This window comes from Lycium ferocissimum, chromosome 1 (assembly GCF_029784015.1).
Source record: "Lycium ferocissimum isolate CSIRO_LF1 chromosome 1, AGI_CSIRO_Lferr_CH_V1, whole genome shotgun sequence".
NCBI lineage: Eukaryota > Viridiplantae > Streptophyta > Magnoliopsida > Solanales > Solanaceae > Lycium > Lycium ferocissimum.
This window is the reverse complement of record NC_081342.1, coordinates 30576549-30644286: the sequence shown is the minus strand read 5'-3', so window position 1 is coordinate 30644286 and position 67738 is coordinate 30576549. Positions and strand designations below refer to the sequence as shown.

The window sequence follows — 67738 nt, the reverse complement described above, 5'->3', positions numbered from 1 at the left end:
GGGGTTCCCATCCATTGTAGGGGGCTAGCACGGAAAGAGAGAAAAGTTCATATAAAATAATAAATCCTTTGAAACCATTCCCATTTGTTCCTAAGTTCATCTTTATTATTCACTGTGCAAGTACTCAACAGAGGGTATCGACCTTAGTTTCTATACCCGAGCTTGATTGACCTAATTAATACTTGAGTGGATACGCTTTATTTACTTATTGGCTTATCTCGCAATTTAATCTTGAATTGAATTTAGTCACATATCTTTGATGTCACGCATAAATTTAATTGTTCTCCATTTTAAGGTTAAACACTACCAAAAAAACGAAGTTAGAGATTTGTTTTTACGGGTTTAAAGACAAGTTGGTCATATTCAATCCGGAGACTCTCTCGAATGAGCTCGGGGTTCAGTTGTTTTTCTTATGAGGGATACAAGCAATGATATTTATCTAAGTTAATAACGTAAATGGAAAGTAATAAAATCACAATAATGATCAGATCTCCGAAGACCGAGTATATTTCTTAGCCAAAAATGATAATACAAGAAGTGAGAACTTGGATACAAAAGTGATCTTTTCTCCTCTCCTAAGCTTCGTTTATATAGACAAACCCATGGTGTGTTAATGCCCTAGGTGACTTCTGTTGAGTGTGCACATATAATTAAGTACTTACCTAATTCAATAGAAAAACATATTTGTTCATCTAAATCCAAAAGCCAGAAAACGAAAAAAGAAAAGGGGAATCAGAGTTCTGAAGACAGCTGCAAAACAAACTCCAACCATGAGAAAATAAATTTTCTACACTCTTTGAAACCCGTACAAAAACTACAAATATGTAAGACAGATAAGTGACTCTCAATCTGTCTATCGGATTAAGTAACCATAAAGCAGTTCCAATTTTAAACCGTGAGCAGAAGTTATAAAACCGTGATGAGAAGTGTAATGGGAGAAGGGACATGCAGGTGGGATAAGTTTTTGGTGGCGTGCAGGTTTGGTTGGTTTAGAACGTTGGCATCAATTGTTTCAGAAGAGTCCAACTTTTTTGAGGTTGTTTTAAATTCAAACATAGAACCTATTAGTTGCTATAAAGAAGAGCCAAAAAACGTGGGTTAATGGCAATTAAGGAATTGAACAAAAAAAAAATGATTAGTTGCTATAAAGAAGGAGCCAAAAAATCGTGGGTTTTTTTCTGGAGAAAAAAACTTTGTTCATTGTACACAGATACTCACTTTTAAATGTTCTGTTAATTAAGAAGTATTCACTCTATATATAACTGTTTTAAAAAAATATATTAATTCAGATAAGATTTTTTAAAATTTTGCAAACCGTTAGTTTAACTTTGACAATTAAAAAAAAAAAAAAATCCAAAGTTTGAAGGAAATGTAGAAACGTGGTCTTCAAGACCAATACTTAAAAACCAACTGTTCACTTTTTTAAATTAAAAAAAAAAAAAAAACTAATGGAGTAACTAATTAATAACTAATCTAACCACTTTTTGTCCTAAAACTATCCTGTTTTAATAATATATAGATGTTTGTTTTCATTGTTACTTTAATTTTATTGTAACAACAAAAAGTCCCATTTTATGTAACATGGTTACCTTATTTATTTTTTCTCATTTTGTCTTTACTTTTATATCTAAGAATCATATTTTATCCTTCATCATATATACCTATTTATGATAGCTCTACATTGTACCCTGTTTTTCTTGTAGGTTCTTCAACATGTTGATGTCTAAAATTATGTAACGATGGGAGAAGATACAATCTATCCAAACATTGTATTCATCTAAACAATACAATACGATTACGATACAAGACAACATAATACGATATATTATGAAACAATACGTAATAACCATCCAAACAAAGTTTAGTGATTAGGAATTCAAAATTATAATCGAAAACAAAAGGTTGTTTGATGTTATTTTACCTTTGACAAGATTGATGATAGTTGTGTGGCCCTTTCTATTCAAGTAAAATTGTGTACCTAAATCAAACAAACTTGCTTGGGATGATGTGGCTACACTTGTTTTGACCTTGTCTATTTGCCAAAATGCATGCAGCTTCAATTTCCAAATTGAGACAAAGATGGTTGGTGGGATGAGGCTTTGCAGCTACTCCGAGTTGCAACAGATTACACATTTCAACAAGGATAGTGATAAATTTATCCGGAAGACTCTCCACGGAAGATTGTTCCATGGCATTATTGGTGAAGGATCTGAAAAGCGATCAGCATTTGTTAAGACATGAGATTTTGTCCTTCCTTACAGAGATACACAGATTTACTGTCCACATTATTTTTGTGTATGTTTGCTATTTTATATGGCTGAATTTGGTTTCTATTTTTTTTTTCTTTTTGTTCTTGTGCTGAATGATGTCAAGGGTTCTTTTGTAGAATGAGATTGAGTTATTCACAAACAAAAATGCAAATACGCATCCAAATTTGGCAAAATTATCTACATTGTATTATGACACAAGGCTTGCAGCTGTCTATGATGGAAAATTTACCAGTCTTGTCTGATGTGCTTCCTACTGGTATCTAAGTCATCTCAGACTATTATTCACTGTGACTTTTCTGTGCTTTTTAACATACTCTTTTACTTTCTTTTTTTCCCCTTGTTTGGTAGATTTGGGTGGGACAACCGGATAAATGTGGCAATTCAACTTGCAGACCTCTTGGCATGGTTGCATGAAAAGGGGGTTGTATTATGATAGATGAGGTTGAGTTTGAGCCCTTGTTCGTCTTCTCTACTTCCTATTTCTCTTGAATATATTTGAACATTTTTTACGAGTTATTACATTGCTTTGGGTGAAGGAAATAAATATAAAATTATCTGACTTTGGTTCCGTTTCTAATCACGTGGACGGGAATTCTGAAATTCCTCTTAACTTTTTTGTCAGCCGGGGAGCTCCAGACACAGGCATGTTTGCTCACGCTTCATCATCTATGATGTTTACCGTGTATTTTTAGGTCTAGGTTTCCTCAATTAGAGCCCACCATTTTTCTTTTCATTTCTTTGTATTTTTTTCTTCTCAATACCTTAGATCTAGTTGTTAAAATCGCTATCCAAAACATAAGCATGAAAACATATTTGTTACTTGAGTCATCGAGGAGCAATTGTCTAACGTCCTTAAGATCTGATTTCTTGCATCCTTGATTCCCGATGTCATAAAATACTACTTCTTCTATGTTGCTCGGACTCTCCAAAAATTGTTGCAGCCACCATGTTAGATCCTCTAAAAAATGCACTACTTTTGGAGGATCCGACACGCACACGTGGACATTTTTAAGAGTCCTAGCGCCATTGTTTTTCTTCGGTGATTTCATTACTCCATATTGAAGCCTCCTTCATTTCATCCCTAGCATCTTGTCTCTCTTACAAGTTACAAGTTGATGTTGGTTGCGGTTCGTTATATCCCGGTTAAATACTAAGTTCTGATAACCTTTTCTTTCAATTTTTACTGAAGGCGTCTTGTGATGCCTTGTTCCTATACATACTGTGCATTAATCCTCAGTTGACTCTGCCAATAACCTCATATTTCTAGGTTTCTGGCTGAAACAGAAAAGCGCTAATGAAAATAAGTACTCATGAATTAAGAATTTTGGCTCTTGAGTAAATTTTATTGTATTTGTTGTTAGTAGTATAAGCATTTTTTTTTTTTTTACATAATTTATCTTCCTTTCTGTAGTAGAAGCAGTTTATGTTATTTTTTCTGTATCAATACAGGTAAGCCGACGATGAAATCTGATGTTTTTATATTTGGTCTCCTGCTGCTGGAGCTGATAGCCAAAAAGGACATTGAGCATGCAATTTTACATCCGTCTGAACTTGGCAAAGAAAGTTTGGTCTATGAAAGCTTCAAAGAAGTTGATCCTGAAACTGCATCTAAGATCTCACAGCTGATATACAACTGCATGGATCTTGAAGCAGACAATAGACCAAATATGAAGTAGGCTTTACATGTTTCGAAAACAACAATAGGGAAGATGGGAGTGAAGGGGAAGAAACGAAAAAGAGATGAAAATGAGGAAGAAAAAGCAGCTACCCTCTTGGCTTAGCTGCTTTTACCTTTTGTATAAGTTGAATTTGGTAGAAAACGCGTATTTTGTTTTGGAGAATTTTCTCCAGTTGTGTGGGCCAAACATAGTGGACCATTTGGAATTTCCTTGCAGAGGGACACACTTACTACAACTGCGTATTTTGTTTTGGAGAATTTTCTCAAGTTGTATGGGCCAAACTTAGTGGACCATTTGGAGTTCCTTGCAGAGGGACACACCTACAGCAATTGCTATCAATGCGAGAGTTTTTAATGCAATAGCAGGTTTCATTTTAAGATAATACCTCAAATTGATCAATATATTCAAGTAAATATGGTTCTGAGCTCTCTTTTATCCAAAGATCAGTGGTTAGTTGCTATCTACCAAAATTTCCTTCAAGATGTGACACTCTTGTATGGGGTCTTACTAAAGATCTTACTATCTCGGTAAAGTCTTGTTATACCTCTCTTGATCAACACCCATCTACTTACAACAACTTTAGGTGGATATGGCAATTTGCTGTTCCTAAGAAGATTAAGTACTTTATTTGGCTTTGTTCTCACAATCGCTTGCCCACGAATGCACACTTGCACAGATTGCACATTTTACAAAGTAACTTATGCACCCACTGCTCTAAAGGTGAAATAGAAACTGTTCATCATATTCTTTTTCAATGTCTTTACACTGTTGGGGGGAGTTAGGTTTACTTCAGCGAATTGCTCCTCTACTTGGCCATGCAAATGACATGCATCAGTCTCTTTAAGAATTTATATGCTGCAAACCTAGATCATCTTCCCTATGATATGCCTAACAGTACTACTCTCATTTCTTTTGCAATTTGGCATATATGGAAAACACGTAATGATAATATTTTTCTCATTCAAATGCAATGACTAACACAAATATTATCTGCAACATGGCAGTAGAATACTATCACCTAGCTCATAATTAATCAAAAGGGTCATATTACGAAATTTCCCGTATTAATTGCTTGGACTCCCCTTCCTTTAGGATTTTACAAATTGAATACAGATGCAGCTTTTAATCATGCCAAAGGGCTTCATGGAATTGGAGGAGTCATACGAGACTCCGATGGACACTGGATTACGGGCTTTGCGGGTAACCTACCCACGACATCGACACTAGAGACTGAAGCGTTGGCTTTACTACATGGACTCCAATTGAACTTCATGAAACATTTGCTTCCCATACAGATCAACACAGATTCAAAGGAGCTCATTCACCACATAAAGCTTAACACTTATACTTGTCTCCCTATTTTTTCTGATTGCAGGTACCTCCTGTTACGGTTTACTTTTATGTGGGTGCATAAAAGCTACTAAGAGGTTGTGGGTGCTTTAATTGAATTTTAGTATTTTAGAGTCGCCACCTAATTTATTATAGAAAAACTAGGAAAAACCGGGTAAAAAGATTTTTCAAGCAAGAGAGAAATCTTTTTGGTACCAAAGTTCGAGGTAAGGGTTGCGATTCCCTAGGGAAGGTTTTACGCACCCTAGTATTAAAGATCCGTAGAATACGGTTGACCTACGAGTTTCAATGTGTGATTATTGTAATCATTTGCTTAAAATTGTTTAAGTTCCCGCAAACTTGTCATTTCATTCATATCATTAATTTAAGAAAAATATTGGCAAAAATCCCCTTAGAAAAGGGGTTTTTGGGTTTAAAAAATCCGCGCAAGTGTTCAACTCACTTTATTGCCGAACTAGGACACACCCCGAATTTCTCCTGAGTAGAGTCGCCACTATTCTAGTCCTAATAAAATGAGTTTAGTTCTTACGGGTTTTATTATAAGTATATATGAAAAATAAGGAGTATATCTCCGTTTTATACATAAAGAATATGACAAGTTTTATTATTTGAGTCCAATTCCTTTTATTTTTTAAGCTCATAATACCAATCCATATCCTAAGTCCCAAATCCATCTTAACCTCAAAACTGGTCCAATAAGTCGATTTCTTTAGGTCCAAATTTAGTGTTGGGCTTCCAGGTCCAAAGATCTATCCTTTTTCAAAAATTATATCAATTCCAATTCTCAAGCTGTCCAAAACTCATTTCAGGTCCAAAAATTGTCCTTCAAGTGTATAAAATTTGCAAGTATTTTAGAGTCCAATTTTCAAAGTCAGTTTTTTGTCAAATACCATTTGCCAACAGTTTCGATTTCAAGTTATGGACTTAAGGCCCAGAATCCGTCTTTTAACAGTTGGAAAAAGAACACATTTGTTTTATTTAACTTAAACTCGTTTAAGTTAAATGTACATCAATATTTGCCATTGATTGAGAAAATTACTGCTAGAGTCACTTGTTGGTCTGCCAAACTTCTATCTTATGCAGGCAGGTTACAGTTAATCAAATCGGTACTGTTTGGTGTCCAAGCATATTGGGCACAAATATTCTTAATCCCCAAGAAAGTATGAAGGCCATTGAGCAGATTTGTAGAACTTTTCTGTGGACAGGGGCTGTTTCAGTATCAAAAAAGGCTCTAATAGCTTGGAATCATGTTTGCTTGCCATAAGCTGCTGGTGGACTGAATACCATTAATATATGTTTATGGAACAGAGCTATTATCTTAAAACAGTTGTGGAATATGGCAAGGAAAAAGGATTGCTTGTGGATTCAATGGATACATTGCTACTACATAAAGCATAATAGCCTCGAAACTATGCTCATCCCCAAGACTGCTTCATGGGTGGTGAGGAAGATAATAGCATCAAGGGAATTGGTGTTGCAAGGGCAAACAGCTAATGGAACACTGCAGACAGTACTGAATTCAGCTCTGATTGGAAACATCTTTGCCATGAGCAAAATGTACTTGTCTCTGCTGCCCCAACATCCCAAGGTTGAATGGAAGAGCTTATCCCTGCAAGCTAGTATACATCCCAGATATAAATTCATATTATGGTTAGCTTTACACCAGAGGTTGGCAACTGTTGATAGGTTGATGAAGTTTGGAATCCAGGTGCCACCAGGTTGTGCTTTTTATGGGCTGTACAGGGAAACAGTTGCACACTTGATCTTTGAATGTTCTATCACCACGCAGTTGTGTATAGACTATGTGTGTGGATGGGATATCAGAGGAATATTGCTAATTGGAATACAGAGGTGAAGTGGGCTTGCAAATTGGCCAAGAAGAGAGCAGGCCTGGCAGAAATTTCCAGTTGTGCATTTGCAATGATTGTTGATGCTATATGGAGGGAGAGGAACTAGATAAGGTTTCAGAATGGTAGTCTATTGGCAACTAAGGTACTGAAGGACATTGTGATGTAGTTGCATATCAGAGGCAGAGCTAACAGAAGATGGTATGATGCACTGCAGGGACTAAATTCATATCCATAGTGTCTTGAGAAATTTGATACTTTAATTGTAATGAATGTAGTGATCTTGGTCTACTAGTTTGACAGAGATGTAAGTATAGTAGATAGAGATAGGGTATATAGAGGTTAGCAGTTAGTCCAAATACTGCTACTGTTTTATATGAAACACTTTTTTTGTTATTAATGGAAGAAGCTGTTTACCAAAAAAAAAAAAAAAAAAAACCGTTTAACTCAATCAAATCTCATTTTTCTCTTTATTCTTGTACTTTATCGTGATTTGTTGAAACAGGTTTGAACCTTTAAAAATTGTGATTAAGTCAAAAAAGAAAAAATGATTTTTACTCGAGTTTAGAAATCAATTTTTTGGGCGACTTTCCTAAATTATCTAATCATTCCCTAAGTTCTAACATTCACATGGGTTTCAATAATTATCAAGTATTATTTTACAAATACAATTTTCACATAAAATGAATGTACAAAAAAAAAAAAAGGGTTTAGGCTAGTGGGCCTACCTAAGCCCACTAGTTACTATTTTGACCCAGAATTGGGCCTTCATGTCATTTTCACCAATGACTGGGCCTTCGAACAATATTAGCTTCCCTTTCATGTTACCCGGACTCGATCAAAGAAATGATGTTGGGCCTTTGGCCCAACCAGGTTTCAATGCAAGGATATGGCACAAATGGCCCACGTGGGATTCACATAGAACAACAAAAGGATAAAAATTAGTATGTGTTTGAAGACTAAGGCCTGTAATCTCATACTTAAATAAATTAAGCACATAAACCAAATTAGCACATAATACAGTAATAGGACACTTAGAGAAAATGTTCAAGCCCAAATCAAGCAACAACAGAGAAATAATCAAGGGCCAGACGATTTATTTCATGGGAGCGAATAAACTTGGGCCCAACAAAATCACATTCAACACTTGGTCAGGGGCCCAGTAAATAGAAGAAGGGAAAGGCCCAAAATTAACAAGATTTATAGACAAATTAACTGTCTAGGATGATACACTTAATATACACTAGATATACCATCGCATATATACTGGGATAGATATATAGGGTTGAATATATTCTGTGTACATGAGTGTATCCCCTTTGTATACCACAGAAAATTCAACCATTTAAGGGAAGAAACAGGAAAAAGCAATCATGCCAAGACACTTAACATTAAGAAAAATATTATGCAGGCATAAGAAGATCAAAGTGAAAACAAGAAACACATAGGATCGGTACACAACAACATACGGGCCTAATACTAATCAAAACCAAGGCAGTTTCATTTGACAACAATTTAAGTCAAATTAAACCCTCTTTGTTTTGGCGAAAACCAAGTTAAAACCAAATCATATTGTAATAGTGTCATGACTATGGTAAATGCAAACAGGTATCTCATGAAGACATGCTCTGAACTAGTCCCTAGAATATTATCAAGTGAAGGGGTAAACAAGTTTAGATTTTTAGCACTGATGTCACACAATATACATACTTTGCACATCTTACAACATGGCATCTCAAGCATTCATTTACAAGCTTCACAGAGTATCAATACAAGCTCACATATGCTAACGCTAGATCTAACATGCTTAAACTCTCTTAAACACAGTCTGAGACTTATAACACAACAACCAACAACAGTTAATGGCACAAGTCTCATAACTTAAGAAACAGAGTCACTAGGGGAACATACAAAGGGTCTGGTTCACTATCAAATCAACTAATATGTCCTTTAAGTCTCAAAAGATGTAGTTTTAAGGTAGCAAATATAGAGGTCCTACCATAAGGTTAGTAACACGTTTTGGAAGTAAACAATATCTTGGTTCAAATTACATGTCATTGAGAAACCAGTTCAATATGTTAGACACCATAAGTTACAAATGACTCCAAACTTGACTTAAACAAGTATAGATGTGTTTTAAAACAGTCAAAACCCATTCACATGCTAGTTAAGATAGACAAAAGGGTGAAATATATTAATCATAGTGTCAAGCAGGGAGACATATGCATTGTGTAGTATACTTTAGCCACATTGACCAAGTTTAATAGACATTAGATAGCATGGCCACAGATCATTAGACTCACATTTAGAATAACAAGCAAGTTAAAACAGGATCTCTAGTATACAGTATGGAGACATATAATATCAATTCCCATTTAACCAGAAGGAAGTAACAAAAGCCTGGAAGCAAAAACATGATCAACTTTTAATGGGTCAGGACATTATGCAAAATAGGCTGAATATTTAATACTAGCACATTTAATCCATTTATAGCATTATTAGCTCATTTGATCAAACCATAGCACCACATCTATCACATTAATGAACCAGCAGAACCAATAACAAGACTATACTGAAGCAAATAATAGACAAGGACTAGCCTAACATGTACTTTGCAACCAGATTCAAAGCCAGCGACATCTAAATTCCACTACAGAATAATCAACTTAAGTAGTTCTAACAAGACAGCATATAAATCATGATCAACTAGAGAAAAACATATAATACATGCTTAGCATAGACAGACTAAGTCAAAATAACACCTAAAGGCATGCTTAACTAAAACAGGCTAAATTAATAGCTAAATCATGCTTAACAGAAAAGGCTATAATAACACATAAGACATATTTAACTAAATAAGACTAAGGTAAGATAATATATAGGACTAAATAAACTAAGCTAAAAAAACTAACATATAAAACAGGCTTAACTATTAAATCACATTAGGTTAAACTTGTCACACCCTAATATCCCTAGGGTGTGATGGGCACCCGACCCCTTTTCCGGAGCCAAGCGAACCCACAGACTCTTATTACATGCATAATTTCCTCGGACTCTGAAATCAAGTAAAAGTGAAATACATGGTACATTTTTCAGAAATATACATATTTTTTTTTTTTGTAAATTTTCAAACCAACCAAATCTGTAATTACGCGGACTTTATAACATAATACAAAACAACACATCGGCCGATGGAGCCGCTTATTAAACCGACACACCATGCCCACGACTACGTACGCAAAGCCTCTAACATCATTCGAAACCATAACACATATACTATACTCGACTCGGCGATCCTCCAGGAACAAATGGAGTTTGCCACCATCCGGGATATCTTCTATGATGTCTTCAACTCGTCTGGGAGTACCTGCGCGGCATGAAACGCAGCCCCCGAAGAAAGGGGGTCAGTACGAAAAATGTACCGAGTATGTAAGGCATGAAATACAGAACAGAGAATCATAGCCAAAAGAAGGAAACTCTACAGAACTAGTAAGACTGTGAAAAGTCATCAATACGTTTTCTTTTGCGTAACAGGGTAGTAGATCTCAAATCATAATTCAAATACATATATATATATATATATATATATATACATACTTGTGCACGTAACGTGTCCCGGCCCTTTAGTGAGGGACTCGGTGAATAAAGTCAGGTATATCAGTACCACATACCCTTTATACATATAACGTGTCCCGGCCCTGTTGTGAGGGACTCGGTAAATGGAATCACACATATCAATATCATGTATAGCATATGCATATAACGTGTCCGGCCCCGAATGGGGGACTCGGTGAATAGAATCATATATGTCACATCAAATGTCATGCATGTATGTAACGTGTCCCGCCCGCCGGTGAGGGACTCGGTGGATAACATGTCCCGACCCTTCGTCGAGGGACTCGGTAGAGGATCGGTCGGATGCGGCGCCATCATCACATACGTGTCCCGCCCTCTCGGTGGGTCTCGGTGAACAATGCGGTGGAGTACGCACGAGAACATGTCTGGCCGGGACTCGGTGAATGAACATATGGAGACTTGCACGAAACAGTAGTGCGAAACCACATGTATACAAATCAAGACTCGGTACATATACACACTTACCAATATCCGAAGATTCACTTGAATGGTCATACGTCTTTGTCGTCCGACAACCAAAACATCGAGTTTACGAAGATATTCCTATCGGGATGTTCATAGCAAATTATTCATAACAGATTACTCATATCATAATTGTTATATCAGATTACATACCAAGATCAGAATACTCTTATCGAAATACTTTTATCAGAATACTGGTATCCGAATATTCATATCAGAATACTTTTATCCCAATGCTTATGTCAGAATACTTGTATCAAAATACTTGTATCAGAATGCTTATATCAAAATACTTATGTCAAAGTGTTGTTTCATACTACTTATAGTAGAGTACTTTTATCAACACACTTATGTCAGATTATTCATTACAGATTTCTTATATCAATTTACATACTCACATCGGAATATTCACATCAAAGTACTTATATCGGAATACTTATATCAAAATATTCATATCAACATACTCGTACCCAAATGCTTCTATCAAAATGCTCAAATCAGAATGTTCATATCGGATATTTATATCGGAATGGAAGTACTCATATCGGATTACTTGTACCGGAATAATTATATCAGAATAATCAAATCAATGTACTCATATCGGAACTTCTAAATGCTTGTATCAGAGAATGCATACGAATCCTAACAAACTCGGAACAACAACCAAAGGTTCCCTTTGATCATCGTGCGGAAATACGTCAATTAGGACAATAGAAGAGGAATCGAGAATAGTGGGCCCACCTCGGGTCAAGTCGAGGTGGTGAACATGAATCACAAACATTAAACTCTATGGAGTCATCCACGAAAGTTTCGGAGCGATCCGATTTCGTTTGTAAAAGTTACGGACGTTTGATCATTTTTCCAACAAAACATAAGAATTATAGTTCAATTATATTGAATGAATAGTACACAAAATCGAACTCGGATTTCTATGAAATGAATTGTCCCCGAGGCTCAAATCTCAACCTAGTATATCTAGGACATGCCAAAAGAAGGAAGGGAATAGCCTTACATACCTTTTCCGCCGCTTACGCTATTCCAAATTCAAATTCCAAACGCTCCAAAATCTACAAATGGTCATGTTTACCAAACATTGATTAGAGCCTTTAGAAATTGAATCTCAAAGTATCAATTGTCTACAGAAATTTGGGCAGCATTTCCCCTGTAAATGCGCCATCCCCGAGAATTCAACTCGGCTCAAATAGCAACAACCATACCAAACAACAATACCAATAGTCATCAATGATCGACTAAAACGCATTCTAACATAAATAGTCTTCTTTTCCGAATAATGCAACAACTTCCAAACCAACTTTACACTTTCAAGTCAATATCAATATTTCCATATTCATACACTAATTTAAGATCACACGAACATAGGCCAAGAATATTCCAAGCCATATATCCAATATTCAATAATTCCATCAATCCCATATTTCACCCAAAAGTCTTACATATACAACAAAACCATCAAACACATTTTCTACTTACAAATTCATGATCAACAACATCAATCCATACTTTAACAACTTCATTTTCCATAATATCATAAAATCACACTAAAGTGACATAACCTTCTACAATCCATTTTATTGCCAACTTAAACCATTTAGCCCTCATTTACATCATAAGGATCACAACAACACAACTAACACCTTAAACAAAATTAATCCATTTCCATACCAATTCCATACATCACACGGCCAACACCTACATTTCCAACTTCAACCAAATTCATTCAACTTTCATTTCCAGTATAAATTCCACCATAACCACAACTAGAATACAACACAAAAATTCAACTCATCATATCTACACATTAACACACACACACGGCCACCTTCATATAAACACACCCACTTTGCAAACTTCCATATTTTCATAAATTCTACTCATTTCTACATACTACAACATAAACCAAACTTCATAACATAAGAAAAATGAATTGATTCTTACCTTTTTCCACAATCTTCTTCACTTGACCAAGTTGTCAACTTGAAGAAACAAATGCTCTTTCTTTCAAAACAACTACTCCAAGTTGTAAAGGACCCTTGAATTAGTGGAAATACCACAAGAAAACAATTTTTGGAAAAAGATTTCAAAGGGCTAAATTTTCTATGGCCAAAGCCGTATAGGCTCTTCTTGCTCTTGTTATTCTTGTTTTTCTCCTTGTCTAATTCTCTTGAAGCTTCTAATGAAATATGACTCATATATGGTCCTTTATTTTAATTTAGCACATGGAAATTATTAAAATTCCATGGGCTTGGGCCATGTTGGCCGGCCACCCCATCTCTCTGGGCCTTAATTCCTCTTTTTTTGAGCCCAAGTAGTTGGCTAACATTTGTAATTTCATGAAACAAAATTTTCCAAATTCCAATTTTGCCCTTAGCCTCCCTCGGCATTTTTCGCATCAATATTTCCCATGAACAACTTATATACCAAACAAGATCAAAATATAGCCTCGTCTTTATCCTGTCACAATTGTTTCAAATTTTCCGAAAGTGCAAAATACGGGACATAACAAAACTAATGCAAAAAACATACTTAACTAAACTAGCACATAAACACATAAATGTAGACAACTTAAACTAAAAAATGCAGAAAAAATGAAAGGACCAAAGAATTACCTTTTGTGGGTGCAGCCGTAGAGGAGATTTGGACTTGGAAACTTCAATGCTTCACCCCAAATGCTCGAAATCACAAAACCCACACAAGAACAAGAACAAGAACAGAAAATAACTTTAAAATTTTACTAAACTCGAACTCTTAAAATCTCAAAGCAAATTGCCTAGAAATTTAGGTATTTCGAGAATATGAGTGAATGTGTATGAATATTCAGTCAAGGTCTCTTTAACAATGAGGATTGGGGCTCTTATTTATAGAACCCCAAAATCTTCAAACCCTAGATTGGAACCGATGTGGGACAAATCCACAAAATTGGATTTCTTCTTCACATTCGAGTATCGGAGGGTCGAGATTGAGTTAAACAAACATATCAAAGGCCAGATTCGACCCAAAAGGTTCTTCAAGAACCAATCAAAATTCACAATTTCAAACAAATAGAAACAAAATCCATTAAGGATTCACAGAGTTTTGACTGTTAATTTGAATAAAAAGCAAAGGAAATGGTTACTTATGCCCTGTTTAGGTTGGTTTAGGTGAGAAATGACAGAAGCATTTAATGCTTTGCCTTTCTCGGTCACACAGACCTGTAAAAGCATGATGCGCCTAAGGCTTTGCCATTTTTGGCAATGATGACGAGGAGAGAGAGGTGGCGTTTAGGGTTTGGGGAGGTGAAAGAGAGAAAGAGAGAGAGACGAGTATAGGGTGTGTTTAGTTTTGCAAAATAAGGGAATGGAGGGTTTTTTTCCCTATTATGCGTTGATCTGGGTCGGGTCATGCCTTTTTAGGTTGGGCTCGATCCAGATTTTAAAAAAGGGGGAAAGGGCCTGGTCCTATACACATATGTAGATATGTGTATACATATACACATGTGTATATCTATGTATACCTGTATATGGGGAGGGCATGCAAGCAAATATTTAACAGATGGTCAAAATTAAAGTAATGCCCATTAATTGAACATTTCAATTATGACCTGACAATAACCAATTGACCAAATTAGGAGCTAATTTGCCGGAATGTCCTTTAATTAAGCTAGTACCATGAATTTGGCTATTTAAATTAAGGCCATAATTGACATAATCAAACAAATCAAAGGCTAATGACCTTGCTTAACTTATACCAATGAATTTGGTTATTTCAATTAAGGTCATATTTGAACTAACAATTAATCATTTCAATTGTAGCCATTATTTTTCATATAGTGATCAATTTATAGAATTAATCACAATTAAATACTCAATTAATTGTGATTAAACTCTAATAATTGAATATGTAAAAATTGAGATTGGAGGAGTAAAACGATTAATTATTTTAATCAATCAAATTCCTTAAATTAAACAGAGTAAAAATATTTGCTAATTGACAATGTTCCCATTTAGACAATTAAATAAATAATTGTTGTAAATTGCTTTTCTCTTGGTTAGATATAGCAAACATATCATGATTGTACAATGACATATAAAAATATGTAAAATAATTTCTAAATGATTTATAATATTATAGAAATTATTTTACCAAATAAAATGGTAAAATATTATCTGAATAATTTTTATAAAATCATTTTCACTTCTAAAAATACATATTTCACTCTGTTTAATACCCAAGGACTCTGGGTAATTAAAATAAATTATGGGAGGTCAAAAATTAGGTGTTAACAATTGCCCCTTCGGTGTTTGGGACCTGCAAGGCCATCCTTGAGCAACAAAATTGACTAATCGTGATTTTTGACTGACCCAGCTCATTTCGCCTCTCATTTTATGTGATTTTCTAATATATGGCCGAACCCTGATTTCTGGGTTTCCTACATATCTCAAGTTTCATGAGAATTCAGGCCACTTGTAGTTCGACTCGATTATGACTTCTAAAAGCAAATTTAAGCAAATCTCGGATCTCCCGGTTATCAAACTGGAAAGTCCGTTATGATTGATCGGAGTGTGACTGAATCTCTGGTATTGAGTCCGCCTATATATACCTGTTTTTAGGAATTAAGTCACTTGTAGTTCGACTTGATAGGAAGAAAAGGCTATCCCTTATGCGAGACTGCCTTTATGTGTGTGTTGGTGTGTATCCGACCGGTTGCGGAATAAAAGAAAAACAAACAAAGCATATAAGAAAATAAGCATTCTTGTGTGGCTGAGTAGGGCAGAACAATCTTCCAAGTCCTGGCCGGAGAGCTTGACTCTCATGGGAACCCTACCTCGACCGGCTGCGTAAGAAAAAATTCCCCGTTTGCTCTGCATCAATCTGGATTTGATTTGATCAGCTTGCTTTGTCTGGCGGCTATAAATCTACTTCCACTGAGTAATGTTGGTTAGTTCTGATGACGAATACTGCGGCCATCTGACCGGATTTACATCGCTTTACCTCTTGGAGCAAATACTGCGGTCATTTGACCAGATTTACATCGCTTTACCGTCTTGATTATATCTGGTAGCTTGAATGAATGACCCCTCACATGTTTGTATGAAATGGCCTTCATGGCAGTGTTTGTATGAATGGTCCTCTCGGCATGTTGTATGAAATGGCCCTCACAACAGTGTTTGTATGAATGGCCCTCTCGGTATGTTGTATAAAATGGCCTTCATGGCAGTATTTGTATGAAATGGCCCTCACGATAGATGTTTATATGAATGGCCCTCATGGCAACAGAAAAGAAAATATGCAATGACCCTCGCGACAACAGAGAAAAAATATGCAAATGGCCCTCATGGCAAATAAGAAAATATGAATGGCCCTCACGGCAAATAGAGAAGAAATATGCAAATGGCCCTTATGGCAAATAAGAAAATCTGAATGGCCCTCACGGTAACAGAGAAGAAATATGCAAGTGGCCTCATGACAAATAAGAAAATATGAATGGCCCTTATGGCAACAAAGAACAAATATGCAAATGGCCCTCATGGCAAATAAGAAAATATGAATGACCCTCACGGCGACATAAAAGAAATATGCAAATGGCCCTTATGGCAAATAAGAAAATATGAATGGCCCTCATGGTGACAGAAAAGAAATATGCAAATGGTCCTCATGGAAAATAAGAAAATATGAATGACCCTCACGGCAAATAAGAAAATATGAATGACCCTCACGACAACAGAGAAGAAATATGCAAATGGTCCTCAGGGCAAATAAGAAACTATGAATGTATGACAAATATAGCCCCTTCGGCTAAATCATCTTTCTTTTGACCTTTATGTCGGTCGTGACCCTCGCGGTCCAATACACTGTGTTTTTTTACTATGACCCCTTCGGTCGGATATTTGCCCTTATGGCGTTTACGTTTTTTTGTGGCTAGATATTTGCCCTTATGGCAATTAAATCCTTTTAGCCCTTGTGGCCGGACGTTTACCCTTGCGGCGATTTAATCCTTTTTAGCCCTTGTGTCCGAATGTTTACCCTTGTGGCAAAATTCTTTTAGCCCTCGTGGCCGGATATTTGCCCTTGTGGGTACGTCATTTTCCTGAAACCCTGGTTTCAACAGCGATTTTGACCTTCCTTTGGCAAACTATTTCCTGCACATGAAACAAAGTTAGAAAAAGGATCGTCCTTCTGATGTCTTGTGGACCTGCATCAGAAATATGTTAGTTTTTTTCTATTTAAAGTTGATTCATGTGTCGGCGATGTCGCATCTTCAGCTCTCTGGACTCGAAACCCCTTCGGCTCCGGTATTTGAAAAAATGAATTTATTTTCATTATGCAGAAACTCATTTTTTGTAAAAGCTAAACATATGGATGTCTATTCATAGGGAAATAAACGCATTGTTTTTTTGAAAACTATAAGGTTAATTGTCATGACATGTACTTTTGAATAAGGGGATCCCTTCCTCCGTGACTGGGGGTTCTACGCTTCTTTGTGTGGAATTTTTGAGATCTTTCTCAAAAATTCTACTCCTGTTGCAAGCTTGATCGGCGAACTCTCATGCCGAATCTTCTAATTTGGTCTCCTCAAAATTTCTGCCCCAGTTTTCAGTATTGAACAAGTGAGAAATTTTGAGATCTTCTCAAAATTTCTGCTCAAGTTTGAAACTCTGGGTTGGCTGACTCTTTTCTAGTAGATTGGCGGCGCAAATTTTTTTGAGATCTTTTCAAAAAACATTCTGCCCCAGTTGGGCATGTGGCAATCCTTGAGTCCTTTGTGAAGTCCTATCTCTGAGGCTTTCTAGGGGTTTCTTGGGTTTTCCTTTTGGTGCGACCGAGCTCAAAGTGCGCCTACATATCCTGTTGCACCAGGAATCAGGTCGAATGTAGTTCGGGATAAAGTAAATGAGTTTTGGTTTTACTAATAATGGGACCGGGTCCTAATGGACTGCCTCCATATTCCACTATGGGGAAGTCAGGTCATTGCGTAGTTCATAATACAAAGTTGTTTGTTTTTCCTATATATTACAAAACGATTACAAGCAAAAGGAAATAGCTAATACAAACAAATAACATAATGATTACAAGAAAAAGGTACTATTACAAACTGAGAAACTTTTCTTTGTGCATAGTAGCGCTTGATTGCGTTTGAGTTGATCGGCTTTGGCCACTCTTGTCCGTCCATTTCTGCTAGTACTACTGCTTCTCCGGAGAGTACTTTGCGGATCACATAGGGGCCTTGCCAGTTGGGGGCAAATTTCCCTTTGTATTCGTCCTGATGCGGGAAAATTCTTTTGAGTATCATTTGCTTGATTTGAAAAAGTCGAGTTCTGACTCGTTTGTTGAAGGCTCTTGCCATTCTTTGTCGGTATAGTTGACCATTTCATATGGTAACTATCCTCTTTTCATCAATCAAAGCGAGCTGCTCATATTGAGCTCGGACCCATTCCGCATTATCCAATTCTGCTTCTTGGATAACTCTCAGCGAAGGTATCTCGATCTCGGCAGGTATGACTGCTTCAGTACCATACACCATTAGATATGGAGTTACTCCTGTTGAAGTTCTGGCCGTGGTGCGATATCCCAATAAAGCATAAGGCAACTGCTCGTGTCATCCTTTTCAAGTGTTATGATTCTCAAATAATTTAGAAAATGAGCCCTATTAACTAGATATTCGATGTTGTCACCTTAAGGCGTCAACTGTGACGCCTTTGCTTTCTTGTCGTGCAATGCGGTCTTCTCAGCTCCCTTGCTCTGATGGATGCTTTCGACGGTAAGCTCAATAAGAACCCGGAATAGCGGAAATAGGTTCGTGTTCCGCTTCCAAAGTCAGTCGTCTGCAGTTCACACTTGGGCAAAGACGACTCTCCAGTGGTTCCATTCTTTCTTACTGTACTTCTGGGTCAACCCAACAGGTCTTCACTGAAGGATTGTCCACCTTCTCAAGCCTCTCTACCATACCCGAAAACTAAAGCTGACGCAAGCAAGTAGACTTTTCTAATGATCTTGACAACATTACTGACTTCTCCTTGTGGTGGAATGATAAGATTAGTATGGCAAAAAATGTTTTGATTCTGCTAGTGTTTTGAGTTTGACGGTAATGATAATGTGGCATAGATGGAAGTCTAAAAATGCCTGGTGTTTTAATAATGAATTAACTGACCCTCCAGACATTGTAGCAAAAGCTTTATTTGAGTATAATGAATTTCTTGAAATAATGCAGGCTGATTCTTCAAAGGGTAATTTACAAAAAACTCATGAATATCAACTAATAGTGCCCAAATATGGGATTTGTTTATTTGTTGATGCAGAGTTGCAGGTTGAATCGAAGAAAGCAAGCATTGGATTGGTTGCTATGTATACCAAAGGTGGGTTGCTTCATGCCCGTGGATCCCCGATTCAATTCGTTGGGGAGTCTATGATTGCTGAAGCGTTTACAATTAGACAAGCCGTGGAAAAAAGCGATACAAAATGGATGGAGGAAACGTTATATCTTTTCTGATGCGAAAGGGGTCATCGATATGTTGAAGAAAAACGCATGGGGTACCTGGATGTAACGACCCGTTTGGTCGTTTAGCACTTTTGAACTCGTTTTCGCTAAAATACCCTTTTCGTAGTTTTAAAGGGTATTCTTGACTTGAGGGAATTGGTGGCACGGTGATTTAATTGGTGAGTACTTTTTGAAATATATTTATTTAATATGTGTGAATGGTTTATTTACAGGAATATGAGTTTCACACATATAAGGTCTAAGTTGGTAAATAAAGTAATTGACGGAATGGACTTTATACAAATAATTAAGTGAATAGGTAAATTGTAGAAATTATAGGGATAAATTATTGGGCTTAGCCCACTTCTCATGACCCATATATCTTAGTGGCATAGGGTATCAAATAATTTATTAATTCTTGCATGAAAAAAAAAAGGGAGAGGAATACTTTTGACACAACAAACGGACGGCAATAACTGAAGGGTCAGTTTCTTCGTGAATAAGACCTTGTGAAAATAACAGATAATCTCTTTTACATTTGGTCCTTTCACTTAAATAAAGGCTTAATGATTAGTCACAATTGATGAACATGATGAGCACTACTATTTGAGTTGTGAGACAGAGAAATGGCCGAATTGACTGTACGGGAGTGATTTGTCAAATGAAAGGGGTAATAATGGGGCTATCATTAGGTAATCATTGGAGCATTATTAATGTTGTGTGGAAGGAATAAGATTTTAGGGGTAGTTGCATGGTTTTTTCATTACGTACTTGAATGGTGGAAACTACTTTATTTATGATGACATAATGATTACAAAATTATGTGTGGGCTAATGATGACTAATCATTGGGCAATGATGATAAGACTAATGGTTAAATGGTTTCTGCAAATTTGCTAAGGAATTGAAGTTACTGTTTTGTAACTTAGGCTACAGTTATCGGAATTTCCTTGCCACGTACTATCATGTTGCACTTCAATTCTAATATATAGGGTATATGTAATTGAATATTTTGGTATTGAATTATACGAATACCTTCAGATTCACGGTATTTGAATTGTGGAACGTTAGATTTTTGTCCGAAGTTAAGATATTGGGGTAATTAAAGGTTTCGAGTCCTAGTCTTAAGAAAGGAGAATTAATGATTTGAGAGTCCATTTATGGATGAAATTGACTAATTTTCAAAATATATGATCCTTAGATAATAGGTGAAATTATTTTTCAATAAAATTCCAATCTTGCCCTTGTGGGCCCAAGGCCACTTTTCGGGGTGCATTTTTGGGTTTCGAATATAAATATAGCAATATGAGTGTCCTTAGATTCGTATTCTAACATAGATCGCATATTTGATAGATTTTGATCATTCAGAGGCTCTACGCAAAGGGAAGGCATTAGTTTGATTGTTCGTGGCACCCGCTCGGCATTGAGGTAGGTTACGATCTACTTTAGTTAGACTCCGATTAGATAATCGTATGTAGTTGTAGAAAGTGACGGGGATAGAATGATAGGCCTTCGGGCATGAAGTGGAGGTGAATTCCAATTAGGTTGGCTCTGTCAGCTGTTATGTGGGCTTGTCGCCATATGTGTTATTTTCTGTGATTATCACCTGTTTGTATCTGTGTCACATACTAGCTCGCTCCTCACATGAAAAGGAATGGTAATATTAATATGACTTGTAATTGTTGATTGTATATTGGTGATATTGCTGAGACTGATATCATGCATGACATGTCTTCTATATTATTCTTGTGATGATGGTGAGGTAAGTGATTGAGAGACTCCGAGGTTTTTCCCAGAGATTTAGAGTGATAGAGAGACTCTGAGGTCTTTGCCGGAGATTGAGAGTGATTGATAGCCTCCGAGGTTTCTGCCGGAGAGCACGAGTGGTACATGGACTTTGCGGGTCCCCCATGGGTCATGGCTTTGAGGCACTGCCCTTAGCATGTGTGTACGAGAGTGGAGTGAAGGAGGTGACTGTTGCATTGCATTGCATTCATCCACTCATACATTTGACTGATCATTTGGTGAACTATATCTGTCTTGGTTGATTTCATGATTCCTTTACACTTTACTCGTATATGATATGTGACCATACCTGTTTGCTTTATGTGCTACTTGTTACTTTTCACTTCTTCATGCGTTATCTAATCATTGTCGCCTTATGATACTTAGCGGTACTAGTGTTGTACTGATACTACTCTTGCTGCACTTTTTGTTGAGTGCAGAGCACGATCTAGGCTTCAGTTCTACACCCCGCTGTCGATACGCGAGAGTGACATCTTTCGATCATTCGGTGGTGAAATTGCTTGGTCATCTATAGCCCCCGGACCTTGCTTTTTTATTTATTTCTGTTTTTATATTCGACACACAATATGTAGCCTTCGGGTATTTTCAGACTTGTATTCCGGACTATGTTTAGCGCTCTTGTACCCTTTGACCACATTTTGGGGATATCGTGACATTTCTAGTGATGATAAGTATTTAAGACTTGATAACTTCTTCTTCTTTTATTTTTCGCTTATTTAACTTGTTATTGGGAATATGGTTCGCCTACTCGGGGGGATAGTGTAGGTGCCACCACGACTCGTGAATTGGGTCGTGATAGATGTGGATGTAGCTTGTGAAGATATTTCGAAATTGTCTTCCTATCTGGATCATGTTGTGTTTCTAAAAATTCCTAGAAGTTTCGATGTTGTAGCTCATAACTTAGCTAAGTTTTCAATTTCTTTGTTGCATGAATGTTCTTGGGAAAGAATATTCCCAAGCTGGATTGTAAATGACGTTGTACGCTCATTCGGACATATCATGTCCTTAATGAATTAATAGATGAAGATCTTAGTGGAAAACAAAAAGTTAATCCGAAATGGTATGAGGTTTACAAACCGAAAAAGAAAGGTTTACACGCACTAAAGTTGAAAATTTGCAGATATCCCATGTATTTGTAAATCCTAAATGCGCCTCTCCAATTCTAGAATCACTCCTCATACTTCGGCCTAGAAGTGTACAAAGAAAATCGACAAACCGATAACTCGAGTCAAACCAAGAAAAAACCGGACTAGTGGTTTGGTTTGACTTGGTTTGGTATTGGAAAGAAAATAAAACTAATCATAATTAGTTTGGTTTGGTTTGGTTTTAACTAAAAAAAAGTCAAACCCAACCAAACCAACCCGACATTATATGTATACAAATTTTAAGAACATTTATTTGTAATGTAATTTACACATATTTCTTTAACTTTTTCATAGTTTTTGTCCTTTTACATATTATTTCAAGCTTATACTTAGAATTTTGCATGATCCAATGAGTTTTATAGCTCATGGATGTTAGCAACTCAAATAAAGCCAATAAAAAACAAATCACTACTAATGCTAATAAAAGAAATTCAATTCTAATACTACAAATGACAATAGTGTTGGATATCTATTCTTCGATTTTGCATTAATTTAGACATTGAAAATACATAACTTAATTTTATTTTTTCTTTAATATTTAGTTATGTAGTTAATACTAACTAGCCGTATTTAATTTTGCATGACTTAGTACTTTTAGATTATGATCATTTTTATTATGCCTGATTAATTAGCAATATTTGTTTTATGCTATTTCATTGTTTTCTTTGTTGAATAGTTTAGTGCAATGTCATAACTCATCTCACATTTTGATTTAGTTTCTTAAAAAAAAATACTTTAATTAGATAGTTGTATCTTATTAGGACTAAAAATATATTTGAAGCACAAGTTATTTGTTTTGTATAAAGACTTTGCCGGAAAAAACCCAAAATATCCGAGAAAACCGAAAAATCTGAGACAACCCGAGGTTAAAAGACCCAACTTTTATTGATCTGGTTTGATTTATAAATTTAAAAACCCGACAAAATGATTTGATCTGATATTTGAAAAACCCGAACCAATCTGATCCATGTATACCCCTGCCTGTATTTCCTAAAACGCGCCTCTCCAATTTTAGAATCACTTCCTCTCATATTTCAAACTTGCAACTGGCCTTTTGCAAACCTACAAAAGAAAAGTTGATCACTGTCGTAAATATTATATTGTACGTCCATTTTACTTGGACACAAAACAGTTGATAACTTGGCCACCAAATAGATAACTTGGCCACAAAGTTAGTTTGGTCATTAAGTTTTATGGCTTGTCCAAGAAGCCTTTTTCCTTTTATATATATAGAGGAGCTCGTTTGTATTGGAATACAACAGAAAGTAATATACAAACAAAAGTAATAGTACTATTGTTCCCTATCTCTCTCTCCCTGTATCTTTTGCCTTTTAATTTGAAGTTTAGTTTTATTTTATAACACATTATCAGCACGAGACTCTGCCATCTCAAGCAAATACTTTAAAAGCCTTGAAAGTATTGATTTTTTTTTTCTTAATTAATGGCGAATCTTTCTAAACGTGAATTTGTTGCCTTGGATATATCCGACAATAGCTATCTATCTTGGGTTCTTGATGCCGAGATTCACCTTGATGCGATGGGTTTGGCAGACACCATCAAAGATAAAAATCAGGCATCAAATCAAGACCGTGCCAAGGCAATGATATTCCTCCGCCATCGTCTTGATGAGAACTTGAAACTGGAATATCTCACTGTTAAAGATCCTCTTACGCTGTGGAATAGTTTGAAAGATAGATATGACCACCTGAAGATGGTCGTACTTCCACAAGCACGTTTTGATTGGATCCATTTAAGGCTACAAGATTTTAAAACGATCTGTGCGTATAATTCTGCCATGTTTAAAATTATTTCTTAGTTCAAATTATGTGGTGAAAATATTACTAATCATGATATGCTGGAGAAAACATTCTCCACTTTTCCTGCCTCAAGTATGCTCCTGCAGCGGCAATATCGAGAGATGAGGTTCAAGAAATATTATGAACTAATTTCACATCTTCTAGTGACTGAACAACATAATGAACTATTAATGAAAAATCATGAAAGCCGACCTACGGGTACTGCCCCATTCCCTGAAATGAATAAGGCAAATTTTCGCCATTCTAGGCGTGGAAGAGGTCGTGGCACCAGTTGTGGTCATGGCCGTGGTCGAGGAAGAAATTTTAATCATGATTCTCGACTTGCACCAAATAATACCCTTCACCACCAGTAGTATAAAAAGAAGGATGAAAAGCGTGGAAGGTTTGTGCAAAAGAAAGATTCGAGTAAAATAAATGCTACCGATGTGGAGGAAAGGGGTACTGGTCACGTACCTGTCGTACGCCAAAGCATTTATTTGAGCTTTATCAAGCCTCCCTCAAAAAGGTAGAAAAGAATGCCGAAGCAAATTTTAATTCTGAAGATAATGTTGAGCCCATGCATCTAGATGTGACAGATTTCTTTGAATTCCCTGAAGGAAAAATAGATCATCTGATCGGTGATGGATCTGTAATAGTTTAGATATTTTCATCCATGTTATTACTATTAGCTATAATAGTTATGTTTCTATAGTTATGTAAATAAAGTTTGTGTAATGCTTTGTTTAATAATAATATCTGCTTTAATGTTCACTTTGTCTATTCTTTCATTTTGAAGAATATATGGAAATTTCTCAAATATTGTTTGGATCAATGACCAATCATGAAGATATTTGTGTGATTGATAGTGGAACAACGCATGCCATATTCAAAGATGAGAAATATTTTTCTCACTTACTTAGGAAAAAAGGAAATGTTAATACAATTTCTGGCAATTCGAAATTGATTGAAGGCTCCGGAAGAGCTACTATATTTCTACCTAAGGGGACAAAACTTGTTATAGAAGATGCATTATTCTCTTCTAAATCCCCTAGAAACTTGTTAAGTTTCAAAGATATCCGCTGTAATGGGTGTCATGTTGTTACACCTCGGAAAATTTTTCGTTCATGCACAGTGAATAGAATAACGAAGGGCACGAAGTATACGATGTTTCGGTAAGTAAGAAATAGCATTTAATGATCCTATTTGAGATTTCGAAGGCGTTCGAGGTAGTAGAAGAAAGTTTGCCAAGAAAGGCAAGGCATACGTTATGTATCGGAAAGGATTTAGGAGTAACGAATTAATAATGACTTAATGATGTTTTGGAGAAGAGATATAACATCCCTTAGATTGTTAATGAGGTGTTAAACAAGTGTTAAGAAGCTTCCATAAGGATTAGGGATCAAACGAGTCGACGAGAACGAGTTTCGGAAAACTGTGGATTGTACGGTCCACTATACGGATCGTATAAAAGATACTGGCCGTATGTATGGCCGTATAACCTGTCCAGAGAAGAGTCTCCACTGGAACCATTATACGGTCACACATACGGACCGTATAAATTGTACGGACCGTATGTGTGTCCGTATAAATGTGTCGGGACAGCATTTTGAGTTTTGAATAAGGGACCGAAGTTCATTATTTTCATTACCCATCTTCTCATTTTCCTCTCCTCACCTCAAGAACTCTCTAGAACACTCTCCACACTTCCCATACAAGAATCCAAGAGAAATTGATGATCAACTTCATCAAACCAACAAAAATCAAGTGTATGAAACACATTGAAGTTCATCCAAGCCAAGGAATTCCAATGGAAGTGAACTAGGATTTTGGTGCAAGAGAAGTATTTCCACTCAAGGCTTATTCCTACACTATCTAAGGTAAGTTTTATGATCTTTCCATGTTGTTTAGGGTAATGAGAGGTTGAAAGACTTAGATGATGGAAGAAGATAGAAAATGGGTCACAAAGATGAGAATAATGAGATTGTGAATAGTAGTTTGGAATGAGTCATGAATATTGATATGTTGTGATTGTAAGTATGTTATGAATGACATTTAGAACATGGGATAAGCATTATATGTGAGAGAACGTAATAGTGAACTATGACCATGATTATGGAGGAATTGAAGTGAAATTGTGAAATGTGGATAATGTAGATGAATGATGATTGTTGCCTATAATATTGTGAATGTTGTTATGGATGTTTGGGAGTCGATATGTGATATGAGGAAAGTGGTATAAACAAAGAAAATGCTGCCCAATTTTCCCTAGCTTTAGTAAGCACGTTCATATAATCGATTAGCTAATGTTAATACGAACTCTCTTGAAAGTGGAAACGCGAGCATTGAAGGAGAACGATCAAGCGATAGAATAGCTAAACGAAAAGGTATGTAAGGCTAGTCCTTTCTTTCTAAGGCATGACTCTATGGTATGAATCTTCCTATCTTTCTATGACTTCTCTACACATATGTATATACCGGAAATGATGAGTCTACGTTATAAAGAGCTCTCATGAGATAAAGTTAAGATATATGTTATGAATATGATGATGAGCCCAAGTATAGAGACCCTAAAGCTCATGATATGATATTATTACAAAGCTAATGACCTTCATACGATTCTTTGATATTATTCATTGTTGCTAGACCCACCTTACGATGCTAGTCCTTTCTTTCTAAGGCATGCCTCCTATGGCATGAATCTTCCCATTTTTCCATGATCTTTCTACATAACGGAAATTATGAGTCTATGACTATAAGGAGCTACATATGTATAAGATAAAGAAAAGAGATAAGACACGAGTATGATAATGGATGATGATGATGAGTTTAAGTCTAAAGAATCCTAAAGTGAGATATGATGCCCGTGAAGTTAATGATTCTAAGTATGGTTCCATTGATGCTTTTTCTTGTGTACACTCACCTTAAAACGTTAGTCCCTTCAAGGTGAGATATGATGATTATGATTACTCCATAATGTAATCGGGGGTCCACGACCTTATGTCACTCCGGCATCGCCATAGTTGCCTTCAATGTTCTAATGTATGCTTTAATGGTAGATGTATGGTAATGCTAAGGATGGTGTTGATTTCATTTATGTAGTTTTATATATATGTATGTATGTATGCACAGCATCGAGTCCCGGAAGGGCCGAGTACGGATAGTATCGAGTCCCGAAAGGGCCGAGTACGGATAACATCAAGTCCCGAAAGGGCCGGGTACGGATACTATCGAGTCCCGGGAGGGCCGAGTACGGGTGATACCGAGCCTATATGGCCGGGTACGTGGATGTACTACATTGTAAGTTATTGCATATGTAAGCAGGTGGATAAAACAAGTGTATCTCTAGGAGAATAAAGGGGTAAGTACGTATAACGAATGTTTAAAAAGTATTATGAGAAATGAAAGGTTCTTTTATCTTATGCTATTCCTCATGCTATTATCATGTTATTATCCACGCCTTACATACTCAGTACAATGTTCGTACTAACGTCCGTTTTCTTTGGACGCTGTATTCATGCCCACAGGTAAACAGGGAGGAGATCCAGACTCGTAGGAGCTGCACATTAGCGAGGCCTTGAGAGCACTCCATTATTCCGAGGTGCCATTGCTTATTGTTTTGTGTATATGTATTTTGGGCACGACGGGGGTCTGTCCCCGTCTATATCTAGTACTCTAGTAGAGGTTCGTAGATACGCATGCGTGGGTAGTATGGTCTCACGATGTCCTTATCGTATGTATATTATTTTGATAGCTGAAGGGCTTATGTATATAAAGGTAATTATGTTTTAAGGTGAAAAATGGTTTTCCTATGATTTGAGTATAAGATTAATGAATGAACGCTTGATGTGTACGATGGGTAAAGGTATGAGCGGTGCTCGGTGGTTAGCCTCAGGTACCCGTCATGGCCCCTAGTCGGGTCGTGACACATGTTGAGACATTAAACGAAATAAATGATGAATATTTTGTCATTACAAAGAATGTCTCCGGCCAGAAATATGTTTTGGAAAAACTACCAACTTTGTCTTCTGGCCTGTATTATGCATAAATTAGTACAATTGAAGCACACTCGATCGTAAACCGGAAGTTTAATGATTCAAGTACTTTTGTGCTTTAGCATGACCGAATAGGTCACCCTGGATCAATAATGATGAGATGAATTATTGAAAATTCAAATGGGCATTCACTTAAGAACCTGAAGATCCTTGAAAGTGGTGAATTTTCATGTGCCGCTTGTTCTCAGGGTAAATTGATAGCTAAGTCATCTCCAATGAAAGTTGCCACTGAATCCCCTGCCTTTCTAAAGCGTATACATGGGGATATATGTGGACCTATTAGTCCACCTTGTGGGTCATTCAAATATTTTATGGTCCTAATAGACGCATCTTCAAAATGGTCTCATGTGTGCCTCTTATCGTCTCGCAACCTGGTGTTTGCGAAATTATTGTCACAAATAATAAGCTTAAGGGAATAGTTTTGGGATTATCCCATTAAGGCTATACGCCTCGATAATGCCGGAGAATTTACGTCTCAATTTTTTGATGATTATTGTTTGTCAATTGGGATAAAAGTTGAACATCTTGTAGCTCATGTTCATACCCAAAATGGCCTTGCTGAGTCATTTATTAGACGACTACAATTGATAGCAAGACCACTACTTATGAAAACACGGTTGCCCGCCTAATGTTTGGGGGTCATGTACTATCTTACGTACAACATCTCTTATTCGTCTCGACCGACTCATTATAATAAATACTCCCGTCACAATTAGTATTTGGTCATGAACCAAATATTTCTCATCTCCGAATCTTTGGTTGTCTTTGTATATGTCTTGCGTAGCACCACCACAACGCACTAAGATGGGCCCCCAAAGAAGGTTAGGAATATATGTTGGGTTTGAATCACCCTCTATTATTCACTATCCTGAGCCATTAGTGGGAGATTTATTCACTGCTCGATTTGTAGATTATCGATTTGATGAAACAAACTTCCCACAATTAGGGGGAGATGGAAAAGAAATTAAAAGAGAAATTGCGTGGAAAGTTTCATCACTATCTCATTTTGATCCACGTGCCCCTATATGTGAGCATTAGATCCAAAAGATCATTCACTTGCAAAAAATAGCAAATCAAATACCAGACGCATTTACTGATTTGAAAAGAAACTAAGTCACATATCCTTGTAGAGAATGTGCCTATCCGAATTGATGTCCCAAAGGGACAATCTACTAGTGTCATAACCTCTAAATCTCATAAACTCCTGAAGTGTGGTAGGCCATTGGGTTCTAAGGATAAAAATTCTAAAAAAAAAAAAAACACGAAAAATGATCAGAATGACACTGTGAAAGAATATCATGAAGATATTCAAGATCTGGTTAATCCTGATACTCCTGAAGATATTGGGGAACCTGAGACTCAAGTGAGTAAAGAATTATCATTGAGTTCTTCTGGTGATGGGATAGATTTAAATCGATCGAAGATTATGGTGAATAGCGTTTTTGCATATAATATTGCACTGAATATTATGAAAGACATTGAGGATCAGGAATCTCAATTTGTCGAAGAATGTCGACGACGATATGATTGGCCAAAATAGCAAGAGGCAGTTCAATTAGAATTGAATTCACTTGCCAAAAGTGAGGTTTTTGGACCGGTAGTCCAAACACCTAATGGTGTAAAACCAGTTGGCCACAAATGGGTCTTTGTGCGGAAAAGGAATGAGAGAAATGAAATTGTGAGATACAAGGCACGCCTTGTTGCACAAGGATTCTCTCAAAGACCCGATATCGACTATGAAGAAACATATTCACCCGTTATGTATGGCATACCATTTCGATATCTCATCAGTTTAGCTGTACATGAAAACCTTGAAATACATCTGATGGATGTGGTTACAGCTTACCTTTATGGCTCACTTGATAATGAAATCTATATGAAAATTCCTGAAGGAATTAAAATGTCTGAAGCAATTAGTTCAAAGTCTCGGGAGATATATTCAATCAGATTACAAAGATCATTCTATGGTTTAAAACAATCAGGGCGCATGTGGTATAATCACCTAAGTGAGTACTTGATAAATGAAAGATATATAAATGATGCCATTTGTCCATGTGTTTTTATTAAGAAAACAAAATCAAGGTTCATTATACTTGCTGTTTATGCTGATGACATAAACCTAATTGGAACTCCAGAAGAGCTCCAAAAGGCAATTGAGTATTTAAAGAAAGAATTTGAGATGAAAGATCTCGGAAAAACAAAACTTTGTCTTGGTTTGCAAGTTGAACATTTAGCAGACGGGATCTTTATCCATCAATCTGCTTATACCGAAAAAGTTTTAAAACTATTTTACATGGACAATGTGCATCCGTTAAGTACTCCAATGGTTGTTCGCTCACTTGAAGTGAGTAAAGATCTGTTCCGATCTCAAGAAGAAAATGAAGAGCTTCTTGGTCCTGAAGTACCATATCTTAGTGCCATTGGTGTACTTATGCATCTTGCTAATGCTACAAGACCTGACATAGCGTTCTTTGTTAATTTGCTAGCAAGATATAACTTTTCTCCTACACGAAGACATGGAACGGAGTTAAGCATATATTGCAATATCTGAAGGGAACTAAAGATATGGAATTCCGTTTTATCTTCAACAAAGGTAGTACGGTCTTGTTGGTTATGCGGATGTAGGTTATTTATCCGATCCACATAAAGCTCGATCTCGAAACAAAGGCTATGCCGTTTACATGCGGAGCTCTTTCGCTATATCATGGCGATCTACAAAGCAGTCCATTGTTGCCACTTCTTCGAATCATGCTGAAATAATAGCCAGTGTTTTAAAAGGCAGTTCTGGGACTCGCCCCGGGGCGGGGCACTAGCAAAATGCCCTAGGGCTCACGTGCGGGGCTTAATTCCTGCGAGGCTTACGCCCTAAGCGCCCGATTGTACGCCCTAAACATGCCTAACGCCCAACGCTCGAGGCTCGCCTAACAGTTCTTACACAATTATATGTTAAATTCCTTAATTAAAACCGTTGACCCTCATAATTCTTTAACAAATGATTAATACTTAATAATTTTTCATTTACCGAAATAAGAAGATTAGGTATAACTCAAATAACAAGTCGTAGTATTGCATATTTACTATATGAGAACATCGTGAGGGTGAATATCACTTAATATTTCTTTTAAGAATACATAACCGAATTGTGAATTTTCACTTGTCATTGGTCTTTTGTCCTATGTATCAAAATTATCATATTTTATTATTTCTCTATTTGAAATTAATTTTATTTTTATTCATGAAGGAGTTACGTTTCAATTATAATACTGATAAAGTTGTTTATAGGGAGATACAATGAATAGTATGATAGTAATATTGTTTTAACAAATTGTGATTTTTTCATTGTTTGAAAGTTAAGATGTTAGAATTGATTTGCATTTCATAATAGCTTTTATTTCATTGTATTGTTTATACTTGTAAGGTTATATATATATATATATATATATATATATATATATATATATATACTTTTCTTTTATTTTTTATGTAATTTTACCTATTTAAAAATATTTATTATAATTATATTATTTTATGTAATACAAAAAATTAAATACCCATGGGGCTTACGCCCCGTGCCTCGGGGCTTACGCCTCATCGAGGCATATGTAAAACGCCGCGTCTTACGCCCCTGCCTTTTTAAACACTGATAATAGCTATTCATGAAGCAAGTAGAGAATGTGAGTGGTTGTGATACGATATACATTTCATTACGAAAAGATGTGGCAGAAGTGTGATACAAAAATACCCACAGTATTATATGAAGACAATGCTGCATGCATAGCTCAATTAAAAGGAGGCTTCATAAAAGGAGATAGAACGAGACACATATCACCAAAGTTATTCTTCACACACGATCTCCAGAAGAATGGTGATATTGATGTGCAACAAATCCGTTCAAGTGAAAATCCTGCAGATTTGTTCACCAAATCTTTACCAACTTCAACTCTTGAGAAGATGATATTCAAGATTGGAATGCGAAGACTCCGACATCTAAATTTTGGTCTTCGTCAGGGGGAGTGAAATACGTGCTGTACTCTTTTTCCCTTAACTAAGGTTTTGTCCCATTGGGTTTTTCTGACAAGGTTTTTAATAAGGCAGCTCTCAAAGTGTATTACTAGATATGTGTATTTTTTTTCTTCACTAGGACTTTTTCCCACAGGGTTTTTTCTAAATAAAGTTTTAACGAAGCACATCATCTGTTAATGGACATCCAAGGGGGAGTGTTGTAAATATTATATTGTATGTCCATTTTACTTGGCCACCAAGTTGATAACTTGGCCACAAAGTTTGTTTGGTCATTAAGTTTTATGACTTCTCCTAGAAGCCTTTTTCCTTTTATATATGTCGTTTGTATTGGAATACAACAGAAAGTAATATACAAACAAAAGTTAGTAGAAACAATAGTAATAATACAACTGTTCCCTATCTCTCTCTCTCCCTGTATTCTTTGCCTTTTAATTTGAAGTTTAGTTTTATTTTATAACAATCACTTCTTTATTTTGCTTTAATTGACTATATTTTTTTTGGCAATGTGTGTAAGTTGTTTATTAGTTTTTTAAATTTTTTATTTTATGTCAGTACCCGATAATTCATGAAAAGTTCAAATTTCCTATCTCATCATTTGTCAAGTTTTACCTAAACAATTGTTTATTTTTTTGCCAAATAAAATTAGTACTTGGAAGATTTTTAACCCAAACTGAAAGAGCTGTAATGTTTTTCGATTAAAAACGGTCAATTAAATGGAAATCTCTAGGGGAATAGAGTGATGCCGCAAATTTGGTAAAGGAATATGGAAGACGCTTGGAATTGAGAGGAATCTGAGAAGATTTTCCTTAGCAAAAATGGGTCATACAGCGCATCCCGATGCTATTTGGCTGCAATCCTTGGGAAAGAAGCACTTCCATATTTATGATATTATTATAGCTAAGAGATTCCCTAAATCTTGAGTGCGTCATATTTATGTTGAGGTTGTGGCAAAATCTATGTTAAACTACATGAGCAAGAGCCGACCAGCCAAATCAAAGGCCATATGACAAAGTCTGAGGAAATTGGTCATTACACAAATTTCTCATATATGAGAAAACAAAGTAACACTAATCAGGATTTTCAGTGATTATGTTCCTTCTTTGCTACCTACTTTAGACCTCCAAAAATCAACTAGTTACTTACTGAGTTACCCCTAACCTTCATCCGCACAGAACTTGGCCTAGCAATCGTACCCTGCCAGGACCATCTGCTGGTCTAATGATTGAATCATGCTAATAAGAAGGCACAACCAGCCAGGCATCAAAAAGGGGAAGAAAAAAAAAAGAAAAAGAGAAACTAGTGAGAAACTATAACTCCACTTTCTTGGCTGATGAACCAGCATTCCACAGCGACAAAAGCCAACTAAGTATTTGCGATAACTTACTGGAAGCAGAATTTTGTGCCTGTTCCTTTATGTTGCAAAGCATGTTGTAGTCATGTTTCAAGTGAGGAGCAGCTATTCTTTCCTGTAGGGAAGAGTTAGAATGGTTACGGACTTAAGAGATAGCCCATGTCTGAGTAAATTGAAACATCTGGTGAAACCATGAAAATAGTACCTTAAATACTTCGAGTGGACAAAAACTTGAATCATTACAACCCTAACAGAAGAGCGGAGCATCAAATTAAAATGAGCAAAAGTAGCAAGTAATCAACAACCCACCAAACTTCCCAAAGGGAACAAAGTATAAGTCACCAGTAACACTAGTTAGCAGCATATTAACAAGTGATTTCTCTAAGTAGTGTGAGCTCCTAGTCACGCTTTTAGAAAAACTTATCATAATGAAAAAAAAAAAAAAAAAAAAAAAGAGAACACGCAAAGAAAAAGCCAAAACGAAAGCTTACACTGGCATTCTTGTCTTAGAGCAACCCTTATGCAAACTGTTTCACAAGTACTGGTGGGTTTGTGTATTTCCCACAATTAGAAAGAATAAAAGGCGCTTTATGAACTTGTAAGTTCACTGCTTTTACATGATCAAATCAGATGAATGATCGGAACAATAGCACTAGTCAGCAACAGGGACTAGGCTGCCAACGAAACCTTTTGTAAAAAAATTAAAAGATACGTGAAAATTCTCCAGGTCCTAGTAATTAGAGAAGACGAATTGCAAAGCAAGGACCAAACATTTCATATTCACCATAATATGAATCCAGAAACACTTACTGGCAATGCAATGGGGCGTTCATTATGTAGCACTTGCACAAAGTACTTGCTTGAGTTATCCGATTGGCAGCTGTAAAGGATTAACATGTTATTTCCAGCAAAAGGAGCCACGATACTTCCCCGCCAGTTTCTATTTTTAGGAGGCTTAGGAGGGAGTTCCAAGCTTTTCTCTCTTTGTATCAGTTCAAACTCTGCAGCAATCAAAAAAAAAAAAAAAAAAAAATCAGAGTAGGAGCCAACAACTATTCTATGATTCTACTGTACTAACACTCACCAGATTCTTCAAGAAAGAGCCCGATTAAGCATGAAAAGGGAAGGAGAGTTTCTGCATGAGCAAAACGCATTCTTGCTTTTTCATAGGTACCTGGAGCATATCCTTCTGGAGGAGGAGAATGTACAAAAGAGATTAAGAAAAGGTGAAAGTAAAGGAAATACAATAATTGATTCAAATAGAAACAAATTTGTGGTTTTGATTTAAGTTCAGTTTCGAAAATACATATACACTCATGATGAAAAATGACATAAATAGGATAGAAGAATTTCAGATAGATTAGAGTGAGTGATACCGGGAGGCATTCATACTAGGAATCAACAATATGAGGATAACTTGTACATCAGAAGCACCTAGTTGAAAGGAGAGCTTATAAATAGAAGCTTTAAACTCAAGGAATAAGAATAGAATCTGAAAATTTAGTGGCTGATCTGGGATATAAATTTTCTGGATTACTTGGAAGGAGAGACTAGAGAGATTTGCACAAAGCATATTACAAAGGACAGTTGAATATTTTAAGGTTAAGTTCAAGTAATAAGGACAGAATCTGCAAATTTAGTGGCTAATCTGGGAAATAAATTCTCAAGATTACTTGGAAGAGGATACTAGAGAGATTAAAGAGATCTTATTACATTTGCTGGTTTGGTTTGAGTACAAGGAATAAGGAGTTAACATCAGTTACACCTCCACTCCCTCTTCCTTTTGATCTCGTAGTAGCAATAAGGGAAGAAAAAGACATCCATATGCCTCAGGAGACACTATTTAACCCCCAGGCAATTTAAAAAAAAAAAAAAAAAAAAGAGAAGAAAGAAAAGCTAGTTGGACTAGTATTACCTTCTTTTGCCTTAATTGCCTGTTCCATTGATTGAATAACATCCTCAAGTAGTGGCACTCCCATTCGATAATTTAGTGAATCACCGTAGCCTTTCAGAATGAACAACTCCAAATCATCAGCCCACTCCAACAAAGAAACCTAAAATATGAACTTGTCAGTTAGCATGGATAGCAACTAGAAAGCTCCAATATCCCATATAAATGAGAAGTTGGAGCAACAACAACAACAACAACCCAGTGAAATCCCACAACGCCGGGTCTGGGGAGGGTAGAGTGTACGCAGACCATAAATGAGAAGTTGGAGATGTCCTTAAAATACATTGGGCGCAACAAGTAAATCTTATGTTTCAAGCAAACATCAAAGGAGTTGGCCTAATCTCTCACCCTCTCCCTGCATCCTACATTATGACCCAGTTAAAACAAAAAGGGAGCTTGCGTACAGCACAGGAATTTACAACTACTTACTGACAAGAAATCCAAACTTGGAATCTAGAACCCTCCCTTCACCTCCCGCAACCCCCATTCCCCAAAAAGAAAACAACCCACTACCCCAAAAATTAAACAAAAATAATTTCCCATTTCCAGTTCTAGCCCCAAAAAAATGAAAGGAGAAAAACAGAGAGAAGATCAGCAGGAACCATGATAGAAACGAAGAAATAAAAGCATAGGATTAGCAGAAAGTACCTCAGATGGGCTGAACAGACTACAAGCTTGATTGGTGATGTTCAACAAGGATGCTTCCTGGGGGAGAAGTCATTTAGAAAAGAAGATCTAGATCGAGAAATTTTACAAGGTTTAGCACTCATAAAAAAACAAATAGTGCTGTACACACCTGTTTGCAGAGAAACCATAATGAAGATACATCTTGTCTTGTAAAATTAAGCCCATATTGCCTGACTAAATCACGAGTAATTTCATTCAATACTGGTTCTTTGAGCTTGTCCACATTTGGCTCCTGATTTTTTCTGAAAGCCTGCAACCAATCAACCATCAGAAAGCGGAATCCACCCCCCTCCCTCCCCCCTCCCCTTCCCCCCCCCACACACACACACACTTCCAATCTGGAAGTCTTGCTTAAGTCTTCTTTAGATCAGACAGCACCTACGTCATAAAAAGGAAGGCAAAAGAGAGACAGCATAGGTGGTGAAAAAAGAAAGTAGTGATAGTATATCTATATTTTGACACTCAATTCATACGTCTTCTCCTCTATTATTATTTTAAATCAGAAACATGCAGAATTAGCACTTCGTCAATAAATGGATGCAAGAAAAATTTCAAACCACAAATAACTAAACCCAAATTATGAGCTGTGTTCTATGGTTCCATCAACATTTTCACTAATAAGTTAATCTCCATTCCTACTATCTCAGTCCCAGTTTAGTCGGTGTCTTTTTACTTTTACACCTTTAGGAGATATTAAACTTTGCTATTTTAGGAAAGGGATTCATTCCATGACACAAAATTGTAAACTTTTGAGAACGATCAAACAGTGTTTACCTCTGAGTTTTTACAAACAATGTTAGTACTCTATGTTAACCGCCAGCTTTAATGTAGTCATTTTTACCTCAAAGCCCAATTTACAAGCAAAAGCTCAGAAAACTAGTTAAACGCATGAATGAAGACTAATTTGGATGTCATTCACACGGGAAATTTCCACCAAATAGGCAGTTAAATTTAGCATGCACACCTTGTAGCTTTGACAACAATCATGAAATCTCAAAACTATGTCACTTGCACGGCTTTCACTGGTAACAGCAAAAGCTCGATGTCTTCCTGGTCCAAGCTTCCCTCTTTCATTAAATAGACCCATCCCAAATGCCACTGAGCTAGCTGATGCCCGAGGAACCTATATATGTAAACATGAATATTAAAGTCAATATGACTGAGAAAGTAACAAGAAGCTGACATGGAATCAGAAGACTGCAATCTTTGAATACAAAGGGTATACTTGTATGAAAGAAAAATGTAAATAAGTTCTCCAATCATGCAAATCTAAATACTTGTAAAGCAACTGAATTCTTGATGCATCATTTAAATATGTAAACTTAAGATGTGCTTTGGTGGGTAAATAAAGATGCTTCGCTGCAACTTCTAAAGTCTAGAGAGCTGCCTGACAAAAGATAGCAAGATGGACAAAAGCCTCTACAACTATCCCTGCCATCTGTTTGTTTGGAGATCATCCGTGCGCAAACTTGTTACACATAAACACCAGAAGTGACAAGGCAAGTGCAAGTCATGGGACCAAAACTGCTTGAGCTCACAAGATGATAATGAAAAGATGACAAGATATCCTGAGACGTCCTAGCCAAATTTGGCTCTTCAACTACTGCTAGCATGTTAGAATTTTTTAATCCTTTGTTTCAGAAGTTCTTTGACTATTATTGAAGCCACGAGAGGGAAGGATGACTCCGGTCATGCTTTTTTCTTTAATCACCCGGATGACTCTAGTCATGCTTCGCCATTGTCCCAGACTGAATATAAAGAAGTAAGAAACTAATATATCAACCTGGGTAGTCTTGATTGAATATACATCTGGGTGGTATTCCTCACTGAAAAGGTCTCGAAATCTTTCTCTGACTCTGATTCCGAGATGATATAATTCATCTTCTCCTTCACTGATCAACTCTCCACCTGTAAGTTTTCCTTCCCAAGGAGACCTCCATCCAGCTAACCAAACGGGAATTTTCTCCAAAGACTGCTTCTGTTCTTTTGCATCACGTACAAGGACTTCCAAATGAGCAGCCAAAGCTTCTAATTCTCTTATTTTCTTCTTCGTTGGTGCACGAGTGCCATGCCTTGCCTATCAAAGAAGAACAAAGCATTACAACAAATTATCCCAGAAACATCTCTTACGAAGAAAGCATTACTTCAGAAACTTTGAGTGAGAGAATGCAAAGTTTGAAGCATGGGAACAAAGACAGAGTATACCTGCTACCACAACATTGGATGCCTTAGCATCCTGACGAGTAAGTGTGAAAGAGAACGTGAAGTAAGTAAACTGCAAAATAATAACTAAAGTGGTGTCGAAGTATTTCTAATGAAAATGGAGGGAGCAAAGAATTAGAGACTCTCCAAATGAAACATAAATTCATAAAGGGTTCTGCAAGACTTGACCTTGGACTCCGAGAAGGACAAGAGATTAGTGTAGTGAGTGAAACTCAGTGAGTTGCTTATCTAAAATTCATTGGTGAAAATTCTAAAACACTTAAGTTAGTAATCTAAATCAATTGTATTGTGTTTTCCCCTTCAGTTTTAAACTAAACTGTATCTTCTCGTTTGAAAAGCATGAAATTTTCTTCCTTCAAATTTTATGGTGTAGACAGGACTGCAGCTGGCACCAAAAGCCAGTCCATAGTCCTCCCTAGGCTAAAGCTATCACATAAACATCAGGAAAAACCCCTATATACATTTCTAGAGAATACACTTAGCACTCACACTGAACAATCTTTGTAAGAGAGGTCATCATCTATGTTCCAGTTGTTTTCTATGTGGTGAGGAACATGAGACAATTAATCATCTGTTCTTGCACTGTAAACCGACTGAACAACTATGGAGGATGTTCCTCAATTATAGGGGGATTTTCTCTGGACCATGCCAAGCAAGATAGTTGATGTGCTAGCATGCTGGAACAGAGAAGGCAGTAATGCAATTCAGAAAATGAGATGGAAGATTATTCCAGCTTGCTTTTGGTGGACAATTTGGGAAGAGAGAAACCAAAGATGTTTTGAAGACAAAGCCAACCATTTCCAGAAGATTAAAATGAAGTGTTTGGGGTTGCTCTACTTTTGGTGTAAAGGAAAAGGTTTAGAAGATAATGAATCGATCTCTGATGTATTAGAATCTTTGTGAGATGACACAGGATCAGATGCTTACACTTTTGTAATCTGTAATTAGGGGGACTACACAGTTTTGTGGAGTTTATATATATATACACAAATATGTTACCTTCTAAAAAAAAAAAAAAAAAAAAAAAAAAAAAAAGTTCAATCCTCAACGTGTAAGCATATACTTCCACATATAAACAGTCAGTTAAATATAGTTCGATCCACAATTTCCGTGCTCTTATAGTTCTTTCCGAATAATAACACGGACATTTTATCAATCTCCAGCAGCTTTCAGTTACATTCAGGCAATAATAGCTTCCTAGTGCAACCAAGGGTGTGGCTTAGTGGTCAATGAAGCGGGAGAACCATGAGCTCTCATGTTCAAATAGCAACATAGTGTAGGCAAAAAATAGGAAAAGTTTTACTATGTGTCAGTTGTGTGAGGCTCCTTTTTGTGAGACAAAAAAAGTGGACCCACATCTTACACTTTTGGGTTCACAAATATTATGTCCACTAAAGGAGCCTCACACAATTTACGTCAGTTGCGTGAGGCACATATTAATTTTTTTTTCAAAAGATAGTTAATTTCTTATAATCTGCTTAACCCTTGGTAGACAGAGTTACCCACTGGCACATAGTGAATATATTTTGATAATCCAAAATCATCAGAATATAAATAAAATTGGCTAGGAAGACAACACCTAAGAAAAACTCACCACTAGATTCAAATGAATGGGTGTACATTGATCTGGAATTTCGGAAGATACGAAAGAATTCACCGATATGTCCTTGGAATCAGCATACCTGCCCACAATAACCAATAAACAAATAATCAATACTCCCTCAGTACCTGTGACATTTTTTGCTTTTCGACAGTCAACTTGACCAAACTTTAAAGCTATAGGATTAGATTGACTTAATATTTTAAGATTTAAATTTATATATTCAAAAACTAGATGAAAAGTACTATAAATAGCAACTTTTCTCATATCAATTGGGTAAAAGTATATCTGGTCAAAGTTCGTGAAAAGTGTCACGTAAATTGAGGCAGAGGGAGTGGAAGTGGAACAATTCGAAGAGGGAAATGGAAACGCCGACTCCTATTGAGCACTCAAATAAACACCAAATTATGCAACATAAATTGAAATCTAATACGTAGATGGTGCAAAAATGTAGAACCCTAATTCCATATGACGGATCAAATTTTATCCTTTTTGAGAGTATGGAATTGCAAAATAATTGATCTAGCATTTGTGTGTGTGAGTGAGAGAGAGAGAGAGAGAGAGAGACAGACCTGGATACAGTGGAAAGGTGTTTACGAACTTCAAAGGTTTCATCAGCATTTGTGAATTGCGTAATCCCTAAGAAAACTAGCACCATGATGATATTCATAGCTTCCTTCAACATTTCTTCGCTCTCTTGTTTTGCTGCCTTTTGTTTACAGAATTCTCTTTTTTATTTATAGTTTTAGGCTTTTCTGTCAAAGTGCTTTGGTTATTGCGGATTTCAAGAAGTGGTTCTATACTACACAACTTTCGGAATCATCTTAATTAAACGAATACATGTGGCTTGTGGGGTCTATCGTGACTATGTAACACGTCCCACTCCAAATTTTTGGTCGGTCCATGGCTCCATGCTACAAAAGGCGCAAGAAATTGAGGAATTTTTACATGTTGGCTTGTGGGTTCTATCGTGACTATGTAACACGCCCCACTCTAAATTTTTGGTCGGTCCATGCTACAAAAGGCGCAAGAAATTGAGGAATTTTTACATGTTGTAGTTAATTATAGAAAATATTTAAATACAATAACTACACTTTGATTAAATTATATTTTTAGGGTTTCGTCTTATTTTTAAATTAATGCTTAACTTTATTTCGAACGTGTCGGTTTTTTTTTTTTTTTTTATCAATTTAGGGTGTGAAACTATAAATAATAATAAAAACTAAGATAATATGTATAAATATGCAAAAATATATTATATTTACGATAAATTTACAACACTAATGTATATACACTATCGAGGACGGGTCCCACATGTAGTATGGGAGACTATCCCTAGGCCTAAATCCCCACCGCCCTCGTCATCGTCTCCATCGTCCTTCTTCCTCTTAATAACCCATCGCGCCAAGTCATGATCATCTCCTCTTCCCCCAGCCCCGGCGCCCTCGACCTTTCTATATTTAAAAATAATTTAACTTATTATATAATAATTAGTACCATTTCTTATTTATATTGAATACATTAACGTTATTTATTTAATCAAACTTTGTGTGTCGACGGGCACACCTTTCTATAAGTTAAAAAGTAGTAAAAAACTTACGTACATTTCAACTTCGGGCAAAGCCGAGTGCTCCTTTATTTAAAATATCAAAATAACGAAATAATAAGTAACATACATATTTAAAATAAGTACTTTAAATAATAAATATATATATTAAATATTGACTTTATGTTGAATAAAAGAAATTGTAATAAAAAGCTTTCGTGGCTCGGTGGTCATATGGGAAGACACCGCCGGCTCGACGGACCCATGAGAAAACGCCGAGTGGGTGGCTACGGTGGACCCGCCGGCGCCGAATCCTAAAATATAAAATAATAATGAGTAACATATATATATATATATATATATATATATATATATATATATATATATATATATATATATATATAAATAAATAATTTAAATGAACAAATAAGAATTTTAAATACTAACGGGATCAAAAAACTCATCGAAGTCAAGAATCTGGGTCCCTCTAAATTCTCCACGAGGCCATCGTCTAAATTAATCAACGTTATCACGCTCCTCCATGTATGCATTTTCGGGCCGTGATGACGACCCGGTATCTCGGCAAAGCAAGCCCGCGAAACGTAGGTGAGTCCCCAGCGTATTGCGGATGGACTAACGCCCGGAATGGGATAGGCCTCATCCGCCCTCATCTACCGACGGTGTCCTCCACCACTCTCTCTCTCTCTTTACACCCGGGGGTCCTCCTCCCGGCGTTGCACGATATCGTAATAGGCTCCTCCCCGCGCCTAGCTTTTTCGGATACCAATCCGTACCATCTCCCGCCGCCGCGAAGCCCGGGCCCCCCGTGGCATATCTCTAACCCCAACAATTCGCACGGCTACCACCGATTTGTCTCAAATTATTTTTTAAAACGTAACATTCAATGCGATTAAATAAATCTAAATACGATAAACTTACCAATGCCTCGTTCTCTCTCTCTCTCTTTCTCGGCGTGTGATCTCGATGATACCGCGCGTGTACGCGTTTTTTCTCTATCATCGACGGCGGCTCGATCGTCCGGCCGTTGTCAATTCGGACGTGAGGGTATACTCGTATCTCAAGACATCCATTTCTGTGTCAAACCCCCCGACTCGCTCTCTCTCTCTCTATTCGGTCGACGTCTATAAATAGTTGCATAACATATACATACAAATCGTTGATCACCAAGTCAAAAAGACGTTTAATTAAATTATTAATGTAAATTTAAATTGTTTTACCGCATCGTCCGTCTTTCTCCACATCCCGATCAAAACCCGCAATGTCAATTCGAGGTGATGCCTAGGTATTCCTCTCCCATGCCCATAATCAGACGGCCGAAAATACGATTTTTAAGTCGTCTTTTCAAGAGTTTTGTTTACATACTTAAAATATTACCGCTCATCGCATGATCTTGCGGTCCGGATGCTCCAAGAAAACCAAATAACGTAGTTGTTGGGACAAGATGCCCCCGAATATAGGTAAGTTTTTGGGTAGTTTTTTCGTTGTGGTCTACGTGTATTTGTTCAATACCTTCTTCCATTTTTATGATTTAAAACGGCTCTCCATCTACCTTAAAAGCCACATCCCGAAGTGTAATCGTGGCCTTACCGGTGCAATGTCTTCCACCGCTCAACCATGGCCGTGACGAGCGCCCAATGTGACCAACGGACACGCAACGTAGGTTGACGCGAGGGTGTGGGGGGGTGCTCGCGTAAAAGAGCCCCGGCTCTCGGCCTACGAGTTTTATCCCTATAGCATCGACCCATAATAAGTACGATCCACTCCAAAAAAACATCGGCTACTCGAGGTATACAAAACTAAATTAGTCATTATTCTTGAATTATGTATTAACCAAATAATTTGTAATATGTGAATTATGTAGTATTATATCTTGAATAATTAATATGGATATGCAGCAAATTTAATATGTGATAGTAAGGACACATATGTGATGGCAAAGACTTTTGAGAATCATCTTAAGTTAATTAGTTTGAGAATCGAAATTAAGAAGAAGAATATTTGTTTAGAACTCTATTTTGAATATGTGATATATTTTTAATTGACCAAATAGCCAACACAACTTAAAATTAAACTAAAAGAGTATATTCGTCCTATTTTCCTACAAACTTTACATTTTTTTTAAGCTTATGTATTTATGATTTAACTATTCTTTTTTAGATAATCTTTTTTTATTTAACATATATATATTCACGAAAAATTATATAGATAACAATTCATAATCATTTACAACTTATCGAGTTGTTACCTATTGAATATTATGTTGTTAATTTAAATACAATGTTTGTTTTGAGATATATCTCTCTAAAGCTAAGAACATTTTATAATCATGTTTCTCCTAAAAATGACACAAACATCTATTTTATAATCATAAAAATGACTAAACATCATTTTTTTTATATATACACAATATTTAACAACTAATAAATCATAATTAATATTTAACAAAATAATAATTCATAATAAATAATTAAACTCATAAACATATAACAAATTAACAATTCATAAACATTTAATAAATTAACAATGCATAAACATTTAACAAATATTGAATTAAACCAAAAAAAAAAAATTGGAACAGTTGCAAAAGCCACCGCCCAAATTCACGAAAAAAGAACAAAAAAAATTGTTTTTTTTTTTTTTTAAAACATAGCAAGGATTAAATGTTAAGCATTTAGAATATAATGTATATAACAAAATAATAACAAAAGTTCTACTTAATCGAAGATTTTTTTTGTAGAGTTATTTAATCGAGTTAATACGTATTAATCATCTTTTACTCTATTTTAAAACTAAATACATATATTAAATTACTTGGGCCATAATTTTTTTAGGTTTTAAACTTTTTTTTTTTTTCAACCCACCCGGTGCATTTTGTGGGAATTAATTAAGACGAAGAAGCGTATTTTAATTAATTGGTTGAAATAGATTTTATCGGGGATTAGAAACTAAATCATCTACCCATAATACTGGTATATTGCCATTTTTTTTTGTTGGGGTATTTTGGTTAAAAAAAAAAAATTTTTGCATCATTTTTGTTGATTTGGTCGGTCCATGCTCTACAAAAATCATGTTGTAGTTAATTATAGAAAATATTTAAATACCAAAAAATTGTCCCATTGTCACCTTTCTATATTTAAAAATAATTTAACTTTATGAGATAATTTAGAGCCCACACAAATATCCCCAGCCCACTACCTTATTTCCTTTCGGCCCAAACCCCAAACTAAACAGCCCCCTAAGTCTCTACTTCATCTTCAATCTAAAATAGCTAATCTCAAACCAGCCTTTCAAACGCTCTCTCTCTCTCTCTCTCTCTCTCTCTCTCTCTCTCTCTCTCTCTCTCTCTCTTTCTAACGCTTTTTTCTCTCTTTCTTTCTCACCACCTCTCCACCCCCACCCACCATCACGTCACATCTACGTGTATTTGTTCAATACCCCATTTTTATGATTTAAAACAATAAAAGTCTTTACCTCAAGTTTTGAGTTTTAATGGTTTGCAATAACCACTCCAAAAAAGTCGGACCATCGGCAAAAATTTTGATGCCGATTTGCATTGCGTCACCCAATTTTGACGCCGCCTCCCGTCAAATATTTGCCCATATCCTCTCTGAAAGCTTCTCCAAACATCTATTTTATAATTAAAAATGACTAAACATCATTTTTTTTATATATAATTAAAATCAGAGCTTCGAACAGCTCGTCCAAGTCGAATCAATCACCCATCTTTTAAAAAACTAAATGATAATTAAATTACGCGCATAATTTATATAGGATCTTTGGGTTTCTAAGAAGGCAGATCATCTCCCATAATATTGGGCAATCCATACAAAAAATCTGTGGCCCAAAAAATTGCTTAACGTTCCAGCCCACTCCGACCCGGCCCAAACCCCAAACTGGCCCCTAAGTCTCTAATCTTCAACTAAAATGAGCTAAAAACCATTTTCTCTCCCAGATTCGCCTCACCACCCACCCCACCCACCATCAGCTGCCCCCCCTTTACCTTCAAATCGCTCTGAAAAGGTGAAAATCCGTCACTTTTTCTTCATCATTTCATCTTTAAAACCATGAAAAACCATTCAGATTCGGGCCTCTAGCCTCCCCCGTCACTTTTTTCTTCATCATTTCATCTTTTGAAATTTCAGATTCCCCCCCGCCCGCTTTTAGTTCGAAGTTTAAAGGCAAATTTCCCTTGGTAGAAGCTGTGGAAGCCCCCCTCAGCTTTGCCTATAAATACAACCCCTCTATGGGCTGTTGAAGAACAAGTTCAACAACTGAGAAAAATCCTATTTTTTATAAGTTTTCTTGATAGTTAAAAATCACCTTTAGTTCAAGAAATCGAAAAAAAAAAATCCCTTTACTTTTACAAAGTTTTTTTTTCAACGTTGAAATGAAAACCTTTCTATTTTGATAAGCCTTTATAAAATCCTTAGTTCTTCCTAAGTTCTCAGAAAATCCTGTTTTGACTCTTAAGTTTTTTTTGGGTTGCATAATTTTGGTGGTTCTCGGCTGAGCAAGGATTGTTTGGAACGGATTCGGAGACTCGACGACGACATCAACCTTGGTTCACTGTCCCGAAGAAGGTCAGTCACCGCCTTCATATTTTGTTTCATTTAAGTTTGTAGAATTAAAATATAGTTGCTCGATTGTTTTAGTCGCTGGTTTCAATTCGCTCAGATAAAACTGTTGTGCTGATCTGTTTGCCTTAAGTATATATGTAAAAAATGGTTCAATAGGAAAAAGAATACATGAAGGAATTATCGATTAAATTGTAGAACATGTGAATGAGCTCGTCGCTCGTTTAAATCCTGTTTCATATTTTTTGTTATAATCTCTTTTTTGTTATGTCTGTCAAATCAGTATGTATTGTGGCCAAATAGAGCTAAAGATATAGTAATTGGACTGTTTGTTGGTTGCTGGTTTGTCCCCCGTTTATGTCGAATTTGGTTGGTTTTAAATAGTAGATGAAAAGGGATAAAGATAGCTAACAACACCTATGAGAGTATTATTTCGACATATCGAATGAGGAATAATTTTATGGTTACGGGACTGTTTTGTTTTTCGCCAAATGGTATTTTGATAATTACCATCACCTTTACATTAGTATGGACTTCTTTATCGTAGAACTTGTATGCTGATTCGCGGAAGTTAGTATGCTGAATCAGTAAGTAAGTATTGAGTCTCCAAATAAGTTATGTGATTATTTCCGGTCCCCCGATCAGCTATCCTAGCTGCACACTCGAAAATGTCAAGTTATAGGACGCCTTACTTTAAAAAATGTTCAGGAATGGGTTTGATGTAAACTCCTCTTTTGGCTTTGCGACTTGAAGTTCTTTTTGTTAAGGTTTCTAAAAAAAAAAATATATTTTTTTAGACATGAACCTACTACCTTCCTGGAATCTGGTTGGTTTGATTTTAGAGTTTAAGGTCATTGGAAAAACTGAATAGGATCATAGAACAGTGGTTTGTTCCATCGTTTTGAAGTTCGTTGTATGCTAAATATATATTCCTAGCTTGTGGTTCGAATGATTGATTACGAAAAAATGTAGCTAATAAATGAGTTCTATAAGAGTGTCTGCTTGTCTTATTCATCCATTCATAAAGTTAAAATATGTGTGAATCTAATGACTTTTTCTTATTTCTCTCGTATGTCCTTTCTAAAAAAAAATAGCAAAGTGTAGACGGATGAATCATTATGTACTACCTGAGTTTGTCTTCTCTTTATGCCTGGATAACAAGGTTTCTTAGGCATTCCAATGACACTGAAAATCTGAATAGAATTAAAGAGGGCGACAGTTTGTTTCAACATGATTTTTGCATAGTTTTCCTATTGGCATTATAGGGTTCGTGTTGAATTTTTGTAGTAAGTCATTTGCGTCTTTTGAATCTTGTTATTCTGAACGAGCTGTACTTACTCAAAGGGGGGTCTCATCTTTTTGTGAACTCGAAATAACTAAGGCTGGGGCGTATATAAAAACTCAGTAGCTAATTTGCTTCTCTTGGGTGTTCGTGAGGTAGTCACTGAAGTTTCCATAAACTTGAATGCATGCTTGATAATCCGTGATTCTACCTCTCTCGTGTGGTTAAATTCCTTCTTAAAAGCCATCTTTTATTGCAAAAGCGATATGTGTTAGCTTAATTAAGAAAATAAATTGTTTAGGTGTATCTTTTCTAGAATGCGGTCGTCTTGTTCCTATTTTTTAAGAATCTTTAATATCCATGTTGCACATCTAGAACAAGCTTAGACTTGAAAACAAGCCTTTTGGTCTCTCCTTTGATATTGTTTCCTGCTTAAATCATGACTTGTGGAATCTTGTTTACCTAAGTATGAAAGCATCTTGTTGACCTAAGTATGAAAGTTAAGTTTGTGTTGAGAATCAGGAGGTAATGGCTGCCACTTTGTTTGAATACCTTCGTAAAATAAGTACATGCTAAACATAATTTCCAAGCTAAAGTTCTAGTTCGTTATTTTGCGCATGCCCGTGGGTTTTATGGTGTAGAAATGAAAGCTATAAGACTGAAATTTGGCATTAACAGTAGACTATTACATATTCTAGTCGAATCACAATAGTTAGTTTATTTCATGGGTTGGAATTGTTAATACATGTCTTTTCCTGCATATAAGAAGTTTCATTTGAACTTGATCGGTTTCTAGACTAATATGACAAAGGTCCTGGGTATTAAGTGACATAGTGCTTTGATGCTTTGGTATTTTAAGCCTTTTGCAAGTTTGTGAATATGTACTGCAGGTCCTTTCTTTTAGCAGCAATTTGCAAGAGATTTCAAACTTGATTGAGCCTTTTGAGGCTTGCTGATTAAGAAGTTATAACAAGAAGATTTTGAAATAAGTTGATAATTTGTTAGTTATGACCTCTCTTGTTTGTACTTCGAACTAAATGTTGTATTATTTAAACTAAGTAAAGGGCCTACCATTAAGGTGAGATAATCTGTGTTGCTTCCCTTTTTTTTTTTTTTTAAAAAGGTCGAGTTAGAGTAATACTTGTTTGACTGTATATTTTCATGCATATAGCCTTGTGAATATAAAGTATGCCTCCTAGAAGTGATGTATATATTTGAAGTATGCCTCCTAGAAGTGATGTATATATTTGAAGTATGCCTCCTAGAAGTGATGTATATATTTGAAGTTTGAGCTAATCTAGAGATAGGTTCCTGGGAAGACCATTTAAACAAGTTAATAGATCCATTTTCCTGTTCATTTTATTTCTTCTCTATTGAGAATAGTTACTAATCTTTTTCTTCCTTCGATTCTTTTACATGAACACATGGGAGTGCATTTGGAGTTGTGCCATAACTCCAACCTCTGCCCAGAATTGGAGTGAACAGTAGCAGCAGCTCTGCTCGTGTCTAGCCGTCCCCGATTTCTCTCGTGTCTTAAGTGTCGACGCCTTCTTTCCTCTCTTCAAAATTTTTATGTCTTTGTATTGAAGTGTGGTTTACATATTTTATTAACATTTTGTGAGTTTTGTATCTGCAGTACTTATTTCTTGTTTTGGGCGTGAACTCTCAAGAATGGTTAAGAGGAATAGTTTGCTTGATCTCTTCCCGCCATCGGACTTAACTTAATCAATTGTGTTTACGTGTGCTAGATATCTTAATTTTCTAAACAATTGCCAGGTTTAATTTTTAAAACACTATTGTATCTCATTCACAAAGTTACTATTTTGGATCTCATTTGTTCAAGCTACAAACGTTCTTTTGCTAAGATATGAAAACTGAAAATCCCCTTTGCAAATTAGTTGTCAAAATAACGTTTCCTTTTCCACTTAGTAAAAGGATAGCAAAAAAAAAAAAAAAATGAGTTTGCAAGAAACACCAGAGATGTTGATTTTTCCTAAGATCAAGTGCTTAAGAAGGCCCAAATGGTATCACATTTTTCTTTGAAGTCGTCCTTTTTTTAAGCTAACATGAGCAGGCCCGAATTCTGCAAGTTTAATACAAGGAAATCATATTAGGACCCAAGTATAGTGGTCCAAGTATTTTCAAGAACTACAAGGTATATACTCTACTTTATATATAAAGATCCTACTTTACATGTATATATACTATTCTTACTTTAAATACCTTCAATCATTTTCTCATCACCTACATACGTATGCACGTTATATTATAAATACTTATCTTTAGAATACATTATAAACAACAATCATATTATACCTCATCTTCTAAAACATACATATGTACTATTTTGTAAACAATATATATTCCTAATACATATAATTTTACATCTCGTCTTAATTACTTGCCCTTATTATGAGTATACCAACATACTATTTTCATACGCGCATACCATACATGCGCTATCTTATTTTTTTTTTATTAATTCCCTTAGTCGTACTTTCATTATACGTACATATATAGTATTACCGTGTCATCATAACTATCTTTTAAAGTATTCACCTAAGATACACTATCACATATGTAGATTATTTTCTTGTAAAATATACATCTCCTTATTCTATATGACACTTGCTATTCTTATATAAATATCATACATATTTTTCTCACGCATACATTAGCATTAATTACTTCCTTTATAAATATGCATTTACTCACATAGTTATAATTACTTTAAAACCACTTGTTTACGCAAATAGTTTTGAGAGAGTAGTTTCTTTTCCGCAATTCTTTAGACAGGTAATATTAAATAAGAAATAATTAAATAATCCCCCCTCTAGTGTTAATTAAGCTAAGTTTAAAGACTGTCTTCGGATAGGCTCTGAGGGATGCTTAACACCTTCCCCTCAGGGTAACTAAAACCCTTACCTAGAATCTCACAGGTTTCAAAGACTAAAAAATGGAGTTTACATTTTCATAAATGGTTTCCTAATATTTCCTAAAATTAGGTGGCGACTCTAAAAAATTTACAAAACCAGAGGAAACATAGTTATAAGTTGTGAACTAGTTTTAATCCGTTAAAAATAGGGCATGACAGAATGGCGACTCCACTGGGGATTATACCTTAAATTTTGACTTTAATAGACTTAGTTTAAGAAGTAGATATTCGAGGGATGTTTGTTTATTTATTTTATCACCTGTTATTTATGAGTTGCTACATTGCTATATTTGAAAGGACGCAAGCCAAAGCCAAACTTGTGCTCCTTATGTTTGAGAAAACACTATTTGTTACTGCTTTCCTTATAATGTCATTGCACTTTCTATCGAGTCTTTGGCCGTACACTTACACACACTGTGGTTCACGCGAGGTGTTGTCTGACACACCTCTACCCCTTTCTTTGGATTCTCTAGTTTCGAGTCGGTACGGTAGTTTACTACGTACCTTCCATGTACATTCGATCCCACTCCGAAACTCTTAGAAAAAAATCTTATTCTAGAAAAATAAGTCATGCCGCATACACCTTAGGCGGAGACAATCCAAGGTATTGTCGCTGAAAATTAGGAATCCACCTTTTTGTCAAAGGTTTGAAACCTGAATGACATAACCCTTTATGTGAATTGATGAAATGATCCTTAAAAGACACAAGATGATTTTTTTTTAACAAACAATACTTATCATAACCTTTACCCTTCTTTTCAGATGGAAATCAACCCAAACCTACCAAATATCCAAATGATAGTCTCATCTCCTCATGACCTGCAAACTTGGTGGAGGAACATAAAAGTGGCACACGGAGAGAAAATCAGGCAACATCTGGGGTCGTTGATGTCGCTAATGGGTATCCAAGCTAACAAAACTCTTACCAAGCTGCTGATAGAATTTTGGGATCCCGCCAGTGTAACCTTCAATTTTTTAGATTTCGAGATAACTCCTACTTTAGAGGAAATTTGTGGATTCACCGACTTGCCATTTGAGGAAGGATGCCGGGTGTTACCATCCTTCATATCGGGAGAGAAATTCTTGCGCATTTTGGGATTTAATGTCTACCCGGTCTTGAGGAACGTGGAAAATGATCGAGTGAAGTTTGACTTTCTTTTTCAGAGATTTGGGCGCCGAGAAAGCTTTGATCGACATCGGGATGAGTTTGCGTGTGACCGCGGAAGGTGGGAGAAGATGCGGCCACGAGCCTTCGCCATAGCCTTGTTGGGAGTCTTGGTCTTCCCAAAGAGAGCCTACCGAATCAATATTAACCTTTTGCCACTTGTTATGAATATCTTCTCGGGACCGGATGAATTGACATTGGTCCCTATGATTCGGCGAGATGCTCGAGCTCTATCGGCTTGTTCGAGGGCATAACTTTTTTGAGGGGTGTAATCTCTTGCTCAGGTTATGGGCCGTGGAACACTTCTATACCCCCCCCCCATCATGGATTACTTGCGCAGATACTCGCAGGCGAAATTCGGGGAGCCGTACGGAAAGAATGAGATGCGGCTCGAACCTACGGGGGTAGAGGAGTGGCGCGCGTATTCACGGTTCGGCTCACGGGAGATCTTGTTCAGTGTAAATACCCCTGGCTGTCGGGGAGACCTTTGGTGAGAACTGCAAATCTATACTTCATCGAGTTGATTGGGTTGGACGGGATTCAACCATATGCGCCTCTCAGAGTCCTGAGGTAGTTCGGAGTTACGCAAGATGTCCCAGTCTGGTCCCGCATGGCATTGCATGAAGATAACTATGATAGGGTGGTTCCCATGGCACGAGTGAGAATTCTACAAAGAGAATGGTTGAACATGATCACAATTGGTATGGGTAACGAGAGTTGGTGCACACCCGAGTATTACGCCTGGTATAATGTGGGGGGCCTAGTACTTCTACCAACCGAGGACGGATTTGACGGGCTCACAGACTATGATGTAGCCGATTGGCTTACAGTTGAGGTACTGCCCCTCATGAACGTCAACAATGACATGTACAGGCAGGTAGTTCCGGGTTCAGTAAACCATTTGATACAGCTGGTAGAGGAGGAGGATCCGGCAGAGTCAGACGAACCAATGGAAGAGGATCCGGAAGAAGATCCGGAGTGGGAAGCAGAGCGTGACCTTGTAATGGAGGTGGAGCCGGAGAAATCACCCGAGTATACTCCGGCCGGACCTTCCGAGGAGGATCTGGAGGTGCAGTCCGAGTACAGGCCTACAGTACATGGTATAGAGGAAGGACCTGAGTATGATCCAGAGGCAGGTTGGACAGACCCAGAGGAGGAACCTGAGTACGACCCAGGGCCCGATTATGATCCAGGATATGATGGAGATGACAATGACGACCCGACATAACCCTAGACTATTTTCTTTCCACTTCTTGTTTTCTTTACATTCCAAAAGAGTGCCGTATGGCCCAATCCCTTTGTACGCCCTCGTGGCCACACTTTGCATTTTCATTTTAAATTTCCATCGACCCATTCCTTTTGTATGCCTCATGGCCATCCCCGCCTGTTTCTATCATTTCAAGCTGCCATAGGCCTATCCTTGTAAGCTCTCGAGCTACCTTTTGTTGGAATGAAAGTTGTGTTTGTTCTAAAAAAAAAATCACAGAATGTGTCAAAAAAGGATCATCATCATCAACTTGTGTGTAACATAGGCTTACCTCTAGCAAAAAAAAAAAAAGAGGCTCCACAATTAGGACACGCTTGTTTGCACGTCGACTTGAAGTAATTATGTGATCAAATGTGTTACTCTACTCATTCTAAAGCTTCCTTGTCACGACCCAACCCCGTAGGCTGTGACTAGTGCCCGAGCTGGACACTCGTATACACCTGTTAACTACAATCAGTCCACAATTAGCATGATAAAGAACTTATATGTAAAAAGGCAAGACGTCATCTCAAAAGCATGCGCATATATATGTATCAAGACAACTCCGTCTCCCGGAGTCACAACTACCAACAGATAACATCGTACATAAACCGGCAAGGCTATCATAACACGTGGGAACGCCCCAACTATATATATGCAAGCCGACAAGGCTGCCACTACGAATGGGAACGTCCCAAAACATAAGTCATACAGACACAACTGAACAAAGAACTACATACAACCCACACATATGTCTACAGACCTCTAAGAGTAACAAACGATCATATATGACGGGACATGAGGGCCCCGCCGTACCCCCGGATAAACACATATATACAATAAGAGGATGCGTACCAAAATCTAGGCTCCGGACAATGGAGCACTCCAAGATAGCCGAATAGAAATCCTAAGCCGGTGGATCACCGAAGCGAGTATCCGTACCTCGGGGCATGAAACGCGACCGAATAAGCAAATGTCGGCACGGAATATGCGTGAGAGCATGTAAAACATGAAATACGAAACGGATCATACTGAAATAAGGAGTATAGAAAACTAGTACAATAACCAGAAAACCACAAGGCTTGCCTTTGAAACATAAATCATGCGTGTCAATATCATACCCAACCCGTTATGGGACATAGTGACATCATTAGATAAGCATCCTGTACATATGTATATATAACGTGTCCCGGCCCTCTAGTGAGGGACTCGGTAAATAAAATTATCATATGCCATCCTGGCCGCCATCCCCGTATCATTATATCATCATGTCATCATATCATCATATACATATACATATAACGTGTCCCGGCCCTCTAGTGAGGGACTCGGTGAACAATGCAGTGGAGCTGTGCACGAAAATGTATCCTGGCCCGGGACTCAGTGAAAGACATGTTGAAACTTGCACGAGTGGAGTAGTGAGCAACCATATGCAATTAAAACATTTTCCAAGACTCAATAGAATAATCAACACGAGCTATCATTTAAAAATTAGGACAATGGTTATATCAAATACTATTCGAACGTTACTCGGACATCTTAACTAACTCTCGAATGCTATCATAAAGTATATCAAAAGGACTTAGAAATCATATTCATATGTCAATAAAGTATGAAACATCTTATAGGAGTCCACACAAGTTATCATAAAGTTCCTAAGAATAGGAACGAATGTATATCGACTAGTGTCCAACGTACGAAAGCCGAAAAGGAGGCTCAATCACTCGAGAGTTCTAACATCAAGTAAATAAGGATTATAGATCACATCCAAAGTCTATGAATAGAATTACCCCAAAGTTCATATCATTTATCACTTAGGTCTAGGACATGCCAAAAGAAAGAAGGGATAGGCTTTACATACCTCGCATCGTTCAAGAACTCAGCCCAACCACGAACTTTCACAATTAATGTGTCGAACCTATAATCATAAAAATACGCACATAACTCAAGAAGGCTTTCATATATCGCAAATATCAATTAATTACTAAATTCTAAATGTAACTAAAAAGATCTCCCCTATATCATTAGCATCTCCCAATTCGGTATACCACCAACAGCAATTTCAACAACAAATAAATCTCAACACAATATGCATATCCATAACAACAACTTCATAATACTTTATAACGAGCGACAAGCTCGAATTAGAATCCGTATTTTCCATAGCACCTTTTCGTATGTTTCCTTCTTAACCTTAAAATTATTCTCAATATGATAAGAGCATTATTTACTACAAATCTCGGCTTTATATCATATAATTACAACAAGAAAAACAGCCCCCGACTCCAACTTCATCACATGGCAATTCTATTCGCAAGTTCGTATTTAATTCATTTAACAACGTAGATATGACTTGGGTAAATCAAATACATCTAGGAGATAGGATTTCTTACCTTATATGGAAAGAAGTACTCTTCTTCCACCTTACTTTACTTCGAAGAACGTCTGGACTAAACAACGCGGCAACACGAAACATCTAGATCGAAGCGGAGATCAACACCCGCTATGTTGCTCTTGAAAGTAAGTACACGTTGCTGTTTTGTTTGCTGCCAAGAAATGAAAATTTGACGTTGCTGGATATGGTGAATAGATGCATCAATGTGCTTTCTTAGTTGAATAGCCATTGCATATGAACTTGCTACAATGTACATATCCTAAAATATAAAAGTACCAAGTTGTTGTCCATGGAAATTGCTTGCGTTCTTTATTCTGCCCTTTGTTCATTTTTAAGGGCGTATTGTTTCATTTGGAAAGAGAATTCAAAGAACCCCTATCATATAATGTTAAGCCCATGATATATTAATGACCAAAAAAAAGAAAGATGCAAAATTAATCACCAAATCAGCACATATGTGTCCAATGCATATATTAGTCATCATGTGCCTTCACTAAGTAGATCGCACGTGGAAAGTGTACCCAAAGCACTTAGCCACTTAAACTTTTAATTATGGTCTTAATCTTCCACTACAAACCAACATTTAATCACTTACACGCGTAATTAATTTCTTGATCTCAATTCACTTAAATGATAATTATTTTTAATACACTTCATATACTCATCGTCATGCTCATGTGATATAACGCTAATTCATAGCCTCTTTTGGTAAACACAAAATATTATTTCCAATCACCGTCGTTCCACTTGTTGAGTCCTAAATTATTTTAGAACATCAATCTTTTATATACTGAGCTCTTGATCTGCATACATGAGTATGACAACCATTCCATACGGTCCATATACCTTGTTCAATATTCCAAACTTCGACGAAATTTATTTTCTCCCATTCGTTTAACTTTTAGTTCTTATGACACTTCCTTATCACTTGTTAAACATAGCATAACTACTTATATCCTCAAAAATCATCCTGTCTTTAACCTTATGTTGATTCACTTACAACAAATCTAACATACAAAAGTACGGGATGTAACATCCTTCCCCCCCCCCCCCCCTTTGAAACATTCGTCCTCGAATGTTAACTTTTAGAGACTTGAGAAAATTTTGACGGAGGCTCTGCTGTAAACTTAACTAAAATCCAACCTGTACGCAGCCAAAAAAATACACTATACATGTCGCACGCCATTATCCATAAATAGCAATACTTCGTTTCACTTGACCGCAATAAAAGTTCACCTCGAGATCTACTGGCTTGTGCCGATTTTCTGAACTCGAGTAACATCTAGTCATAAGACCTGGTATATGACTGAACTACAATCCTGCGGTATCCTTATATTGGCGGTCCCACTGTGATGCGATTGCATACTGACAAAAACTTGATTCACTAGGCTTGAAATCGTTTGAAGATCCAACTATGTAAGAACGGAAGGCTTCATTTCGTCATTCTTTATCTTAGTGTAGCTCGCACCATAGTAAAAGGTATGATACCCACTCTGGCTCTTATAATTCTCATTTTACATTTCTGAAGCTTAGTCATTGATAAAATGGCTTCAGTATTTGCAACATTCATATTTAAACTCCTGTCGCACCTTGTATAAAGATATCCATATATTCCTACTTTGTATAAGGAGCAAATGAGTTAGGACGGGTTTCAATTCTTCAATCTTAGATTCTGTGTCACTTTTGGTGAAAATCTGAGCTTAACTTTCCATCTTGGCTCATCTTCTGTGATAACTCGCCTATTTTCACTTAGCATAGCTTGTCCTAACAGAAGCCTCTGAATGGGGTAGAGGCGATCTGGATATTCATTCGTCCATGTTATATTTGGTGTTCCTCTATCATCTCCAGACTATCGATTACTCTATCTAAATAATTGAGAACAAGTCCCTTCCTTATTAATGACTTCCTGTCGCTAGCTTGCTTATACCCTTGTCTGTCCTGTGTACTTTTCATCTTCTGTTGGGTTACTTATTCAACACTTACCTCTTCTCCTTCTTATTACCTGCGTCGCTATGTCTCCTGGTACTCTTTGTCAACTTGGTCTAGTATAAGGTCTATAACACGTCAGCTATCTTCATTAACCACTCTCATGACACCCTGCGAATATCCCTTCAAAAGATACACGTAAGTCGCTCTTCCGGTATGGCCCTTCTTGATACTTGAACTCTTCCATCCTTGTTCGTACTTAATTATTCGATATACCTTTTGTCCTTATCCTTTACTTCTCCCCTTAATCTTAATCTTACAATCATTGCGTCTATATCCCCATTACGAAATCATTCCGATGAACCCTGTGTAAAGCTATTACCGTCTCATTTTCATTTATCTTACGCCTGAACAGAAGCCATATTACTCAAAAGGTTTATCATCTTAAGGGGTTTTAATTTCTATGATAATCATGCCCCGCAATAGGCCTTTGTAAGAGCACCCATTTTGGTAACTACTTGTATCCGCACCGATATAGGTAATCTTCCTTGTACCGCACCTATCATAATCTTAAGGTTAATCTCGCTTTTCCATCATATACCCATCCTTTAACTATGTCTCATAATCTACCTTATTGTTGTACAACTAACATGTTGGACTTTCCGTCCCTCTTCCATTTTATGGCCCTTAACTTGTACAACTTGTATAAAATATATCCGATTTTAGTCATAGCCTTTCCTTCTCCTGGTTCGTCTTGCTTACATATCTCATCCGTACTAAAACCCGTTCGTACCTTCCTTTATTCACCCTTTGATTCTCTCATTTCCTATTATAGGATATTTTCTATCCCTTCTCCTTTGTTACTTATAAGTCGCAATATCATTAGCGAACAACTCTATTGCCAACATCTTAGCCTCGAATCCTGTATAGCGTTGCTATCCTTCACAATATCTCTTAAGTTACTCGTTACCATTCACTTGTCGTTTTCTTTTTTTTTTTTTTTTTTTTTTTTTACAAGCACCCACTTTCTAATGTCATATTATCCAAGATCTCTACAATTAATTCTCAAAGACGTCTTAATTACCATCTGATTTCTGTCCATTTATTGCTGGCTTTTAGATCTTATTAACTTGTCTCAACAAGGGATCCTACTTGAAGCTCAAGCATCCCTATCAAATATATTGCAGTGTCAATTTTCCCCATCTTACACTTGCATTTCTCGCACCCGCTTCCCCCCTTTCCAATCTCAAATTCATCTGGTCTTTTTTTTTCCAACTCTCTTGGTATACTGTACCATATCCATGTCTTTTCCCCTATGATGTATAACTTTGATTATCCACGTACGAAACCTTAACGAAATCACAAAGCGACGAGAGCCTTTCTATATATGTAGTGCAAAATCTTATCAGATAATCTGTACTCGAGTAATGCGACCAATATAGCAACTCATCCAAGGCCGCATTCCACTTACTCCAATCAATAATTAATTAGTACTTGTAGTCGTTCCAATCTCAATTAGATAGCACCTATATTCTAATGATAAGTGTCCAAAGTTCTCTTGTAATTATCTTTATCACAACCTATATCATCTGTTTCCTTTAATAAATTTACAATACATCATTTTGTTCAAGCCTATGTTCTTGTCCTTTAAGGATTCCACTATTTCCGAAGTGAAGTCGTGTACACGCGCACTCTTTATGCCTTATGCCCTTTTGTGTGCTCGCATCGACCTCAACTTACTCAAAATCATATCAAATTCATTTTAATGATATCCTTATCTTATCACCTTGTCGTCGTACTGCACCTTTAAGTTCATAACTATCTATTCCCCTTTCGTTCCATACTCGTACTCAATTAATTATGTCTATCTTGGGTGCTTCCTTTAGAATTCCCTTATCATTTCTCCCATCTATGTCTATCTTTTATTCTGTACACGAGGAATCTTGTGCTACCTCCATATTCTTCGGAAAACATCACTTCCGCATAACCCCTTTCTCATTTTCAAAATGTATCCTGTTCGTCCCTATTTGTTCTTATCATACCAGTCATTTTCTAGCACTCATTCTACCTCGTTGCTCATCTTTCTATAACTGGGTCTTTCACAGTTTCGTCACTTATATCACTCGTGTCCTCGGCTACGTATGTCATGACCTATTACTACACTGCTATCTCACTTTCTTTTTATTTCCTTCTTTCAACTACCCTTTCTTTTCTTATACTCGCTATCATTTCTGTTATCACATAATCTTTATTCTAAACCTTCCCTATAGGACTTGATAAGTCTTTCTTATTCGTTCTATAGTTCGCTTTCCGTTTCACACTTGCCTTTATATTCTAGTCACATGGATCTCGTCATATCTTTGGCCACTTCCTCACTAGGCTTTACTCATTTCCTCATTTTATTCACATTATATCCTTTTCATAATCAATCCTATAGTATAACACTTCTTAACTTTATTCACAATTCTTATTACGGGTTAATTACACCTTGTGGAGTAAGCATACTTAACCTTTTACTCTTCCTAGTCAACCTTACCCTTAATATCTCACAAGCTGTCTTATCAATACATTCATATCCGTCACAATTCCTTTTTTTTCCCTCTATGCTCTTGTCGCAATCATACTATTACTTCCTTTAACTATAAACCCATCATAATTTATCCCTACTTATCAATTCAGTCGGTACCTTAATATAGCACTCTATTAAGATTTGCCAGCCTCTTCTAAATCATCTCTTAGTATCACTAGCCCCTTCCAAAATCCTTTTTACCATATGGACATCGACCTCCTAATTACTATCACCATCAATCTAGCAGTTAACTTATTTCTCAAGGTCAGCCATACTCGTAGCTTAGTCAAATCTTATCATTACTATTGATACGACCTTTCAAGACATATTACAAACCTATATCTCATTTTATTTTTATTTCTAGGAAAATTTTGGCAGAGTTTCCTCTGTATTTCTCATTATCGCAAAACTTGCACGCAGGAAATACCAACAATGCCTCACAGGGCCAACATACATATATATATCATATCATATCACAGCCACACAGGGCTCCCAATATCAACAACAGTATGAAAATGATGAACTTACCTCGTATGTTCAACTCAAACTGCACCTGTTACACTTTCCTGTTTACTTTCCCTTTCAATCTTCAACTTTACATTTCAATCGTACTTCAATACCTTACCCGACATATATCTTTCGTATCTTTGCTTACCTGCGTGCTGTGTAACTTCCAATATCGTTAGTCTCTATCTTCTGTCGATGCCATTCTTCTGCTGAAATCAAAGGTTAGTATAAGAAATTTCATTTCCTATGGCTTGGCTCTATCGCACGATCTTAGATATGAAAGAAAGGTAACATCCTAAATGTCCTGTAGCTTCCTGTTTATAGATGTAGTGCACAACACACCGATAAATAAGACTCTACTAGACACGGTCTGTAGACACTCCGAGGATGAACTGCTCTGATACCACTTTTGTCACGACCCAACCCCGTAGGCCGTGACTAGTGCCCGAGCTGGACACTCGTATACACCTGTTAACTACAATCAGTCCACAATTAGTATGATAAAGAACTTATATGTAAAAAGGCAAGAAGTCGTCTCAAAACTGTCGCATATATATGTATCAAGACAACCTGTCTCCTGTGGAGTCACAACTACCAACAGATAACATCGTACATAAACCGGCAAGGCTATCATAACACGTGGGAACGCCCCAACTATATATATGCAAGCCGACAAGGCTGCCACTACGAATGGGAACGTCCCAAAACATAAGTCATACGTACACAACCGAACAAAGAACTACATACAACCCACACATATGTCTACACCTCTAAGAGTAACAACAAATCATATTACATGACGGATAAAGGCCCCACCGTAGCCCCGGATAAACACATATATACAATAAGAGGATCCGTACCAAAATCTAGGCTCCGGACAATGGAGCACTCCAAGATAGCCGAATAGAAATCCTAAGCCGGCGGATCACCGAAGCGAGATCCGTACCGCGGCATGAAACGCAGCCCCCGAAGAAAGCGGGGGTCAGTACGGAATACGTACCGAGCATGTAAGCATGAAATACAAGAACAGATCATACTGAAATAAGGAGTATAGAAAACTAGTACAATAACCAGAAAACCACAAGGCTTGCCTTTGAAACATAAATCATGCGTGTCAATATCATACCCAACCCGTTATGGGACTTAGTGACATCATTAGATAATCATCCTGTACATATGTGTATATAACGTGTCCCGGCCCTCTAGTGAGGGACCTGGTAAATAAAATCATCATATGCCATCCTGGCCGCCATCCCCGTATCGTCATATCATCATGTCATCATATCATCATATACATATACATATAACGTGTCCCGGCCCTCTAGTGAGGGACTCGGTGAACAATGCACCGGAGCCGTGCACGAAAAACGTGTCCCGGCCCGGACTCCGTGGAAAGACATGTTGACACTTGCACGAGTGGAGTAGTGAGCAACCATATGCAATTAAAACATTTTCCAAGACTCAATAGAATAATCAACACGAGCTATCATTTAAAAATCAGACAATGGTTATATCAAATACTATTCGAACGTTACTCGGACATCTTAACTAACTCTCGAATGCTATCATAAAGTATATCAAAAGGACTTAGAAATCATATTCATATGTCAATAAAGTATGAAACATCTTATAGGAGTCCACCACAAGTTATCATAAAGTTCCTAAGAATAGGAACGGATGTATATCGACTAGTGTCCAACGCAAAATTTGAAAAGGGAGGCTCAATCACTCGAGAGTTCTAACATCAAGAAGTAAATAAGGATTATAGATCACATCCAAAGTCTATGAATAGAATTACCCCAAAGTTCATATCATTTATCACTTAGGTCTAGGACATGCCAAAAGAAAGAAGGGATAGGCTTTACATACCTCGCATCGTTCAAGAACTCAGCCCAACCACAAACTTCCACAATTAATGTGTCGAACCTATAATCGTAAAAATACGCACATAACTCAAGAAGGCTTTCGTATATCGCAAATATCAATTAATTACTAAATTCTAAAATGTAACGGGCAGCATCTCCCCTATATCATTAGCATCTCCCAATTCGGTATACCACCACAACAGCCCAACAACAAATAAATCTCAACACAACATGCATATCCATAACAACTTCATAATACTTTATAACGAGCGACAAGCTCGAATTAGAATCCGTATTTTCCATAGCACCTTTTCGTATGTTTCCTTCTTAACCTTAAAATTATTCTCAATATGATAAGAGCATTATTTACTACAAATCTCGCTTTATATCATATAATTACAACAAGAAAAACAGCCCCCGACTCCAACTTCATCACATGGCAATTCTATTCGCAAGTTCGTATTTAATTCATTTAACAACGTAGATATGACTTGGGTAAATCAAATACATCTAGGAGATAGGATTTCTTACCTTATATGGAAAGAAGTACTTTCTTCCACCTTACTTTACTTTCGAAGAACGTCCGACTAAACAACGCGGCAACACGAAACATCTAGATCGAAGCGAGATCAACACCCGCTATGTTGCTCTTGAAAGTAAGTACACGTCGTTTTGTTTTGTTTGAATTTAATGTTGCTGCCAAGAAATGAAAATTTGACGTTGCTGGATATGGTGAATAGATGCATCAATGTGCTTCCTTAGTTGAATAGCCATTGCATATGAACTTGCTACAATGTACATATCCTAAAATATAAAAGTACCAAGTTGTTGTCCATGGCTGCTTGCTCGTTGCTGTTGCTGCCCTTTGTTCATTTTTAAGGGCAGATTGTTTCATTTGGAAAGAGAATTCAAAGAACCCCTATCATATAATGTTAAGCCCATGATATATTAATGACCAAAAAAAAGAAAGATGCAAAGTTAATCACCAAATCAGCCCATACGTGTCCAATGCATATATTAGTCATCATGTGCCTTCACTAAGTAGATCCCACGTGGAAAGTGTACCCAAAGCACTTAGCCACTTAAACTTTTAATTATGGGCTTAATCTTCCACTACAAACCAACATTTAATCACTTACACGCGTAATTAATTTCTTGATCTCAATTCACTTAAATGATAATTATTTTTAATACACTTCATATACTCATCGTCATGCTCATGTGATATAACGCTAATTCATAGCCTCTTTTGGTAAACACAAAATATTATTTCCAATCACCGTCGTTCCACTTGTTGAGTCCTAAATTATTTTAGAACATCAATCTTTTATATCGAGTTTGATCCGTATACATGAGTATGACAACCATTCCATACGGTCCATATACCTTGTTCAATATTCCAAACTTCGACGAAATTTATTTTCTCCGATTCGTTTAACCTTTAGTTTTTATGACACTTTCTTATCACTTGTTAAACATAGCATAACTACTTATATCCTCAAAAATCATCCTGTCTTTAACCTTATGTTGATTCACTTACGACAAATCCAACATACAAAAGTACGGGATGTAACATTCCTGGACTAACTTTTGTTTCCCAATTGTCTTCATTTTACTTTTATCCTCCAAACAGAGGTTGATTTGTGTTGATCTTCAAACTGGCCGAGTCACACTACAATCTGAGATATAGGAAAAATGACTATCACCAACGAAGTCAACCCAACTCGCTAATCTTTCCATAACAAATGAAAATCCGTAAAGCTCAAGAGAGAGGATTAATCAACGATGAAGAAGAGATCGCCTTGCTAAAGCTACAACTTGACGAACTAATGCGAGAAGCGCGCTGCCAAGTTCGGGACTCCGACCCATCTCACCGTGGGATCGTTTTCCCAAACCCACCTCACTTTCCGTCTTTGGATTCACCGGTTCCAGAACACTTCCCTCCATCCACATGTCCACCTCCGATACCCCTCTTTTTTTCCAACCTACCTCCAGCCGCTCCGGCGAATGTACCAAATTTGCCTAAACAAACCCCTTACGTCCCCGACTACACCCATACTTCACAAAACCCACTATCAACCCAAATTGCTACTGTACCTACTTACCCCACCGTGGCATACATATACCGGGCACACGTTGACACTTCTACGAGCAACATGTGCCACCTGTGATACGTAACAAGTTCTCCAACCTTATCGCTCCCCGTCACGCCGGTGGTCCCGTTCGAGGTGGATCAAGATGCGGAAATGAGGAGAGATGCCAAGATAGGAGAAGACGAATCAATCATGAACCATCCGCACAAACTTAAGGAAAGAAATGTGGAACATGCGAGTCACTCGGGGAAGCGAGAGTTTGGATTATGATGATCTATGCATACACCGGATATTGGTACGCGCAGAGGTACAAACCTCCTAAGTTTGATATTTTTGATGGGATAGGTGATCCTAATGCACATTTGAGGGCCTACCGCGACAAGTTAGTAGAGTGGGAAGGAACGAGAAATTGAGGATGAAATTGTTTATTAGAAGTTTGTCGAGAGGCGCTCACTTCGTATACTCGCGCATCCTCGCAAACGGAGCGATCAGGATATGACCGGGGATTTCATGAATCGCTTCGGATTTAACATTGAGATCACACACCGTACAAGTTTTCTCCGAGCAACATACAAAGAAGGCGACCGAATCATTCCGTGATTACGCAAGACGTTGGAATCGAGGTCGCCCCGAGTTATGCCCCCATTGACGAAAGAGAGCTCAAGAAGTATTTCATTCGAGCTCGAAAGGCATCTACTTTGAAAAGATGATGGGATCAATGGGCCAAAAGTTCGCAGATTTGGTCAAAATAGAGACTTTTTGGAAGTGGGAATCAAGTCCGGAAAGATTCAATCAATGGTCGGGCACATAAGCCGCAGCAAGGCCATACAACAGTTCCATTAGCGAAATTAAGAAGAAAAAGGAGGACATATCCAATATCACACCTTACTACCGGCGAGGAGAGTCATCTCGCCGATACCCCACAAACCCTCAAATCTTTGCTCATGCCCCTTATGTCCCATACCCAGGTTATAACGCCCAACCAAATTATAACCCACCACGAGCCCCTACTTACTAAAACCCTCCAAGACCTTACACCCCTATCCAAGCACCCGTCTACCAGAATAGACCACCATATGCCCCAAGACCTCGCCTGTCACGACCCGAGCTACGGGCCATGACGGGTACCCGGGGCTAACCACCGGACACCGTTCATTCTACTACTCATCTGCTCTCACTCATAACATATGCTCATAATCATAAGAATCTATTAACATTTGAAACATATTTGCTTTTATAAACAAATGCCCTTCGGCTATCAAAATAATACATACATGCATATACATGAAGACTGTGAGACCATACTACCCACACTGCGTATCTACGAGCCTCTACTAGAGTACTAGATATATGGACGGGACAGGATCCCATCGTGCCCAATCATGAATGTATACATATATGTACCAAAAGAATAATCAATGGCACCTCCGAGAAAAGTGGAGTGCTCTCAATCAGCTAATAGCTCCTACGAGTCTGGATCACCTCTCTCGTTCACTCGTGGGCAACACAAGCGTCCGAAGAAAAGGATGTCGCATTTAATATTATACTGAGTATGTAAGGCATAAACAATAATAAGACATCAATGAAATAAGGAGGTATCAATGAAGAGCGATCTGTGACTGACTGAATCATAAAGGAAGTGTTACATGCTGGCTTACTTTCATACTCATCATCATATCATATGTGCATAAATGTATTAAGTCGCCGATCATATAGGTACAGGATAATCAATAACATTAAGATTAGTATTAGCCTCGCGCTAGGCCTCCCGCGTCCGGGGGTATCATCTCATGCCGCCCACTAAGGTGTCTCGCTCATGCCATCCGGCCATGGTGTATAGTTGCCCGCCTTACGACTCGCCCGCCATTTAGGCGCGGTGTAATATCATCATGTGTACTCATCATAGTATGATTATCATAATATACTTATCACAACTCATCATAATGCATACATAGAGATTCATAGATAATCATACTCTATCGGGCGACGTAAGGTCGTGGACCCCGACTTCATTATGGAACATTCATAAGTATCCCGCTCACCTTGAAGGAACAAGCAGTAAAAGGAGTGTATATGATGATCAACATCAATGGGCTATGGATAGCTCCATTAGCTTAATTGGAACATCATATCATAGACTATAGCATCTCTAGACTTAAGCTTGTCATTATCGTTATCATAATCGTAGCATATTTCTTATCTCGTGTGGCTATTCATGAATAAGGACTCATAGTTTTCTTGAAGATGGAACATTCATAGTAAAGGAGGAAATTCATGCCATAGGACTCATGCCTTAGAAAGAAAGGATTAGTCTCACATACCTTTGTCGTTTAACTATTCTATCGCTTGCTCGCTTTCCTTTAATGCACTTGTTTATACTTTCAAAGGAATTCGTGTCGTCATTAGCTAAACAATCATGAAACGTACTTACTAAAGCTAGAGAAATTTGGGCAGCATTTCCTTTGTTTATACTACTTTGCTCCATATTCCATATCAGCTCCCAACATTCATAACAACAATCACAATATTGTAAACAATAGGCATCACCCATGGTATCAGAGCCAGTCCATCTCTTTCGGAGAGAGGAGCAGTTTAGTAAAAGTATGTCTGAGTCGTTACCATCTGCGTCCAACCCTTGTAAGTCCTTAGCAAAAATAAATATGTCTCCTACTCGTATAAAATGCTTTCTTGCAAATATGACTACCTTTATGAAGTTGATGTTTTACCTGACTTAAAACAAAGTTGTCTCCCACCGACCTACCCTCATAAACCCATATTCTTCTTTACTAAAAGAAATATTCTCCGTGGTCACAAATTCGCTCCCCGGTCCAACCAAAGCCCAAAGAAGCTAAAGAATATGTTGGTGCCTCAAACTGACCAAGACCCTATTCTAGCAACTCAAGAGGAACAATTCATCACTTTACTTGATTCCAGATGATTTTCCTGACGTTGAAAAATCACTGTTTCACCCATATCCATTTTGGTGCTATTAGAATTGCATTAACATATCATGGAAGAAAAGGCCAACCGTTGACGCCGCCTTGCTCCCTTCTTGATACTCGTATATAATAAGTACCAACATGCGAATTTGGGTACTACTGTGTCACTTAAATGCCGACGCTTTTTGTCACTATATTTCCAAATTTTAACATGTCCCCAGTATGATCCATATCTAACGGAGGCTTTAAAGCTCCAAGTCCAAATTCAAGGTGCTCCACAAGCTAAAAATGCTATTCAAAGCTACTTTACACTACCAAATAGCTT

General features: G+C 37.0%; 1 protein-coding gene across 13 annotated transcripts; it reads right to left on the bottom strand.

Moving 5' to 3' along the window:
* Positions 1-23401: 23401 nt before the first annotated feature.
* Positions 23402-41151, bottom strand: LOC132053807 (uncharacterized). Of its 13 annotated transcripts, none has more exons than XM_059445915.1 (13): positions 40923-41150; positions 40345-40432; positions 38311-38604; positions 37492-37650; positions 36637-36777; positions 36489-36545; positions 35805-35943; positions 34974-35078; positions 34700-34890; positions 34095-34136; positions 33923-34004; positions 24938-25074; positions 23402-23729 (listed from the first exon to the last, which is right to left on the bottom strand). In XM_059445915.1, exons 1-12 carry the CDS (start codon positions 41033-41035, stop codon positions 24971-24973), a joined length of 1515 nt encoding a protein of 504 aa, XP_059301898.1. In that variant the 5' UTR covers positions 41036-41150; the 3' UTR covers positions 23402-23729; positions 24938-24970. The 13 variants fall into 13 exon arrangements, 9 of the variants coding, with proteins under 9 accessions (XP_059301898.1, XP_059301916.1, XP_059301893.1 ...); XR_009414207.1 differs by lacking the exons at positions 23402-23729; positions 24938-25074 and adding exons at positions 33543-33696; positions 33732-33770 and having other exon boundaries at positions 34700-34769; positions 40923-41149; XM_059445940.1 differs by lacking the exons at positions 23402-23729; positions 24938-25074 and adding exons at positions 33543-33696; positions 33732-33770 and having other exon boundaries at positions 40923-41149.
* Positions 41152-67738: the final 26587 nt, after the last annotated feature.

Excerpts from the sequence above, each read along its gene's own strand:
- LOC132053807 (XM_059445910.1), bottom strand. The coding sequence starts at position 41,035 with ATGTTGAAGGAAGCTATGAATATCATCATGGTGCTAGTTTTCTTAGGG. Across the intron at positions 40,433-40,922 it reads CACCTTTCCACTGTATCCAG|GTATGCTGATTCCAAGGACA; the intron begins GTCTGTCTCTCT and ends TATTGTGGGCAG. Across the intron at positions 38,605-40,344 it reads CCATTCATTTGAATCTAGTG|GCAAGGCATGGCACTCGTGC; the intron begins GTGAGTTTTTCT and ends CTTCTTTGATAG.